Source organism: Quercus robur, chromosome 2 (assembly GCF_932294415.1).
Source record: "Quercus robur chromosome 2, dhQueRobu3.1, whole genome shotgun sequence".
Classification (NCBI taxonomy): Eukaryota; Viridiplantae; Streptophyta; class Magnoliopsida; order Fagales; family Fagaceae; genus Quercus; species Quercus robur.
This window is the reverse complement of record NC_065535.1, coordinates 34363544-34435632: the sequence shown is the minus strand read 5'-3', so window position 1 is coordinate 34435632 and position 72089 is coordinate 34363544. Positions and strand designations below refer to the sequence as shown.

The window sequence follows — 72089 nt, the reverse complement described above, 5'->3', positions numbered from 1 at the left end:
TCCTATGATGTATATTGAAATGTTAAACAGAAACTAAGTTATGTCAGGTCCTCGGACCGCAAACTTGGTGGAAATTAATGTCCTATGATGTATATTGAAATGTTAAACAGAAACTAAGTTATGTCAAGCCCTCGAACCGCAAACTTGGTGGAAATTAACGTCCTATGATGTATATTGAAATGTTAAACAGAAACTAAGTTATGTCAGGTCCTCGGATCGCAAACTTGGTGGAAATTAACGTCCTATGATGTATATTGAAATGTTAAGCAGAAACTAAGTTATGTCAGGTCCTCGGACTGTAAACTTGGTGGAAATTAACGTCCTATGATGTATATTGAAATGTTAAACAGAAACTAAGTTATGTCAGGTCCTCGGACCGCAAACTTGGTGGAAATTAACGTCCTATGATGTGTATTAGAGTATTGAACAGTAACTAAGTTGTGATAAATCTTCTGATCACAAACTTAATGGGAAGCAACGCCTTGTAACACTCATTGGGGAATTAAAGAGAGATCTGTGGACATAAGTTGGCGTACAATCAAGGTACTGAAGGCATGATTTTATTTAGTTTATGAACTCTCGTAAAGAATTGCAATTGATTGGAAAGAATACGTGCATATCTAAAACGTCTCCCTAAGACCCTGTTGTATTAATGCTTATTGCCTCTTGCTAATTATCAATTGACGACATGCGTGAGTAAAATTGCCCCATACAAGCAAAGGGTAGTAGAAATGAACCTATCCAAATTACAATAACACAGTGAACAAGTACAAAAATAACATAAAGCAGTAAGAGCGGTAAGAAAATGAGCAAGGAAGTCCCCTACTAAATATCTATTTAAACTACAAAACAAGTTCTACTTTTTCAATTTCAATTGGATCTTTGTGTTCTGACCAGTGGATATGTCTGCCTCCGAAGTGGTGATTCCCTCTTTGGCTTTGGTAACGCCCCCAATTGGTAAAACTGTGGAGTCCAAATCCTGTTGGAAACCTTGGGAGGCCGTCTCTGCCTCTGAAGCAGTGGTGGTCTTGTCTGGGGAAGCTCCTGGAGGGGCAAGTCCTCCTTTAGCTAATTCCGACTGGCAAAGGGAAGGAAAACTATGAGGCGAAACCTCCTCGTTGAGGTTACTAACTGAAGAAGGAGCATCAGCCTGATGGGGTAGAAGAACTGAGGGGCGGATCGCCTCGGGATAGAATACGTTCTCTGGCTTACGTAACTCAGATAAGGCTTCAACCCCAACACGGTTAAGAGCCTCACTCCAAGTTCTCGCGCAGTAGATACGGCATACCTCCGGAACCTCGGCTCTCAAAGCCTTCTCAGTTTCAGCTATACCAACCTCGTAGCCTCTCTGCTCAGCTTCGTTCATTGCCTGTTCGGCATCGATTTTTCCTTTCTCGGCTTGCTCCTTGGACTTTTCAGCTCGCTCCCTTAGCTTTTGGGTTTCCTCCAAGTGCTTCCTAAGAACTAGGACTTGCTCCTGAGTCTTTTTTAGCTCGGCATTCGCCTCACGCAGAAGTTTCCCTTGGTCCTCAGCCTGCTTTTGGTAGCCTTCTAATGCCAACTCGGCACTCTTGCGAACTTGCTCTTCGACCTGTAACTTTTTCCTTACATCGGCCAAGCCCTGTTCAAATTTGGACAAGGTCTGTACAGCCGTTGTCCGTCTTTTTCTTTCATCATCTAGCTGATCGGAACAGGCGTTGAGCATATCATCTAGCTTGAAAGTATTTTGGATGATCTGTAGGAAAAAGGTTAACACTATAGTCAATGAAAAGTGCATATTGGTGAGTAACAGTCACAGAATGAAAAAAATAAAAGTTAGCTCCTTACCATGCCCAAATATCGTTTGTTGTCGAGGACGAGTTCATTCTTCCTCATATTCTTTATTTCGGCCATATCTTTTGGGAGCAATAAGGCTTCCTCTATGGCCAAGGCTACATGACATCCTATGCCGCCGTTAAAGTCCCTTATAGATGCATCATCTCGCAGGGGCTCCCCACCATGCATAGGTGCTGGCAACCATGCTTGCGGTTCAGGATGTTGGGAATCAGATTTCTCTTGGCCCTGCGCGGCTTGGTGCTTGATTTTCTGCTGCTTTGCAGCTCGTTAGGCATCCTCCTCGCGAGTTGGACGAGACTTGCTCGTGTCTGCCACCTCATTGCCCTTCTATTCCCTGCGCCTTTTCTGCTCGGCAGCGTTTGGAAGCGCTGGCTGCGGTGATGGCCGAGGGGGTTGACGAGGAGCAGGAGGAGGAGACCTAGTGGGAAGGGCTGAAGCCTGGGATGGTATTGATTTTACAGGCGCACTCTTTCCCGGCTGACCTTCCATCAGCTCCAGCAAGCTTTTCTGGGGTTTTCTTTGTATCCCCATCTCGTCAGGATCTTCCTCGGGGCTTGTGGGTTGATCAAAAATCCCAAAATCGTCCGAGGACTCAGAGACTGCTACAACCTCTTCCTCGCCTTTCTCCTTTTCCTTTCTCCCTTTTATTTCCTTTTCCCTGAGGGTAGGTAGGGATGAAGGAGTTCCTGCCGAGACGCTGGCTACGAAAAGAGGCTTTGTGCGTGATGTGTACTAGGGAAGCGGAATACCCTCTGGAACAATGAACCCTTCGTAGGCAACACTGATATGGTGAAGCCGAGGATCGCGGGCTCTAATCACGCACTTCAACGCCTGAAAAGCAAAAGAAATGGGGGTATAGCCGAGAATTAAGTGTGCTGCCCGGAGCTGACCGTCAGCCTCGTTCACGTATATTTCGGCTTTCAGTAACTTATCCAAGTTCGCCTTATTGACTAACTTAAGATTGGGCTTTGTGTAGCGTCTATCTGCAAAACCGTTGAGTCGAGAGTGAAGATTATTGGAGACAAAAATAATTAAAAAGAAAAAAGTAAACGAAATGTGCTCGCGAACTAAATATTATAAATCTATGATTACGCGCCAACCTGGTGTTCCCTCTATTGTCGAGCAAGGCAGACCATCGTGCCATTCCCCAGAGAGAATAAGGAAATCCTCCTTTAGGTTCTTGTTTGAAGTGGGAAGGCACTGAATCAGCCTTACCTCAGGATATCTCGACTTGAGATAATACCTTTGACCGGTTAAGTGATGGAGGTTGTACACCCAATTCACATCATGATGGGTTAACTTTAGGTCCATTCTCTTATTCAAAGCGTCTATACTTCCCAGGACCCTAAACATGTTTGGAGCACACTGGGTGGGGGATAGCCTAAAGAAGTTGAGGTAACTCCTAGTGATACTACCCATGGGGATAGTCATCCCGCCTTTTATAAAGGCAATCATGGGAATAACTACTTCCCCAGTTTGTCTGGCATTAGCCCATTCCCCTTAGGCTGCGTACCTCATCCCTACAGTTGAGGGAATTTTATACTTAGAGCGAAAGTTTCTAATACCTTCCTCGGATTCAACGAGACATCAAAATGAATTCTTTTCTTTCCCCATTTTTCTAAAAGACTTAGCAGAAAAGACTGTTGGGTTTGAAATAAAAGTGGTAAAAACTTTGAGAAGACTTACAGGTTCAAAGGAAGGACCTCGGACAAAGTACGATTATTTTTAGTCGCCAGGAAAATAACGAAAATAGAGAAAGGCATGTTCAATGTATGAACTCTGGAACCACGTAATCATCGAAGGGTAGGTACAAGGTTAATTCGAGAACGCCTTTATAGTCATATGAGGATTGTGAGCAGTAAAGTTCCTGCTCACAAAACAAGGGAGGCCCTCTGCCGTTTGATTTATGAAAGTTCAAAAACATGTACAAAAACACTTTTGAACGTTTAGACCCCCAAAAACCAATTTAATCAACACAAGCAATATGTTAAACAACTAGTGTGCGGAAACTTAACATATGCTATAACATGGAATTGATTAAACAACTATCTAAGCCACAACAAAATAAATCACAGCAGATAATGTAAAGGCAGAGATAGAGAGGAAGGAAGATGCAAACACAGCGATAACACCAGATATGTTATCGAAGAGGAAACCGAAGACCTCGGCGAAAAACCTCTCCGCCGCCCTCCAAGCGGTAATCAATCCACTAGAAAATACAGTTAGGATACAAGGACAGCAATAGACCCTCCAAGCCTAATCTACCCAATGCACCTAAGCCCTCCAAGCTTCTTGCTCCAACGAGGTTGCGCCGAACCTTTTTCTTTTCTAGCTTTCCGGATTCCGCTACTACACCGTAGCATCAACCAATAAAGATTGGCTCCTTCCTAACTGCTTCCCAGAACTCCAAACGACTGTCTCACAGAGATGATAATGGTGAGAACCAGGTTTGGTATAATGGCCTCTCAAGGATTTGACAATGGAGAGGAAGAGAGTGAGGGATTTTGATGAGACTCTAAGGTAGAGATTGTGGGTGAAACAATCTGGTTTTTCTTTAGGGTTTCTCTCTCAAAATTCTCTCTGGAAGCTCTCTTTCAATCGTGGGTTAAAAGGGTATTTATACTGGAGTGAAGAGGAATGCGAAACGTCAGGTTTTTCCAAAACAGGGGTGGCTCGCGGCTTGACCTCGCGGCTTGACTAAGTCGCGAGTTCCAGTCGCGAGATAACCGTATGGCCAGTTGTCCTGTAGTGCTCCAGCTAGCATGACTGTTCATCTTCCAGCATGCTTGGCACGTGTGCATCTTCTGGCGGGTTGAAGCCGCGAGTCCAGCCGCGAGTTCCAGCCGCGACACTCTGTTTTCTTGCACACTCTTGAGCAATCTTCACACTATCTCACTCACTACCCTTACAACAATCCCACCTAAATACAGGGTTACTAAATGCTGAATTACAAGCAAATTTGGCACGGAATAAAGCCAATAAGATGGTTGAATAAATTCAACCTTACAATCTCCCCCTTTGGCTATTCCGTGACAAAACCCTAAAACAGACTCTAGACTTAACATGTGAGTTGGGAACAGTTGAACAAAACTCACTCACACCTAACTCTAGAAGCTGTGAGGCACTTGAATCATATGAACATAAACTCCTGAAACACAACAATACACCATGATCATTGTAAGCAGAAAATTATTAATGCATATGAAGCAGGCAAAAAGAGATCAAGCATAAGATGGAGTTAATGAACAAACCATGGCTTGATCAACCAAGTGAACACCACAAAGTAGTGATCACAGTGTTCATTCACACTTGGAATGAACACAAAGACATACAAGTTAACAAGCACAAGGCAAGACACTTGTATGCTCAACACTCAACCAATGCATAGCACACATGGCATATGCATCTAGGAACAATCCTACAAGGGCACAAGAGTGACAGTACATAAACCACAATGCAGAACATTTAGATTTAAAATACTGATTTCACATAGCATAAAGGCTGCACTTAAGCATGGTACAAACCACAAGGCCTACAAACTATGCATAAAACATAAACCCTGAAAGCTTACATAAGCATATGGGTACAAACCAACAAATACCTGAATAACATCATCAAACATATATAAAAGTTTATCCAAGAGTATATGAAGAAAGTTAGAAACAGTTATACACCAAAGCACAGTGTATCAAAACCAAAAAAAAACACTAAAAACACTAATTACTCCCCCTCAACAAATTACTCCCCCTTAAGAGCTGCTTTTCTGCTTCTCAATTATCAATGAACTTTCTCCCCCTTTTTGACATGGAATGGCCAAAGGGTCACTTGTCATGCTGAGTTGTGAAGCTGTCAAGTGTAGCAGCCAAGACATCAATCTGGTCTTGCATGGCTCTCATCCTGTCAGAATGCTCAGTCTGGACTGCCCTGATCCCATCAAGCCTTTCCAGAATGATCTGGAAAGCATCTGGAGGTGCATCTGCAGAAGTTGAAGCTCTGGACCTCTTGCCACTCCTCCTTGGTGTTGAGGTGGATGCATGCCCTGCTGCCTCTGCATCAGTCTCCATTGGGACTTCCTCTCCTTCATCACCTTCATCTTCTTCTCCTGGAAGCCTAACACTGATCCTTTTGCAGGTAAGTTTGTTGATTGCAGAGGGTGTGGACATGTGACTGATGTCTTGAGGAATTGGAACACCCTTCCTTCGAAATATCCTCATTAGGAGACTGGGAAAGATCAGTTTTGGTCTAGATGTTGTTCTTGTCTCATCCACAATGATGTCAAAGATGTGGGAACTTATATCTATGAAGTTCTTCTCTTTGAGATCCATCAGAAAAATTGCTCTAGCACAATTGATTGTGGTCAACTTCTTAATAGGATAAAGGTTAAACATCATGATTATGGTTAGAACCCTCATGTCCACTGGAAAGGCAGTGGTATTCAAACACTTCCCTTCTCTCTGCCCACCTATCCTCTGTTGAACTGTTTCAATAGAGACACTCCTATCCTTGAAATTGATAAACTCCTCATCATCCAAACCCTCAAGCCCTAGTACATCATCTATGACATGTGCATCCAAAATGAATTCTTTCCCTCTAACCCAGCAATTTAACTCATTCTCCTTTATCACAGCATTTGAATAAAATTCTCTAATCAGGGGTTCACACACCAAAGGGAAATCACTCAAAAGTTTGTCCCATCCTCTTCCTTCAAAACAACTGGGAATAAAAGTTTGCCTTAAATCTTCCAAATCCACAAATCTCTCTTGAATGATTCCTGCATTCAAGAAGTTATCCTTGTATCTCTCAAAATGGTGAACTGACCTAAACAATCTAGGATCCATCTTAAGTCTTTTGTCAGCCTTCTTCGCAGTAGATTTCTTCTTCTGAGGTGAAGGAGCCATCTGTGAACACTCAGAAAAGGCCACAACAACATATAGCAATATATGTGCAGAACCAGTCAGAACCATGTATTAAACAGAGAGAGATATCAACCAAACAAATGAATTTCAAACACTTAAACAGCAAGCAATTTAGTTCAAACATATGGATAAACCAAGCCTAGGATAGGAAACACATGAACAACATGATGAAACTATCCTGAAGGCAGATGAATGACATTGAGGTAGATTATGAAAAAATGATATGACAAACAAACAATATATTGAACCTAACAGAATCTTCCCACAGATTACCAATCTAAGACATGCACATCTTAGCAAAGGAAAACTCACAACCTCAAACAGAGCCAATAGTAACATCTCAACAGCTCAACGTTCAGATTGAAATGAAAGGAATACTTAGCTAAGCACAAGAGCAATAGAAAAAAAAAAAAACTATCATTAACACAACCTATGTCAACTGCATCCACAAGCTAAGCAAGAACAAAGAGCAGAGACCGAACCACAAACCCATTTCAAAAACACAATCAAATGAGAAAAATCAAGGGTAAAAGCACAAAATCAAGTAGAAAAGAGTGAAAATCAGAAAACCCATACCTGTAACTCGACGATTTTGGGCTGTAAGAATGCAACACAAGAGATTGGAAAAGGGAGCACAGAGTGTTTGGGAGGGAGAGTGTTTAGAGAGAAGATGAACAGTCACAAAAATTCGAGGGAAAAACTGAAAAAGTTTAAAAACTGCTCCTGTTTCTGCAAAACACGCGATTTTCGCGACTGGTTCAAGTCGCCACAGAGTCGCCAGCTCAAGCCGCCAAAGCACTCAAGAGGAAAATTTTGAAAAATTTTTCTAAGTGTTTTTCGCGACTGGAAGGTCTACCCGCGAGTGAGTCGCGAGCTGAGCTGCGAAAATCTCTGAGTGAATCTCGCGACTGGACCTTCCACTCGCGAACAAGTCGCCAAAACTGACCAGCGAAGATGCGACTGAGGCTCGCGACTTGACACACCCGCGACTGAGCCGCCAAAACAGGGCAAAACTGAATTTTTGAAATTTCCAGATTTTTCCAGCAAAATACTTTCCAAAAACACCTAAAACACTCAAAAATCTTTTTGTGCTTGAATTAACAAAGATTGAGCATGTGAAAACACATTTTATCAAGTACAATCACACAAATGAATATGGCATTTATCAAACATAAACTTGTGTGTTGTGTGTGGATATCAACAATGAAATAGTCCTTTGTCTAATGTGAAGCTTCAATGATCAATTCAACCAAGGCATACACAATTAGCACTAGATCATGTGACCAATCTCAATTATAGAAATATGAATATATGACTTCCCACACAACTTGATAACATAACTTGGAGCCTTTCATTTGACTCCACTTTCAGCCATAAAATTTGATCTTTTGAGGCAATCATCTCTCATTGTGAGAGGAATAGATAACATTTTTCTTTGAAGAATAGGCCTTTGGCCTTTTTGAAAGAAATTTCACTTTTAATATAAAGTCGCTTACCCTTTTTCCTAGTCAAATACTAGAATGTGCGACAGGCTTTTGCAGCTCAATATCTCTTTTCATTTGGAGATTTACATTTAGTGAGCTCTTTTTAGCAAAAAAAATAAAAGGTGGGAAGAGATATAGACACAAGTCTATGCATGTTTCAAGATCAACATAACAATTCACTAATCATTCATGACAAGTTTGAAGATCTATTTACAACAATCACATAGATTTCAAGATTTTTCCCAAAGTGATATGAGTGCATGAAAACAAGCAATGCTCGAGAATGCACAAAGCCATTAGCACAAAGGTACACGGCAAAACGAGTTTTAAGACAAAACTCAACAAAGTCAATCAAGCTTTTTGATTTTCAAATTTTTATGTAATTTTTGGATTTTTGACTCAAGAAACAAAAAAATTGATAAAACACAATAAAGAAATATTCACAAGAAGAATAATCAAACAACCAAGAACAAACACAACAAGCATACCGAACAAACATAGTCACAAAGCATAGGAAATATTAATGCATGGACATGTTGTAATGCTTATGCATGAGTACCCCTTTTCACCCACACGTCACTTGCGTTTGGGGTGATTTCCTTAAAGGATTGGGTACGGGAGTTAGGGCTTTCAAACCTTCGTGAGAAGCTTTCCAAGCAGTTGGTGAATGCACCAATCATCTTCATCACGTCCATCATTCCGGGATCTCCATTTTGCTCTCTAGGTTGATCCCCTGCCCAAGTTCTCCTATCAATTCTTGGTCCTCCTGACCTTTGAGGAGTAGCACTATTCCTTGCTCTCAGCTTTTGGCAATTCGGTCGAGTGTGCCCTTGAAGTCCGCAATAATGGCACACATACATTCCTCTAGGACCTCTTTGTGGTCGAGGACGTGACTTGGCACGAGACTCAGACCTGCCCACATACTGATTACGATGATTCAGCATCCGTTGGTCCACCACATTCTTCTTCTCCTCCACCTCAAGCTTCACACCAATAGGATCAGCTGCAACTGGATCTTTGGCTTTGACAAACTTCACTTCTTTGGTGACATTTCCAGTTGAACTACTTCCTCCGCTATATCCCAGTCCGGATTTGTCTGAGAAGCTCTTTTGAGAAGATATAACATCGTCAAGCTTCTTGGTGGTGACCCTCTCTATTTTTGCATTTGCTTGAACAACCTCACTTTCAAGAAATCTCACTTTAGTGTAAGCTTCGGAGAGCTCACCATTCAAAGTTTCAATCTCGCATTTGGCCTCCCTATACCGGATTAGGAGACTTTTGTAGTCCTCCTCAGCCTTCTTCATCTTTCTCACAGCAGCCTTGGCCACCCTTGTGTATTCACCAGATTTCTCCAAAAGTGAGTTGTAATTTTCTTGAAGAGTAGCTGTGCTTTCTTCTTCTTCAGCTTCTGATTCTTCAACAATCCCTAGTGAGTCATCCTCACTATGTTCTCCAAGGTCTTGAACAAGCAAATTCAATTCATCCGATGACTCAACATGAGCAATAGTCATGAAAGCGGAGTAGTTCCCTTCTCCATCACAGCTCTCTTCAGATTCTGAGTCGGATGAGTCTGAATCACTCAAGGTCGTGGCATACACCTTGCCTTTCGATTTCAAATAATTAGGACATTCCTTCTTGAAGTGTCCATGCCCGTTGCATTCAAAACAAACGACACCTTGTGTGGATTGGGATTCTTTTCCATCTTTCCTTTGGAAATCCCTCTTCTCCCTTCCAGAATTTTGGAATTTTCTCTTATCATCAAATTTTCCATTGTTTTTGAATTTCAAAAACTTCTTGAAATTTTTAACAAGATAGGCTACATCCTTGTCCACCATATCTTCTCCTGACGAGCCTTGATCATCCACCTTCTCATTAGTGGTCTTTAGAGCAAGGGATTTTCCCTTCCGTTGATTTGGCAGCGACATCTCATAGGTCTGTAGAGAACCAACCAGCTCCTGCACCTTGATGTCGTCAAGATCCTTGCTCTCTTCAATGGCTGTCACTTTAGCACGGAAGCTTTCCGGCAATGATCGAAGGATCTTCCTTACAATTTTAGAGTCCTCCATTTTCTCCCCCAAGTTAAACTTACTGACAACCACTTCATTCAACTTTCCATAGAAAGAGTCGAAAGACTCATCCTCACTCATCTTGAGCTCCTCAAACCGAGTGGTCAGCATTTGTAACTTGGTATCTTTCACCTTCTTCGTGCCTTCATAAGTTGTTTCCAAAATCTCCCATGCATCTTTGGCAATAATAATGTGAGAAATCCTGTGAAATTCATCTGGAGACACACCACAGAAAATAGCATTTAGTGCTTTACTGTTAGCATTAGATGCAGTAAGTGCTGCTTTATCCCATGTGGATTTGGCTGCTTCAGGTTTGGTCCAACCCGTCTCAACAGCATCCCACACGGATTCATCAATAGAGCATAAAAAGGCTCTCATGCGAACCTTCCAAAATGCATAATTACTTCCATCAAAATATGGAGGTGCATTAAGGGATTGAGACCTATCCATCTCAAAAGAAAAGGGAGTCAAGGATCACACAATGGTAGTAAAAACCAAACAGATGTGTACCCGCTCTGATACCAATTGAAAGTTCAAAAACGTGTACAAAAACACTTTTGAACGTTTAGACCCCCAAAAACCAATTTAATCAACACAAGCAATATGTTAAACAACTAGTGTGCGGAAACTTAACATATGCTATAACATGGAATTGATTAAACAACTATCTAAGCCACAACAAAATAAATCACAGCAGATAATGTAAAGGCAGAGATAGAGAGGAAGGAAGATGCAAACACAGCGATAACACCAGATATGTTATCGAAGAGGAAACCGAAGACCTCGGCGAAAAACCTCTCCGCCGCCCTCCAAGCGGTAATCAATCCACTAGAAAATACAGTTGGGATACAAGGACAGCAATAGACCCTCCAAGCCTAATCTACCCAATGCACCTAAGCCCTCCAAGCTTCTTGCTCCAACGAGGTTGCGCCGAACCTTTTTCTTTTCTAGCTTTCCGGATTCCGCTACTACACCGTAGCATCAACCAATAAAGATTGGCTCCTTCCTAACTGCTTCCCAGAACTCCAAACGACTGTCTCACAGAGATGATAATGGTGAGAACCAGGTTTGGTATAATGGCCTCTCAAGGATTTGACAATGGAGAGGAAGAGAGTGAGGGATTTTGATGAGACTCTAAGGTAGAGATTGTGGGTGAAACAATCTGGTTTTTCTTTAGGGTTTCTCTCTCAAAATTCTCTCTGGAAGCTCTCTTTCAATCGTGGGTTAAAAGGGCATTTATACTGGAGTGAAGAGGAATGCGAAACGTCAGGTTTTTCCAAAACAGGGGTGGCTCGCGGCTTGACCTCGCGGCTTGACTAAGTCGCGAGTTCCAGTCGCGAGATAACCGTATGGCCAGTTGTCCTGTTTTGTCCTGTAGTGCTCCAGCTAGCATGACTGTTCATCTTCCAGCATGCTTGGCACGTGTGCATCTTCTGGCGGGTTGAAGCCGCGAGTCCAGCCGCGAGTTCCAGCCGCGACACTCTGTTTTCTTGCACACTCTTGAGCAATCTTCACACTATCTCACTCACTACCCTTACAACAATCCCACCTAAATACAGGGTTACTAAATGCTGAATTACAAGCAAATTTGGCACGGAATAAAGCCAATAAGATGGTTGAATAAATTCAACCTTACAATTTAAATCTCACCGTCGAATGTGGGAGATAAGGGTGTTGCCAAAATTTAATGCTGCCAAAATCGGGATGCTAAAGCGTCAGAACACGCATAGGTACGGGCTTATGACGTCTAAATCCACCTTCTCTCCCGAGGAGTCAAAAAGTAGGATTTTGAGGGGCTATTGTGGGGGCCAGTCAATCAACAGGCCCATTAAGGTCAGGATCGTTGGGCCTATGGCCCATCCGAGGATGCATATCCGTCCGAGGAGGCCAAGTCAGGTCATAAGGGTGATTACCGAAGGGGGATGGTAGTCAATATCACGAAAGTAGAGTTCCGTATTCGTCCAAGGACGCCATACTCCTCGGCAGTATGCGTCCGAGGACGATCAGGACGCGGTCTTGTTACAATCGGACCTCGGAATTATGTCACCACTGAAGATGGGATAACAAACCAAGGGTAAGAAAGAAAAGGCAAACAAATATCTATAACTACAGCTGCCTCCGCATTAATTACCTCTCAATCAACTCTCTGGCCGCATTAATGTGGAGGTGATACCTGAACAGTAAGGAGGCAGCCTTACAGCTGCCCATAGGAAGTTCCAGGAGGTGCTAGATGGGACAGAAAGAAATCCCCCGAACCCAACCTACACGTTTGTGGTGAGGATGGAACACAGAGGGTGGTATATAAACTGAAAGAAGAACATGCAAAAAGGGGGGGATCGGAACATAAGAGAAAGAAGAAAAGCACAGACTGAGCAGAAAGAACGTAAAAAAGCAAAAGAACTGTATCGATTACGAAAACAAAACGATCGTTGCACCAGCTCTGAGCCTTCAATATACGTGAGGGTGAATCTTTTCATTCCAAAAAAGTTAATCTAGTTCTCAACACCCACGCTCTACAAATTATATTGTTTGGGCCTATTTATGTGTGAACCCAATATCGTTTTGGGTCGTTACAAATCGTGTCCTTACAATTTTTTTCACTTGTTATTTGGTCCTGTATTGTTTTTGTTTGATTTATGTTTGTTGTTATTTGGGCTAATAATTATTATTGTTATTTAAGTTTTTTTTTTTTTAAGGATTAAGAATTAGGTTTAGGGGCAGAATTAATTTAGGAGTAATGTTACGTCCACAATATTTTTACAATAAATCATATGCAAAAAGCTATTATTGGTAGGTAAAAAAATAATATTAGTATTTAGCCCAAATTAGAATCAATAACTTACCACATTAGATTTATTGTGAAATTATTATGAATGTAGTAGCACTATTCTTATTTTTGTTGAACCCAAATTTTTGAAATTTTCAAGTCAAGGTGTTCAAAAATTTTATTAGGGTAGTCACAATAGGTTATTTTAGCATATAATATTTTTTTGGCAAGTGTATATATACATTTTTGTGTAAGTCGAGATGGTCCTGTGACCACCCTAACTTGCATGTAAAGCCGCCATTCTTTTGGACTAAACCTACTCTACTTTACTCTACTTTCCCTCTCTCCTCCTCAATCCAAACAGACCATAAAGCTTATTTAAGAGAATCCAAAAAAATAAAAATAAAAAATAATGAACCTTTACTTTTATCGTCTTTCAAATTCAAGAACTTTACTTTTATTGTCATTTGCTTTTCCTTGTCATTTAAATTTCAAGCAATTTAATTTACTTGCTATTATTTTATTGAACTTATTTTCTTGTCTTTAAATTTATAGCACTCATTTACTATTGTTGTTCTTTACCTTTTCTCATAAATAAGGTTGCCATAAATTAATAGCTTAAGAAAACAAATCTCTAAAGTTTGCTTTTCCAAAAGAAAATGAAATTTCAAACAGCTTTATTCCTTTTTCAAAAGTTGATTTCAAAAACAAAACTCTTTTTCTTTAAAACCCTTTCTAAAACCTTCTCTTTTATTTTCTTTTAAAAATGCTTTTTCTTAAAATATATATATAGATATAAATATATTTATATTTATATTTTTCTTCCTTCTTAAACCTAAAAATAAAACCCTTTTTCTAAATTTTTTTTTTTAAAAAAATCTACCTTTTCTCTTCTTCTTTTTTAAACATTTTCTTTTACCACGTTAGAATTTCTTTTCAAAAAAAAATAATAATAAAGAAATCTTTTGAATGAGCAAAATTTTCTAAAAGGAGCGTTTCGTTTTCTTTTTTCTTTTTTTTAACATGGGATTTTTGGAACCCAAACTTTTTAGGAAACAAAACCCATGAATACTTCTTTCTTCTAAAAAAAAAAAAAATTTTTGTTCAAAACAAATTTTCCCTACAAAATGTCTTCAATACAAATTCCTTTCCATAATAAAAATTATGGGGTTTTTTAGTTCATATATTTTCAAAAAGGAAAACCCATGAATCTTTTTCAAAAAAAAAGCTTTTCCCAATTCTTTCTTTTTTCATGATTACCCTCCTTTTACAAAAAAAATATTTTCAAAACAAAACGTTTTTGCACAAAAAAATAAAAACCCATGAATCTTTTTCTTGAAATTCTCTTTTCTTTTGTCTTCTTAAAATTAGTTTTTTTGCACAAAAAAATAAAATTTTTTTTTAAAGTAAACCTTAAGTGCCCTAGCATTTTCGGGTTCCCCTAAAAAAAATGGCACTTCTTCTTCTTTATTTTTTTTTAAAATAAAATCCCTTTTTTCAAAAAAAATAAAAAATTGTTTCCTATTTCATATTTTGCTTGTTTAAAAGAAATATTTTCTTTCAAAAAAAAAAAAAAGATGATGAAAGTAGTTTTTTAAAACATTTCATTTCCAAAAACAATAGAACATTTCCTCATTAAAAAAAAAAAAGTTTTCTCCCAAAAATCTCCTAAAAAATATAATTAACGTTTTCAAAGAAAAATTATTTTCAAACTAATTTATGCATTGTTGTTTAAAACTTTTTCTTAGGATTGCATCTTTATAAGATTTGTGCCTATGATTCAATTTCATTGAACTCATAAGTACCAATCAAGCTCGCAGTGTTCCTCTCCTTCTTGGCACTAATGTACTCCTATTTTATTCTTTTTTGCATGATAAAAAAAATAAAAAATAAAAGAGAGAGAGAGAGAGAGAATGTGGTGGATGACATCAAGGTACTATTCATCCAACTGTCTCTTATATTTTAACATTGTAATGTATTTGCATATAGTATGTAATTACGTTTTATACACACACACACAAAACCTCTTTCCACCAACAACAACAACAACAACAACAAAAAAAAAAAAAAAAAAAAACCTAAAATGTCATGTATCTTATTTCTTCACTAAAAAGATAACACTTAAAATAAATTAAAATAGGGTACTATCCTTTGGATAGGCGGTGTGAAGTACCCAATACCTTCCCACACATAACCGAACTTTTGAGTCTAAGATCTTTGGTTCTAGACATTTGTTTACCTTAATTAATAAACCCTTAAAATTGGTTTAGTTAATTAGGTAATTCAAAATGAATTAGACAAATAGGTGACCAATCACACCTAACACAAAACCAATGGTTGGTAGTGACTCCTAAAATAAAAATAAGAAAAAGGGACTCACACACACACACACACACACACACACCTCACCCTAGAAACACACACACACAAAGAGTCACATCGCTAAGTGTGGGCGCAAGGGCCTACAATGATGGTTTGATTGCTTTTCCAATCATGGGAATTACGTCTTGGCCTAGGGCAGACCATGGCGAAGGATGAATAATTGAGTTGCCACCTAGATTAAGTTTAGGAATCATGAATATAGCGCCCTTGTGGAAGGACTAATTTTTACCAGAGCACGTATCCGGAATTTAGATATAAGGCTGAGAAGGTGTTAGGCACCCAACCCCCCCAACCCGTAGGGTGGACTCCACTCATTGTGTTCCAAATCTTAATCTCATTAAAGGGTCTTTTAACATGTTATTCAAACTCACACACACTCTAACATGTATCACAACACCTATGCATCAATGCATGTTCAAGTTCATATGCATGCTCATGGCATTCAACCAACAAAACCCTAATCAAGATCTAAGCAATAAACTAAAGTGAGACATGTCAAAGCAAATGAACAGAGAGTCAAAAATATGAAAAACGGACTAGGCAGAGACTAAACATGTGAAAGAAAGCAAGTAAAAGTTAAAGGGTAGTGAATCTGAGTTTCTGGACACGAGTGTGCGGTGCATACATAGGGTATGCGTGCACATACCAACTGTATGCTTACGCATACTTCTAGCACACATGCGTGAAGCATGCAAATGCATACATGCCCAAAAACATACCCAAAAACACAAAACAGAAAAAAAGAAATCTAATAACCTATCATGCTTATAATAAAAACACAAAACAAACCTAAGCTAACACAAACATATTAAAGCAATAAAACATGTAAATAAAAAACAAAAACAAAGAAAAGTGAAGAGCCAAAGTTAGAACCTTTACCTCAACATAAGGACTCTTTAGAGCTTGATTTGACTGTTCCCCTTAGTTAATCTAATCAACAACAAAACCAGCAGATTAATAAGCTTTAGAACTCAAAGCCAAGATCAAAATAGGTCCCAACCAAGTAAAACTTGACTTGAATATGTTTTATATGAAAAACTCCCTCTTTGATTCACTATTCTCTAGTGAATCTTGTGGATTTCACCTCCTCTTGAAAAAGTTCCTTTTATGGCTTTTTATAGTGGTAAAATAGGGGTGTGGGGCGGCTCCAGACAATTGGGGATTTGTTCCACACGAATTTATGTGCAAAAAAGCTTTCCTTTCATAGTTTCTAGAACCCTAGATACATGTGCATACCCTAACTATGTGTACGCGTGGTTTGAGTGTGCGTGCACATAAGAGGTAGAAAATGAAGTGTCTACACTAAGAAAAGCTTTTTTTGTGCACATAAAGCTTTCCTTTCATACGAGATTGGGCCCTAAATCAACCTTGGCCTTAGAGTAATATCGTCATTGGGAAATGGGAGCTCGAGTCATAAGAGGTAGAAAATGAAGTGTCTACACTAAGGACCCAATGTATGACACCCTAAAAAATAAGAACCAAATTTTTGGGTTTTTGGGAGGGGGGCGTCCATAACAAGTTGTACAATTTTTTTTTTTCTTTTTTAAATATTGATCATTAGAACAGCATATTTATAAGATTACCAACACAAATAATAATAGATTTTTATAATACTATTTATGTTGGTTTAATGCACTAATTGAAGCTAAGCATAATTTCAAACCAACACAAATAATAGCAAATTTATATCCTTATAAACATGAGCATAATACCAAACCAACACAAATTATTTTATTAGTGCATCAAACCATATAATATATATTTTAAATATAGGTGAGTTAGGTTAGGTAGATTTGTGAATCGGTTAACCTACACCTAACCTGACCCTACTGGGTTAGGTTAGATTGGGTTGATTTTGGCGAATCAGTGAGTTTGCTGCACACCCTTATTAATAACTATCATAATGATCAAATTTCTAATTTAATACTCACTCCATCCCAAATTTTGATCTTGTATTCCGTTTTAGAATGTCCCAAAATGTTGTCATGTTTCTAGTTTTAAAACCCACTAATTTAATACTTTCTTAGTATGCCCCTACATTATGGATAAGCCACTACTTACCCGCATGGCAAGTTGTGATGGTGAAGAAAAAGTTATGAGTCCACAACTCCACCACTCACAACTCGCAATGTAGACAAATTTTGACTTTAATTATGTTACTAGCATATTGCTACTTTATTTTCAAGAGCATAAATTTTATTTTATTTTTAAAACCAATAGACTCATTGTAGACTTGGAGTAGCCAGTAGGAGTTTTTTTTTTTTTTTTAATAAGATTTGATTTAAGGGATAAGATTGAATTTGAAGCCAAGCAAACAGCGTTTGTATTGTATGGGTTGTTCTACAATACCCCCTACTTTTTTAGTGGGTACAGACCGTCTCTAATGGTTGTATAAGATATCTGGGGTTTATTTAGGATTCAATCACCGCTTACACCAAAAACCGATTGGTGTCTTGGTCTGATTATAAAGAGCTATCATTAGGAGCAGACGCCATGAAACTCTCTAAAAAAACAAAATCCAAACTGTATTTTTAAGTTTAACGGAAAATCAATTACTGGTAGAGCAAGTTACCGTATAAAAGCAAATAAACAAAGAACCAAACCATCTTCGCTCTCGTTTGCAAGACTAGTCAAAAGAGGATTGTTTTGGATAGATAGCTCCTTATGAGTATATTTGTTTCTTATCTCTCGCGGGCGTGCTTTTTGTCCATCTATATCTCCTTTCGGCATCCCAATTTACTCACCAGTTTAGATAAGGATCAAAACAAAACTCTAATTTCCAAATGATCTGTTTTCTGTGTTAATCTTGTTTTTTTTTTTTTTTTAATATAGAGAAATAGCCTTGATTGGTCCAAAATAGTTTTGTAATCTGTCCTGTGATTTATTATCGTACTATAACCCATTGAATCCACTACTTTTTAGATACATTCAAATATGTGGCCGGTTAAGGAGTTATTTACTTTTGCTCACGAGAGTTTTAAGATTTGCCATCATCGGGGGAATGTTTGAGTTTCATTTGCCTATTTTTTTGCATTATAGGCTTGGATAATTGTTTTACTATTGCTAGGTGCTTTGATATGTTGAAGAGTCTAGAATAACTAAAATAATTTCAACTACATGGGTTGGATAGTTCTTATTGTGGACATCAGTTTTGGGAAGTATCTGAAGTATTCGGATGTATATTGCTCCTGGCTTTTAGTATATGTTATATGGTTTGTTAGTGATTAACTTTTCTCTCTCTCTTAATTCTTAACTTAGGGTCTGTTTGGGATTTGCTTATTTTTCTGAAACTGAAAACTTTTTACTGAAAGTACTATAGATAAAAGTAAAAGTTAGTTGAAATAGTACAACAAGACCTATGAATAATACCAAAAAATGCAGTAGAACCATGAATAGTAGAAAAAATAAGTTAAATAGTAAAATAAGTTGGCTTTTTAATTTTTGCCAGACACACACTTAATGTGATTTGCTGGTTGAAGAATGGGATTGGGATTTATATAATGCTGCAGAAGTACTTTTTCCTGTCCCATTTGATCAGCTTTTCTTTTCATATTTGTAATACGTTTTATTTTCACTTGTTGCTAAATGAAGCTTCCCCGTATGTGTGACCCATTTGCAAGACATCCTGTAAAATGGTGAATGGCCGTAGGAATATAACCATATAAGCTATTAATATATTGTCTATTTTTTCTCTTTTTTTTAGGCATGCTATTAAGATGAAAATTGCAATACTGCATAAATGATCAGAATCCAAACAGAATGCCTTAAATATTTTGTTATAAATTTTAAGGATTTTAATTTATTTTTAATTCTTCTATTCTTTTTGTGTTTATCACTTTAATCATAATGTCTTTATTATATGCTATATTTGATAAATTCCACTTTGACCTGCAGAAAAATACCAGAAGTGGTCTTCATATTCTCCTTGAAGGCTTGTGCTCTTAACAGTTGTGGTTTTCTTTCGCTTTGTAAGTATCTCCTTAATTGAGATCTTGAGACTGGTTCTCCATTTACCCCAATCATCTGCATTTTCCCTAAAAACTAATGCAAGGCATATTGATCTAATGTTTAATTATATAAGATGAAAATAAGACATGTTTTTGGACTATTATGTTAATGTTGGATTTTAGAGTAACTGACTCCAACTCAGATGAAACAAGCTGCACAAATACTTGAAAATGATTTTATAATTTAAAGACCACAATATATAGTAACTTACAAATGTGAGATAATACGGTGTTTGGCAAAAATTAAAAAATCAGCTTATTTTATTATTCAACTTATTTTTTTACTATTCATGGGTCTTACTGCACTTTTTGGTACTATTCATGGGTCCCACTAAACTATTTCAACTAATTTTTACCTTTAGTTGCGTTTAGTTCAATGTAAATCGAATTCCAAGTGTAAAATGAATGCAGGGAAAAGTGAATTCCCGTAAGGAAAATGAAATCCGGGTGTTTGGTTATGCAATGGAAAATAGTCCGGAAAACGATTTTCGGTGTTTGGTAACATTCTAAAAATACTATTTTCCTACAAATTTTTCACATTTTCTCAACCATTTTCTCAGCATCCAAACAAATTTTATTACAGAAAATTTCAATATATACACTTAAAGAAACAAAAATCTGCTCAAAACAATTTATTAAACTAAAAAATTTGGTCAAACTGAGAGAGGGAGGAAGAAAGGGTGATTGAAAACTGAGGGAAAGAGAGAGGTAGATCGAGAAAGAGAGAGATCGATCATGGGTCATGGGCGATGAGATTGAGACGACGAGATCGACGGCATCGATGACCTTTGGGTTGAGAACGAGAACGAGAACGACGGTGCCGACGAGCTTTGGGTCGAGAACGAAAACGCCGATGAGCTTTGGGTCGAGAATGAGTATAGGTTTTGGGTGGATTGGTCTTGGGTGGTGACGATCTAGATGGCGGTGCCGATGTTGGGGTGTGATCTCGGCGGTGGTGTGATCTAGAGGGCGACGGCAACGTGCTTCAGGTGGCGGCGGGCTTTAATTGGCGGTGGGGTTCAGGTCTTAGGTTCAAGCTCTCTCTCTCTCCCACTCTCTCTCTCTTTCTCTCAGTTCAGGTAGGTTGAAAATGGGTGTAATTAGTTTGAATGTAAAATAGAAGGGGAATTGATTTTACACCAAAAGGCTTGATATTTTACGGTCAATGGAAATCATTTTCCATTTGACTGAATTTTCCGGCCGTTCCCAAACACACCCCATGGTGTAAAATGATTTCCGAATTCCTTTTACTACCGAAACAAACGCAGCTTTTATCTATAGTACTTTCAACAAAAAGTTTTCAGTTTCAGCAAAATAAGCGGATCCCAAACAAACCCTAAGTGTGACTAAAATTTTCATGTGCTTTGATAACAGGTTTGTTGATTTTTTTTTTTAGTCTACAATTGTTTATATTAATGAATCTTCTTTTTCCTAAATTTTAGAAGAAGCCCAATATCAATTGCAACCACAGTCATTTCACATATGCATTATTACTCAACTTTCAATTATAAGAAACCTCATAGAGGTTCATCATATGCCATTTTTTTTTTTTTTTGAATTTCTTTTAAACTTATTTATATGATTTTGAACTTGCAGATATTTTCAGTTTGAGCTAGATGAGTCAAAATAGTTGAATCATTTTAGTTATATAGATGAATAGTTAAGGCTCTGTGCAAAGAGATGTGCTCTTATGAACATCTCATTTTTCGATGTGTTGATAGCCATACCATATAAGTGCAGATATTTCACTTACCACTTGAGTTGCAGAAGGGAAAATAAGAAATTCCTACAAGTTAGAAGTTGCCCTGTTAAGAACTTAGGAATGAATGATCCAGACATGCAGGCCCACTGTAGAATGCTTTTGATTGTCTCTTTTTAAATTATTTCTATGATGGTATTCAAATATAGAAGTGAAGGAAACACATTGTAGTGGATTTCTTTGTAAATTAATTTTTTCCTTCTTGTGATGAGCAAGTATTAGAGTAAGTAGTAGTCAAGATACTTATAATGAATTTCTCTGTAGTAGAAGTAATAAATTCTTTATCCTTTCATATACCTATGTAAAAATAGTTTCATATAGCATTCACATAAAATAAAAAAATAAATAAAAAATAAAAACACATCAGTTTATGTATCAATTATGCAAAATGGGATTTTGCTACCGAGCTTATGCAAATATACAAGCTACTGTAGCTTATACAAAACATTTTATCCTTTCTATGTTTCTCAAGAATGAAAGAAAAAAATGGATAATTTTTTTGTATGTGAAGAGAAAGATACAATATTTAAAAAAATTAAATAATGTATCATCTCAATTAAATAATGTATCATCTCATTCTTCTAGTAGAGGAATTATGCCACTGCTAGTTAATAATGTACCATCACATAAGAAATAATGCCGCTTTGTGTGAAACAAATTCCTCTACTAGAAGAACGCGAGTCTTTTGGATTAATATTGCAAAATCTGAAATCAATTTGCATTATAGGTACTATTGAAACTTATTTGGGATTTTGAGGAGAGAGACTGAATTTCGGTATCACCATTGCCGAAATTCAGCCAAAAGTATGAGAGAGAAGATGCAAAAGGAGGAAAGAGAAAATGTTGAATTTCGGCAACGTGGATACCGAAATTCCTTTGCCCAGTTCTGCTACCCGAACCTGTCTCCTGTGTGCCCGAGTGTGGAGTGCTCGGAGAAAAAAAAAAAAAAAAAAAGGCAATTGCGGTAATGCAATTGCCGAAATAGGGGAGAAAAAGAAAATTCTTTTTTTTGGTAATTGTGGCCATGGCAATGCCGAAAATGAAAAAAAAAAAAAAAAAAAAAAAAAAAAAAAAAAAAAAAAAAAAAGGTGGTTCCGAAATATCTGAAAGAGTAAAAAAAAGTGTAATGTCCACAATATTTTGTCAACATTTTCACAATAAATCACATGTAATTAGTTATTATGAGTTAAAAAAAATTGTGGCAAAGTAATTGTGGCAATGGGATTGCCGAAAATGTGAAAAAAAAAAAAAAAAAAAATTTGTGGCAATGGGATTGCCGAAAATGTGAGGAAAGGAAAAAAAAAAAATAAATAAAAAAAAAAAAAAAAAAAAAAGAGAATTGTGGCAATGGGATTGCCGAAAATGTGAGGAAAAGAAAAAAAAAAAAAAAAAAAAAAAAAGAATTGTGCCAATGGGATTGCCGAAAATGTGAGGAAAAAAACAAAAGTGGTTCCGAAATCTCTGAAAGAGTAAAAAAAAGTGTAATGTCCACAATATGTTTACAACATTTTTACAATAAATCACATGTAATTAGTTATTATTAGTTAAACAAATTTGTGGCAATGGGATCGCCGAAAATGTGAAAAAAAAAAAAAAAAAAAAAAAAAAAAAAAGAGAATTGTGGCAATGGGATTGCCGAAAAAAAATTTGTGGCAATGGGATTGCCGAAAATGTGAGGGGAAAAAAAAAATTAGGCGAATTTTTTTTGGTAATTGTGGCAATGGTATTGCCGAAATAGATGAAATTTTTTTTGGGATAATTGTGGCAATGTCATTGCCGAAAATGGGGAGGGGAATAATGGAATGGAATTGTGGCAATGCCATTACTGAAATAGGTGAAATTTTTTTTTTAAAAAAAGGTGGTTGCCAAAATCTGGGGAGGAATTTAAAAAAAAAAAGTGTTACGCTCACAATATTTTTATAATATTTTCACAATAAATCACAGATAATTAATTATTATTAGTTCAAATTTGAATTTATCACTATATTACTTTTTTAATCTAACAATAACAACCTCCACTTAAAATTTGTTGTTAAAATATTGTAAAAATTGTGTGTACCTATCATTTCTTTAAAAAATAAAATGTGGAATGGATTTGTGACAATGGCATTGCCGAAATAGGAGAAAAAAAATTTGTTCCCATTGCCGAAATAGAGGAGAGAGATATAAAAAAAAGTACACATATTATTCTTTCAATATTTTTTTGACTGAACCAGTTTAGTTTGTCATATTCTTTTAGAAATAGATAAGGATAAATTCAAGTACACTATCTGCTACATTGAATCTTTTTTTAAAGTACACGCTGTAAAAAAAAACAAAAAAAGTACATAGATTCTTATAGAAGAAAAAAATGACTGATGTGCACGCTGTAAACAAAAAAACAAAGAAAGTATACAGATTCTTACAATAGAAAAGAAAAAATGATTGATGTGCACACTGTAAACCAAAAAAAGCAAAGAAAGTACATAGATTCTTTCAATATAGAAGAAAAAAATTATTGATGTGCACACAGTAAACCAAAACAAAAAAAAAAGTACATATATTCTTACACTATGGAAGAAAAAAAAATGATTGATGTGCACGCTGTAAACAAAAAAAAAAACAAAGAAAGTACATAGATTCTTACATGTACACTGTAAACAAAAAAAAAAGCAAAGAAAGTAAACCAAAGAAAACAAAGATTCAATCAACCAATCACCTCAACTCCTCATCTCATCTGATTTTTATTCTCTGCAGAAAATATATTTTGCCACTCCTAAATCTCCAACGTGATTCTTTGTTGTCTACTCCTCATCTCATCTCCAACATGATTCTTTCTTGTCTGCTCCTCATCTCATCTGATTTTTATTCTTTGTAGAAAATATATTTTGCCACGCCTAAATCTCCTCGTGATTCTTTTTTGTCTTTTTATTGTTCAATTGGTAATAAAAGATAAGGGAAGTGCGAATTAGAATTGCATCTCATCACAATTCCTCAGGTTGCAAAGTTACTCTTTTACTTTGTTTCAGTGTGCCACAACTAAAGATTGTAAGTTTTTTGTTAATGTAAGTTTTTTTGCTTTGCTTATTAACTTATAGCTCTAGAAATTAACAGATTTATTATTATTGTATAAACATGTGCTTTGTAAATATTAAAAGCTAATACCTTGTAAAATATTATGTATTGTTGTAATTGTAATTAATATTATTTGTATGCCTATGATTATGATAATTGTTGTTGTTGTTCTTGTTCTTGTTATTCAAATTTTAGATTAATGAATTATTTTTTATGGTTATCTGATTGTGTGTTTTTTTTTTTTTTTTTTGGCAAGTATCACTCTATAATTCTCACTCTTTTAGTTGGCATCACAATTGTGGTAAGCATCTCAATTATAGTTAATACTAATTATTGTGTGTATGATTATTTTTGCTAAAACTATTATTATTATTATTAAAAATTTTGCTTCATAAATCCTTTATTTGAGTTTCTTTCAATTTTATTGAAGGATATATTTGAAATGGAGCAACAACAATATCACATCTCTAATGACGCAATGGAAGGCAATGTACGTTGCAAGATCCAAATTTATTAATGTCCTAATAATATCTACAATTATTCAATTTACATGAAAATAATTTAAACATTAGCAATATAACATTGTATATTTTTTTTAAAAATTCAATTTCAGGTTTCCACCTTACGAGTACGACCCCAATCGTTTGCACCCCTCCCGCAGTTAGGCGAGCGTATCACCCCATATTTGTATCAATGTAGATTATACCGTGTTACCCGCCTACCACATATAGATATTGATTGGAGTCTTATCACTTCTTTGGTAGAGCGATGGCAATCTAGTACCCATACATTTCACCTACCTAATTGTGAAATGACTATAACTCTACAGGATTGCCTATTGATGGCAATGCAGTGTGCGGGCCAATAAATTTGATTTGGAGTACAGAATGTCGTGATTTACTTGGGGTGACACCACCTGCAACAGCATTGAATTTTGGTGGCCTTAAAATAACATGGGTAAGGGATACATTCTCAAACTTACCAGAGGATGCCAATGCTATAACAACCCAACAGCATGCTAGGGCATACATGTTTCAGGTTTTGACTTTACTATTTGGAAATAAGAGCCAAAGTAGATTGCATTGCTGCTTTCTCAAGCTGTTAGAGGACTTTGGTGTAGCTGGGGAATATAGCTGGGGTAGTGCTACACTTGCTTATCTTTATAAAGAGCTGTGTACTGCTGCTATTAAAAAAAGCACAGAGATTGCAGGTCCTGTTTTCATATTACAATTATGGGCGTGGGAGCATCTTCCATATCTGACCCCAATTCCAATAAATCCAGTAAATTTAAATGGCGATGACCCATACGGTTGCAGGTATAATATTTACTTTTTATTTCTATACAATTTTGTAATCCTTGATACTTCCAAATCCTAAATATTGTATGACAATCATTAATTGTGTATAGGTGGGATACCAAGAGAACGTTTACTCACACACCAACACATGTTTTGCGTGCGTACCGTTCTAATCACGATACACATAATAATAAACAGGTAATATATCACAATGCATCAATGGTTAATTTACTAGTTATATTATTGTCTTGATTGATTATAACATAGTTATTGTAATTGGAATTGTAGGCTGTTTGGACACCATACGATAACTATATGCATCCATGGTGTCTTGCAGAAAGAAATATATGGATTACAACAGCGCCATTGTTGTGCTTCCATATTGTAGAGTATTACCACCTAGAAAGAGTCATGCAACAGTTTGGGTTGTTGCAAAGATGTCTAAGGTGGCCTACCGACAATTTGGATAAATCTGTGCATTGTGTAAAGTTGACAGGAAAGTCCACTGTCAATTGGAGAATGCAGCATGACCAATACTACCAGCGTTGGAACATGCGAGCTGAACTTCTAGTTGGAGATGACCATTTTGATTCAAGTGTGGACTACGCAACATGGTACCAGCAAAATGGTCACCTATTCACAACACCAGAGGCGGCTGCCCATATGTACCAGGTTATTATTTTAGCTTTTTCAATAATACTGCACTAATATTGATAACAAGTTATTTACACATCCAAATACTGCACTAATATTGATAACAAATTATTATTTTCGTTTTTTCAATAATACTGCACTAATAAATGTTATTTTCCTTTTTTTGCGGCAGCAAACTGAGGTCAATAATATGTTAAATTTAGCTGTTGCAAACCAACAGAGGAATGATCTCACAGCACAACAAGTCCTTCCACCAATAGTAGAGGGCCTTACCCGACTGAAGTTGTCAATGGAAGCAAATATTTCCTCCGTCCCTACTGAAAGGGTGACAACCTTCGGGTGACGACAAAGGCGCCAAGGAAGACAGCCGCAAACCTATACTGAAACCCACTCGTCCACCTCTGCACAACGTGGACAATGTGGAAATGATGATGCCAGGCCATCCACCTCCGCACAACACAATATGTACAGCTCTACCCAAGCTGGGCCATTAACATTTGCTGGTAATGAGCCAACCACCTTCAGTGAGTATAATCCAATTAATGTGAACGAGTATTGCATGAATTTATATCAACAAATTGGATCATCCACTTCTATAGGACAAGGATTTGAGGGTTTGTTTAGTTATGACCATTATCCCCAACCTAATTCAACACCTCCCTCTTATCACCCATCGCCACCTCCATCTTATGCTGGGCAATACAATTATGGCCAAGATAGCCAGTACAACTATGATTTCTGCACACCACAACCTTCCCAACCACCCCCTCATGTTGGTGATTTTTGCACGTCACAAAATACATGGGCATGTGCTCCAAACTCCGAGGAAGAGGCTTCCGTAACAGACTCTGAGGAAGATGCCTCAAATGAGAACAGTGGGGAAGATGCAGAAGATAGCCAAGATATGGAGGTGTCTTCAGATAATGAAGATGACGACTGTGGTAATTATCAAACAGAGGTTGATATTAGAACACAGCCGAGGCGCATGGGGAGAAGTCTTGTGCAAGCACGAAGGTACCCACAACGAGAAAATAGGCATCCTCCATGTTGTGGAACACAACAAAAATTGAATGTACCCCAACGTCGCAATCACTAAACAATGTAAAATGACTGTTTATTAAAAATATATTAAAGTATTATCATTATTTATGCATCATTGTAGCAAAAAATATTATGCCTAGATAGTATACATAGCACATTATACTACTAACCGTAAGACCTTTGTGAAAACAAGAAATGTGTACTTATTTTTTCGCATTTGAAATTAGTGCCCAATTAATCTAATCATACATCTATTTACTATAATTGTCCATTCCTAATCCGACATAGAATCTATATGTGTAGCCACAACTGTAGGCGCATAATAGGTGGAATAAAAAAGGTGTCAAACTTCAATAAATGGGAAATCTTTTTTCCTTTGCATGATGGCTACTGTGGTGTACATTTTTATTTTCATTCTCCACAGCCTCTCTTCCAAACCCTCGTAAAAGTGTCAAAGACAAAAAAGAAGTACATAGATTCTTATTCTCCACAGCCTCTCTTCCACAGCCTCTCGTACATTGATTCTTATTCTAAAGTGCACGTTGTAAACAAAAACAAAAAAAAGTACATAGATTCTTATAGAATAAAAAAAATGACTGATGTGCATGTTGTAAACAAAACAAAGAAAGTATATAGATTCTTACAATAGAAAAGAAAAAATGATTCATGTGCACACTATAAACCAAAAAAAAGCAAAGAAAGTACATAGATTCTTACAATATAGAAGAAAAAAATGATTGATGTGCATACTGTAAACAACAATAAAGTATATAGATTCTTACAATACCGAAGAAAAAAATGATTGATGTGTACACTGTAAACCCAAAAAAGCAAAGAAAGTACATAGATTTTTACAATATAGAAGAAACAAAATTGATTGATGTGCACGCTGTAAAAAAAAAAAAAAGTACATAGATTCTTACGTGCACGCTGTAAACAAAAAAAGCAAAGAAAGTAAAAAAAATAAAACAAAGAGTCAATCAACCAATCACTTCAACTCCTTATCTCATCTGGTTTGTGGCAATGGCATTGTCGAAATAGAGGAGAGAGATATAAAAAAAAGTACGCATATGAAAAAAAGTATCCTATAAGGATAGATTCAAGTACAATGACATTGCAGAGATTCTTTTCAGTATTTGTGGCATTGCAGAGATTCTTTCAGTTTTTTTTTGTTGCCGAAATAGAGGAGAGAGAGATAAAAAAAAGTACCCTATAAGGATAAATTCAAGTACAATGGCATTGCAGTGGCATTGCAGAGATTCTTTCAGTATTTTTTTGACCGAAGGAGTTTTGTTTGTCATGTTCTTTTATGGTAAAAGTACCCTATAATGTCACTGAATTTAACTGATATGAAACTTGCATCCTATTTAAACAGCACTAATGTCACTGAAATTTTCACAGTTCTTATTTTCTACTCGTTTTCCCTTATAAATTCCATCAACCTTCTTCTCCACTCTTGTTCCCCTCATAATTTTACCAACCATTTTCAAATCATGCGTGCCATATATTCTACAAACAACTATAAGTAACAACAATTGCAAATATCTATCCGTTCGTTATCTCTTAGAAGGTGAGTTATATTTCTTAAGTAGTTACTTTTCTTTTTATAATATTCATGTTGATATGTTTTAGGGGCATAGCTAAGCATGAAAATCTTTTTTTTGTTAAATTATTTGTTCATGCAAATCTTGTTTCTGTATTATGTGTTTTGCAACATGAACTGATTTGTATGATATGTTTTAAATTATTTATCAATGAATTCTTGCCTAAATTTCAAATTTGACGTATATTTCCTTAAAGAAATACTTAGTTTGTTAGCCTATAATATACACGTATGTTTAATACTATTATTATCAGTGAATATTTTTAATGGATTACCTTCTTGTATTGCATTGTAATGGTTGTGTTGTGTTAATTTATTAATACTATTATTATGTTTTAGTGTAGATGGCAGAAAAGTTGTTCATTTTTCTCATCCATTTCGGTGGAATAATTAAACATGGAGAAAATGGGGTTTATTACAAAGGGTCACCTCCTTCTATGCTTCCATTAAGCCGGGGTGTTACATTTGAAGATCTATGTGATGGAGTAGCATCCACGCTTCATATAAACAGAGAAAATTCAAAATTGACTATTTGGTATAGATTTCCATTTCAATGTCATCCACATCCTGTGACTTACCAGCAAGTTTTGGTAGCAGATGATAATGGTGTCAATGCAATATTCGATATGTTAGACCGCCAATATGGATTTGTAGGTGCAGAGTTATACGTGGGTGTAGAGCCTATAAGAAGCCATCGAGATGTTTTCCCCATTCGATATGCCAACGAAGGACCGAGTGCATCGTTTAGTTATTCACATAGCGAGCACTTCCATGATCCATATGCCACTCATATTAGTCATTATTCTCAAGATGCGGCTCATTCCCCAATCAACATTGGTGGTGCTGACTATCATGCTCCATATACCCATGTTGCAACTGAGGACCAACATGTTCCTTCTCGGCCAATGAACAACAGTGATGCTGACTATGATAATCCAACTGAGCATGTCACACAAGAGACTACTTGTTTTGAGTTTGAAGCTCAGTATGACCAAACCGCCACTCAGAGAGCTGCTAATGATCCCAATGATACACATCGCATAGCTGCTACTACTGAAAATGCGGTCCATACATTATCAGAAAGGATGCGGACCATGGATAGTGATGACCAACTTGATGACGATGAGGTCCTTGATGATATTGGAGATGAACAGGAGCCTCCAAATGAAGGTAATCATGAAAGCAGTCCAACTATGGCAGTCCATCAACCTTCATCATTAAGCTTTTCACAGAACACGTGGGATAATATAATTGATCCAACCCCACCATTTGAAAAGCCCACTCAGAGTATTTGGGACCCTACCCAAGAGTTTTATGTGGGCTTGCTTTTTGCCGATAAGGATGAACTACAAGCTGCTGTTAAACGCTATCACATCAAGAGGAACCAAACATTTTGTGTAAGAGAGTCAGATCCAGAATGTTGGTCTGTAAGGTGCAAAAATTGTTCTTGGCGTCTTCGAGCATGCTTCCGGGCTACATATGGGTTGTTTGAGGTTAGGAAATACAATGGTCCACACACATGTATAGAGTCCACTCTCACACAAGATCACGAGCAATTAGACACCCATGTTATTGAGAAAGAGTTGAGGGATGTTGTCAAAAATGATCCAACCATAAAAATTGCTTCACTTCAACAGACTCTTTACAATAAGTACCAATACAGGCCTTCTTATTTTAAGGTGTGGGAGGCAAAAGAGAAAGCAATTGGCAGAGCGTTTGGTGATTGGGACAAATCTTACCAATTATTGCCAAAATGGTTGAAAGCTTTGACTGATTCAAACCCGGGCAACAGGGTTATTTGGAGAACAATACCTGCTACTATGCTAGGCTGTGCGATATTCGAGAGAGTGTTCTGGGCTTTTGGTCCATCAATTGAAGGTTTTCAACATTGTAGGCCAGTAATTAGTATTGATGGAACTTTCCTATATGGTAAGTACAAAGGTACGTTACTGATTGCATCAACGTGGGATGGTGACAACAGACTTTTTCCACTTGCCTTTGCCATTATGGAGAAGGAAACTGATGATAGCTGGTATTGGTTTTTGCGTTGTATTCAGATTAATGTCACTAATCGGGAAGGGTTATGTGTCATATCTGATCGTCATCCTAGTATAATGGCAGCGATACGGACTATATGTCAATCGACACGTTGGTATCATCGTTTTTGCCTTCGCCATGTGGCTAGCAATTTCAATCAACAAATTGGGAATAAAAACTTGAAGGCTATGGTAATGTGGGCAGGCATGGAGAATCAGTTACGAAAGTATCAAATCACTAGGGATAGAATTACTCAATTAAGTGCAGATGGTGAGAAGTATTTAAGGGAAATACCGGTGGAAAAGTGGACGTTAGCATACGATGGTGGACATCGTTATGGGGCAATGACCACAAACTTGTCTGAAAGCTTCAACGGAATTCTAAAGAGTGCTAAAAATCTGCCCATAACTGCATTAGTTGAACTTACATACTATCGTTGTGTCGCCTACTTTGCCGATCGATATACTAAGGCATGTGCAGAGGTTACTACCGGTGAACGCATTACGGCCTATGCAAAGAATAAATTCAATAAATGGGAAAAAAAGGCACCAAAGCATTCAGTTACTGTGTTCAGTCATGAAGATGGTTTGTTTGAAGTCAGAACACCAATAAACCCTAACTCTGCATATAGGGGTAATCATCGTCATGAGGTAAATTTGAGGCAGAACACTTGTAGTTGTCAAAAATGGCAGGTTTATAAGATTCCGTGCTCACATGTCATTGCCGTGTGTAAATATCAAGGCATCTCTGCAATGCGATATATCGACCGTTGCTACCATTTGGAAGAACAAGTTGCTTGTTATGCACCTAGATTTCGCATGGTTCCAGACAGTGTACATTGGAATGAGCCTAATTTCCCGGTCATGTATCCTAATGTCAAGCTACGCCGTGAAAAAGGTCGACCAAGAACAACTCGGCTTCGAAATGAAATGGACGAAGGGGCAGAGCATCAACCAAGGCCATTGTGCAGTCTCTGTAGGCAAGAAGGTCATAATAGAAGAACATGCCCCACTCGAACTATGGTTGGCTCCACTAGTGGCTAAACTAAATGACCCAACATAAGTATTCAATCTACTTCAGTGGATTGGTTGGACTGTTGTTTTTTTTTTTTTTTTTTTTTTAATTATGTTTTTAGGAGTTGGACCATATTGTTAGTTTGTATTATTTGAAAGAACATGGTACTAATTCCATATGCTATGATGTTACAGCGTGCACATCAGTCATTTTGTAAGAATCTATGTACTTTCTTTGCTTTTTTTGGTTTACAGTGTGCACATTAATTATTTTTTCTTTTCTATTGTAAGAATCTATATACTTTCTTTGTTTTTTTTGTTTACAGCGTGCACATCAGTCATTTTTTTCTTCTATAAGAATCTATGTACTTTTTTTTGTTCTTGTTTACAGCGTGCACTTTAGAATAAGAATCAATGTACCAGATAGTGTACTTGAATCTATCCTTATCTATTTCTAAAAGAACATGACAAACCGAACTGGTTTAGTCAAAAAAATATTGAAAGAATAATATGCGTACTTTGTTTATATCTCTCTCCTCTATTTCGGCAATGGGAATAATTTTTTTTTCTCCTATTTCGGCAATGTCATTGCCACAATTCCATTCCATTATTCCCCTCCCCATTTTCGGCAATGACATTGCCACAATTATCCCAAAAAAAATTTCATCTATTTCGACAATACCATTGCACAATTACCAAAAAATATTCGCCTAATTCTTTTTTCTTTTTTTTTCCCTCACATTTTCGGCAATCCCATTGCCACAATTTTTTTTTTCTCACATTTTCGGCAATCCCACTGCCACAAATTTTTTTTTTTTTTCACATTTTTGGCAATCCCATTGCCACAATTACTTTGCCACAAAATTTTTTAACTAATAATAACTAATTACATGTGATTTATTGTAAAAATGTTGTAAAAATATTGTGGACATTACACTTTTTTTTACTCTTTCAGAGATTTCGGAACCACCTTTTTTTTTCTTTTTTTCCTCACATTTTCGGCAATCCCATTGCCACAATTCCTTTTTTTTTTTTTTTTCCTCACATTTTCGGCAATCCCATTGCCACAATTCTCTTTTTTTTTTCTTTTTTTTTCACATTTTCGGCAATCCCATTGCCACAATTACTTTGCCACAAATTTTTTTAACTAATAATAACTAATTACATGTGATTTATTGTGAAAATGTTGTAAAAAATTGTGGACATTACACTTTTTTTTACTCTTTCAGAGATTTCGGAACCACCTTTTTTTTTCTTTTTTTTTCCTCACATTTTCGGCAATCCCATTGCCACAATTCTTTTTTTTTTTTTTTTTTCGGCACATTTTCGGCAATCCCATTGCCACAATTCTTTTTTTTTTTTTTCGGCAATCCCATTGCCACAATTACTTTGCCACAAATTTGTTTAACTCATAATAACTAATTACATGTGATTTATTGTGAAAATGTTGTAAAAATATTGTGGACATTACACTTTTTTTTACTCTTTCAGAGATTTCGGAACCACCTTTTTTTTTTTCCTCACATTTTCGGCAGTCCCATTGCCACAATTCTTTTTTTTTTTTTTTCTTTTCCTCACATTTTCGGCAATCCCATTGCCACAATTCTTTTCTTTTTTTTTTCCTCACATTTTCGGCAATCCCATTGCCACAATTCTTTTTTTTTTTTTTTCACATTTTCGGCAATCCCATTGCCACAATTACTTTGCCACAAATTTTTTTAACTCATAATAACTAATTACATGTGATTTATTGTGAAAATGTTGTAAAAATATTGTGGACATTACACTTTTTTTTTACTCCTTCAGAGATTTCGGAACCACCTTTTTTTTTTTTCACATTTTCGGCAATCCCATTGCCACAATTCTTTTTTTTTTTTCTTCTTTTCCTCACATTTTCAACAATCCCATTGCCACAATTTTTGTTTTTTCTTTTCCTCACATTTTCGGCAATCCCATTGCCACAATTCTCTTTTCTTTTTCTTTTTTTTTTTTTCCTCACATTTTCGGCAATCCCATTGCCACAATTCTTTTTTTTTTTTTTCTTTTCCTCACATTTTCGACAATTCCATTGCCACAATTCTCTTTTTTTTTTTTCTTTTTTTTTTCCTCACATTTTCGGCAATCCCATTGCCACAATTCTCTTTTTTTTTTTTCTTTTTTTTTCACATTTTCGGCAATCCCATTGCCACAATTACTTTGCCACAAATTTTTTTAACTCATAATAACTAATTACATGTGATTTATTGTGAAAATGTTGACAAAATATTGTGGACATTACACTTTTTTTTACTCTTTCAGATATTTCGGAACCACTTTTTTTTTTTTTTTTCATTTTCGGCATTGCCATGGCCACAATTACCAAAAAAAAAAAATTCTTTTTCTCCCCTATTTCGGCAATTGCATTACCGCAATTGCCTTTTTTTTTTTTTTTTCTCCGAGCACTCCACACTCGGGCACACAAGAGACAGGTTCGGGCAATAGAACTGGGCAGAGGAATTTCGGTATCCACATTGCCGAAATTCAACATTTTCTCTTTCCTCCATTTGCATCTTCTCTCTCATACTTTTGGCTGAATTTCGGCAATGGTGATACCGAAATTTAGTCTCTCTCCTCAAAATCCCAAATAAGTTTCAATAGTACCTATAACGCAAATTAATTTCAGATTTTACAATATTAACCCAAAAGACTCAGAAGAACGCGATGGTATGGACATGCTAGTTTTGTTTGATTCCTATTAATGCTAGTTTTGTTTTATTCATATTAATGAAGTGATTATTCAAACAATAAAATCTCAAACAGTTTCTCTGTCGCTAGTGAAGGTTGGCTGCTCTAACCTCTCCTAGGCTGTAGAACCGCTGTCCCTCTTTGAAGGTGTTGTTTTTGTCCCTTAGGGTAACAACGTTACACTAAGGTTTTTGTTGTGGGTTTTCTTCTTCGGGGATAGGGAAACACTATTCATCCCTTAAACCATGGAGGATCTCGCTGTACAGTGGAATGGGCTCTCTCTTTCGCACAAAGAAGGACCTAAGTTTTGGCTACATTCAAATTTGGCTTCTGCTGAATATACTATTGCTGCAAAATTTTTGACGAAACGAGCCTTAAACACTGATGCTATTGCAGCAACCTTCAAGCCGTTATGGTGATCCAAAAACGGCTTCAGAGTGAAAAATCTCGGCAACCATGTTATCTTATTCACTTTTGACAATGAGGAAGAGGTGGATACGATTATGGCCAACGAGCCATGGAGTTTTGACAAGCATCTTGTGGTCCTACAACGATATGGTAAGGACTCAATTGTGGAAGAACTATCATTTAATTTCACGCATTTTTGGGTGCAGGTATATGGTATTCCTCTAGGATATATGAACCCGACAGTGGCGGCAGGGCTTTGTGACACCGTAGGGAAAGTCATAAGTCACCCAAAAGTGCCCATTGAAGATGGGGGTGGTTTCATGAGAATGCAGGTCCTCATTGATATATCTCAACCTTTAAGTCGGGGAAGGGTTATCTGCCTCGAGGATGATAAAGAATTATGGGTTTCTTTCAAATACGAGCGGCTGCCGAATCTGTGTTATTGGTGTGGGTGCCTAACACATAATGACCGTGATTGTGAGTTGTGGTTAGACAGTGAGGGTACACTTGAGGAAACAAATAAGCAGTATGGTCCTTGGATACGGGCTCCTCCCTTTGTAAGCTCGCGTAAGGCAGTGATCACAGTGCCGGGCTTCTATGTCAAAAACAAGGACATACCAGTAAGAGGAAAATTTGATGGCTTTTCACGGCGGCCGTCGGCAACAGGTGAATTTTTGAAACGTACACAGGGAGCGTCTCAACCTAATCAAGAAACTACTGAAACGGTGGAAGCAATAAATGAAACTTCAGAAAATTCTTTCCTTACACAGACTGGGCGAGCTGGCCATGATCAATCAGGTCCGGATTTGGCGCAATCACAAGTTAATTTGGAGACGTTAGAGAAACAAATAGAGGAAATTGACCGAGAATTACGGAGGTTTGACTTACCTGGGAATAACGTGCATGAGCAACCCTTGGATACTGAAATTACTTCCCAAACTTATTTCCCTCCTCAAACAAAAATATCCCTTCACAGCCCCCCTGTTACGCCACATTCCTTTCAAAAATCAAATGTCCCAACCAAAACCCAACATAATCTCAACCCGATCACACCATCCCTACATACTCACAACCCGACCCCACCACCCATAAATACTCCCAACCTCATCAACGTCAACCCGACCCCACCACCATGCAATACTCCAAAAACTCCCAAAACTAATCACACCTCTCCCATACTGGACGTAAACCATAATAACACACATCCCATAATCACGTGCAACTCCTCTCCCTCTACAATTCCTAAACATCTTCCCACATCTCAGCTGTTACCAAACCAAACGTCCCTACCCAACACTACCCGCCAAACCGCCTCTGTTTCTTTATCCAAAAACAGAGCACCTAACGAAACTCCATCATCTTTCCCTACACCCAACATGGCTCCAACAACCACTTACACCTCCAAAAACAATACTAATACAAATAACCCAACCCCATCATCATCCACTACCTCCATAAACACCTCTGCACCTCCATCCGAAAACAGAGCTTCATATGACACTCCATCATCCCTTCTTACATCCAACATGGACCCACCAATCATTTACACCTCAAAAAATAACACTAACACACATAACCCGACCCCATCACCCTCCACTACCTCCATAAACACCTCTGCTCCACCACCCGAAAACAGAGCACCTAAAAATACCCCTCCCGTGGCTACTTGGAAACGCATCCCAAGACCTGAAACACATGAAACTCAAATTAAAACCGAACCAGTGGGGCAGAAACGTGCAGCTCCTCACCAAGCACATCAGTCTAAGTTACCAAGCAAGAAATATCTGGTTTCTCAAATTGATAATGAAAACATCGTGATATTGACGGAGGCTGGTTCCCAGCCCTGCCAGAAGCAATGAGTCTACTCGTTTGGAACTGTCGTGGGCTTAGGAACCTACGTACAGAAGATCAGCTTGCAGATATGGTGCGGGCAAAAGATCCCTCGGTTGTGTTCATAGCCGAAACATGGACCGATAGAGCAAGGCTAGAGAGAGTTCAGAGAAAAATTCAGTTCAAAAATATGTTTGAATCACCAAGGAGAGATAAGGCAGGGGGGTTGGTCTTATTCTGGAAGGAAGAATTTCCACTGGATATTAAGACTTTTTCTCCAAATCATATTGATAGCACAATCAACAAAAACCAGGTGAATGAATGGAGATTTACGGGTTTTTACGGAGAACCGACTACACAAAAATGACCTGAATCTTGGGCCAAGCTACGGCAACTGAAAAATAGGAGAATTTCACCATGGTTGTGTGCCGGAGACTTCAACGAAATTACTCGCCAATCTGAAAAAAGTGGTGGCAGACCACGGTCGCACAGTCAGATGCAACTCTTCCGAGATGTGGTGGATGAATGCGCTTTTATAGACCTTGGTTTTGTGGGCTTCCCGTTTACTTGGCATAAACACTTTGCTGATTACACTGTTTGGGAACGGCTAGATAGGGCTTTGGCTACAACTGAATGGTTTAGTATGTTTCCTAGAACAAAAGTCCACCACTTAGACACAACAGTTTCAGACCATAAGCCAATATGGATCAATCCTGAAGGTATGTCAACAAACTTTCAGAAACCTTTTCGCTTTGAACAAATGTGGATGACTGACAAGGGGTGCGGAGAGACCATTGAAGCAGTGTGGACTGAGAATAGCTTGGAACCGTGGGATATTAGAGTGCTGAAAAAAATAGACAAATGTGGCCATGAATTATTATGTTGGAGCAAAAGACACTTTGGTAATGTACGACAGGAGTTGGCGAAAAAAAGAAAAGAATTACAACAGGCAGAGAGATTTTCGGTCCGAACTGGTGATTCTAGAAGAATGAGAGTACTGGAATCGGAAATAAACTTACTTCTTGATAAAGAGGTACAAATGTGGAGACAAAGGTCCAGGATCTTGTGGCTGAAGGATGGTGACCGTAACACTAAGTTCTTCCACAGCAAAGCTTCTCAGAGGCGCCGACGTAATTACATTACTAAATTGTATGACTCCACGGGTAGGTGGTGCACAAGCCAGAGCCAAATAAATGACACCATTCTCGGGTTTTATAGGGATCTCTTTACAACAGTTAATTCGGAAAACTTGGCGGATGTGGTTGAAGTTATTCCTCAAGTAGTCACTGAGTCTATGAACGACACACTCACAAAGGCATTCACCATTCAAGAAGTTGAAGTTGCAGTGAAAGATATGGCACCGTTGAAAGCACCGGGCCCCGACGGCATGCCTCCTTTGTTCTATCAAAGCTATTGGTCCCTGGTTGGTTCAGATGTTTCCCACTCCATTTTACACTATCTGAACACAGGTACATTGCCACAATCTCTTGGTCATTCCTATATAACTTTAATTCCTAAAGTTAAAGATCCGTAATATGTGTCTCAATTTAGGCCTATAAGCTTGAGTAATGTGCTTTGTCGTATTTTTGCTAAAATTTTGGCAAATAGATTAAAAAATATTATGCCTCAGCTTATTTCGGAACATCAAAGTGCTTTTTTGTCTGATCGCCTGATTTCTAACAATATTTTAGTGGCTTTTGAAACCTTGCATCATATGAGAAATCACAATAAAGGAAAGACAGGTTTTATGTCCTTGAAACTTAATATGAGTAAGGCCTATGATAGAGTGGAATGGTCTTACATGGAGCATGTTTTGGTGAAGATGGGTTTTCATAGTAGATGGGTACACCTTATGATGCTCTGTATTACAAATGCATCCTACTCTATTTTGATTAATGGTGAACCCCATGGCAATATTACTCCTACAAGAGGGCTCAGACAAGGGGATCCCCTGTCCCCCTACCTCTTTCTCATGTGCACTGAAGGCCTACATGGCCTAATCAATAAGGCAGCCCTTAATGGAGACATAAGAGGAGTATCTATTTGTCAAAATGGTCCTAAGCTAACCCACCTACTTTTTGCAGACGATAGTGTAATTTTTTGCAGGACTAAGGAAAGTGAATGCCAATGCCTACTTGATATCTTGGCTAAATATGAGAATGCTTCGGGGCAACAAATTAATCGCACCAAGACTACTCTCTTCTTTAGCAAATCCACATCCGAAGAGATGCAAGCTTCAATCAAATCTATGCTTGGAGTTTCGGTCATTCAACAATATGAAAAATATCTTGGCCTTCCATCACTTGTGGGTCGAAAAAAGAAGGAGAGTTTCAACCATATCAAGCAGCAAGTTTGGAAAAGACTAGCTGGTTGGGAAGCTAAGCTCTTATCTCAAGCGGGACGAGAGATTTTAATCAAATCTGTGGCCCAAGCTCTACCCACTTACACAATGACATGCTTCAAACTACCACTTTCCTTGTGCCAGGAGCTTGAATCAATGATATGCAGATTTTTCTGGGGTCAAAAGGGTGATAATAGGAAAATTCATTGGGTTAAATGGCAAGATTTGTGTAAACCCAAAAACCAAGGGGGTATGGGCTTCAAAGACCTTGCTTTGTTTAATGATGCCCTCCTAGCCAAACAAACTTGGCGTCTACTTCATGACACGAATTCTTTATTCTACCGAGTCTTCAAGGCGAAGTTTTTTCCAAATTCTACAATCATGGAAGCAAAAAATCCGGCAAACGCCTCATACGCTTGGAAGAGTATTTTGAAGGGGAGAGATGTCATCAAGAAAGGTGCAGCATGGAGAATAGGGTCAGGCCTATCTGTCAATGTTTGGGGGGAGAACTGGCTGCCTACTAAACATAATCCTAGAATCATCACGCCTGTAGTGGTTGGGTGGGAAGGTGCTAAGGTTGGAGATTTTATTGACCAAGGGCAAAAAATATGGAAGGCTGATTTAGTTGACAGAGTTTTTTATGAGTTTGAAGCATCAATTATAAAAACCATGCCCCTGTGTCGCACCATTCAAGATGATGTCCTCATATGGCCATTCACACCGAACGGAAGATACACGGTCAAGTCAGGATACCGGTTTTTACAGGAAGCCTCTAGAGTGCAACAACCGGGTCAATCATTAACTCAAGCTCTGAAACCGCTGTGGAACAAAATCTGGACTCTTGAAGTTCCAAACAAAGTGAAGACTCTGTTATGGAAAGCTTGCAAAAACTCCCTACCCACAAAAGCAAACCTGTTTCGGCGCAAGATCACAACTGATGCACGGTGTGAGATATGCAAACAAGAAGATGAAGATATTATCCATGCTCTCTACCGCTGTCCAGCCTTGCAATCCCTTGGAAATTCCATCCCGGAGTGGAATCAAGGCACTCTCAAACAGAGCACATGTTTCACTGACTTTATTGGTTTGGTTTTTGCAGGTACAGCAAATCTGGCGCTCTTCTCCTTGGTGATATGGAACCTGTGGAACCGGAGAAATAATCTCCGACTCGGGAAACCAACACTCCCACTGGACAAGGTGTTGGAACACTCTAGGGAGCGACAACTTGAGTCCCATTCCAGCACCATGACGTCCACAAAACAGGGGAGAATGCAGGCAGCAACGTGGACTCCACCCCAAGATAACTGGTACAAGATTAACTTCGACGGCGCCACCTTTGCCGACGATAACAGTGCAGGATTGGGTGTTGTCATACGAAACAAGGATAGCAGAGTTATGGCATCTTTGTCCCAAAAAATTCCATTGCCAATGTCAGTCATAGAGGTCGAAGTCCTTGCAGCACAGAGAGCTCTTGAACTTGCTGTGGAGCTGGGCGTTAATCACGTCATACTTGAAGGGGACTCTGAAACACTACACAAGACTTTGTTAGAAGATGGCAGAAACTTTTCATCCTATGGACATTTAGTGCATGACATTGTATATCTCAGTAATTTCCTTCCAGCTTTTAAAACTTCTCTTGTACGTCGCATGGGTAATAAGTTAGCCCACTCTCTAGCGAGGAAGTCAAAGACCCTCAATCATATGCAAATCTGGATGGAAAATGTGCCACCAGATCTATTACCTGTTGTTCAGGCTGACCTTACTAGCCTACCTTAATAATATTCAGTGAAGTTTTTTCTCAAAAAAAAATATATATATATATATATATATATATATATATTAATGAAGTGATTATTCAAGGGCAAAAAACATTGAAAGAATCAGGTCAGGTTATTTTTTTTATTTGTTTTTGGTAAAATTGAACCGTGTCTTTAAAGGGAATTGAAGGGTTTAAGGATTTTAGTGATTTAATAAATAAATTAAATTGCGTGTGACACTATTACCTTGCGCATGGATGGCCAAGAAAGGTAACTCACTAAAGCAAAATTCACTGATATGCATCAAACACGATGTACACAACAAATTCTAGTTGAATAAAATTCATTTCAGCACAAAATAATTTTTATAATTCATTGCTGGGGCTACCCTACAAAGGAAATTACATACAAAATGTGAGATCAAAGCCTCCACAAAACATTCAGATGTCAATCTTAACCTCGCCAAGAAATCCTATGACTCAAGCGTGACAGCTGGATAGTCCTCATAGCCAGTGATACCGGTTATCCGTATCCTTGTATTTGGCTGCAAAAGTGAGTAACATTCAAATCATTCTAAACAAGATTAGCCAAATGAGTTTAAATTATATTAAAGATATTTTATGAAAGTACATAGCTAAATTATATATAGATAAATCATATGAGTTGAACTATTGCTGTGTTTGTGGATTGTAGCTAGGATGGAAATAGCAAAATGGGAGGTTCACCCATCAAGGAGATTTTTCTAGCAGGCAACACTACTCAAGTCTCAAGCTTGACCACAGGTGTCTCTACCTGGTGGTAATTTACAACCCCAAGGAGCAGCTGGGTTCAATTCTGTCATAAAACCCCCATGGCACGGGGCTGGACGGTTACTCCCGCAACACAGCTGTGAGCTTAAAATGAAATTATCGTGTTCATTTTTTTGGTTGCAAACAAGTGAGAGATAACGGTGGAAATATGTTGGAAGAGAGCAACAACTCTAATGCCAAGTGCATAATGCATATATGATATGGTAACCTTCTTGTACTCCTTGAGTCATTGTTTTAGTGCCAATTTTTTATTTGGGTAAAATACGTATTTAGTTCTTATCCTTTACACCATATTTTAATTTGATCTTTAACCTTTCAATTGTGCCAATTTGGTCCCTATCCTTTTCAATGTCATGTCAATTTAGTCACTATCATTATCTCTTAGATGTAAATTGATGACGTGGTTAATGGCCAAAATAAAAAATTATTTTCCGTTGATATGACAATAAATTAATATTTTATTTTGGCCATTAGTCACGTTAGCAATTTTCATCCAAGAGATAACGACAAGGGCTAAATTGATACAGCACTGAAAAGTTAGGAACCAAATTGACACAATTGAAAGGTTATGAACCAAATTGAAATACAATGTAAAGGATAGAGACTAAATACATAGTTTACCCTTTTTTTTTAAGCGATAGCAGTTGCTTTACGCATTCACCAGAGTTACATATATGCAATAAACCATTAACAGTGGCTACTTTACCATCAATGATACTAGTAAACTTCGTACGATACCTGTCGATGACCAATATTTCTCCGATAGTTTTTCTTCTTCTTATACTTGAAGACAATTACTTTGGGATTTAAACCCTGCATTAAAGATGTAAAGGTCATGGAGGAAGACAACAACAATAATCAGGCCTTACATTCCCGATACACATGACATGTATCTAACTATTTTGGTCAATTAATTATACGTATCGGGAGATAATGAACTACCTGCTCTTCAACTACAGCATGTACAGCAGCATTAGTCACCACTGGTTTTCCAATGTAGGTACTGTTTCGGGTTCCAACGAGCAACACCTTGTTTAGGATAATCTGCACAAGAATGAAAATTCAAACAACTCAATTGAGTCAAAAAGCCAAAGTTATAAGAAATTCATAGATTCCATAAAAATAAAAAATAAAAAATAATAAATTTTGATAAGTATAAAAATAAAATATTTCATAGGTAAAACTATTGAAATTAAAGAATGCTCTCATTAAGGTGTCTAGACAGACCATTTTGTTTTACACTTGAACTAAATTCAGATATATTTATGTTTCAGCAACAGGACTTGCTCACTACATTGAAATGCTGAAAATAATTATTATAATGCCCAGCAGCCCTGGAAAAACTTAAAAACCTAATGCGTTTAAGTACCAAAGTGGTCACACAGAGCATCCATGCATTCATAACAGTAAAGCATTTCTAAATTATAACAATCTGTAATTCTCAAAAGAATTTTATGTTTGAAAAGGGAAAAATTGTAACCGCGTCAATTTTGGGATGTTAATATGGGAAGATATTTGACACAATCATACCAAGAGAAGAAGAAAAGCATTAATGTTCAAATTCACCATGCATTAGAATGGATTAGAGAGCCATACTTTTCATATACTACTAATAACCCTTTTCAAAACAATTACAACTAGCCCCTTTTAATATAAAATAGGAGAATAGTTGTGCAGGAAACATAAGAGCTCTTCACTTTCATTTTGACCTTCTTTGGGGTGTGAATGAGAGCTTCTTAAAGTAAAATAGGGACACAAATGCATATCGCTACTCTGTGATACCCTAGTTTCATATTCATATATGCTAAGATAAGGAGATACCTTTAACTCTGGAATGCCATGATGACATTTAACAAAAATGTCAAGTTATGAACATGTGTAGAAGGAATCACAGCGACATAAGCACGAAGATTTAAAATTTCTACTGTTTATAGAAAGTGTAAATATATTAAAACAAAAGAAAGTTTCTCTACAGATCATAGTCATTTTGAACAAGCCAAAAAATCACAAGTGATTCATAAAAAGTTTCTCTACAGATCATAGGCTATCTTTTAAACAGCATAGAAGACATGTCCATGAGCTAGACTCTTTGCTCTAGGTTTGATGCAAGAAGTTTGTCTATTTCATCACTTTGGTTTGTCATTAATACGCATGCAGAAAGCATCAGAGTGCTAAAGCAAGAGCAGCATGAAGGTTGTGTTCTTCTTTCCTAGAGGATGCCCATAGTGCTGAGAGTGTAATAAGGGTGTAAATTCCTCTCATCTTCTCCAGGCCAAATTGTTAGACTCTTAAGGGCTCTTTGAAAGAAGGTAATTCAGGTGAGCCCACATCTGTTGCTCTCAAAAGAATCCATTTGTTTTTTTTTTTTCTTTTCTTTTGTTATGAGACAAAGAGTCACTGTCACTATCATATGTTCCTGCATTGAAGAGTCAACAAGGGTCTATCCTGCTATTGAAAATTTTCGACTTTAAAGGGTTACTGATTTTGAAAGTTTAAACTCACAAGAATTAATTACATTGTTATCGTTTAGATGTGCTTAGAATTTGAATTTATACCACATCTTAGACAACACTATATTTCAAAACATAAACTTTGATTTGTTTTAATTAGTTTTATATGCTTAACATTCCCATTTCATAGCAACAGAACTAACATTTTTTACTATTACGGATAGTATTTTAAAACTTCCTTAAACATTGATAATAATACTTTTGGATGAGATATAAACTCTTGTTTATAAAATTAATTCAATGTAGTTACTCTTAAGTCTTAACAGTGAAAATTCAAATTTAAGTATCACATAAGTAATCAAACTCCCCTATGTCATTGCTTAATGTCCTTTTGCTCATTACCAGTCCCAAGCCCAAAAAAGGAGGGTAGCAATAGCAAAGTGATGCTAGAAGAGAGAATAAGCACTCAGCATAGGATATTTGTATTAGAAGATGGAAAAGAAAAATTAGAAACAAAGGTGAAGGGATTGTAAAACTTGATGGTCAAGATATTCCAACAAGAGAGAGCTTTCAATATCTTGAGTGCAATAATTTGTAAAGAATGGGAGATAGAAGAGAATGTGAATCACAGTATAAGAGCAAAATGGATGAAATGGAGTAGCACACCAGGGGTATTGTGAAATATTAAAATATATTTATGAAGAAAAAAATTTATAAGACATAAGATCAGCTATGCTATATGGTATTGAATGTTGGGCTGTTAAGAAGCAACTTGTTCATAAAATAAATGTATTTGAAATTAGAGTTAAGATGGATAGGTAAAAATATAAGGAAAGATAGGATATGAAATGAAGAAATTTGTTTAAAGATAAGGGTAGCTCCTATTGATGAAAAAATAAGGAAGAGGTGCTGATAGATAAGAAAACTAGGAATGATAATTCATAAATAGATTCAAGTTATGATGTTTAGGGATATAAATCATATGATTGTTTGATATTAGAACACAGGGTTGGTAGGGTAATAAATCAATTGGTGGATTGAGCCAATAACAGATTTTTTTTTTTTTCCTGGTAAGAAAGGAAGTTTTGATATCGCAGGGAAAGCCCAGCAACTAAAATTACAAAATGCTTCTAAAAGAAATAAATTAATTAATAGATAAAGTATAATTTGCACAAAGGGGTAGCATTGTGTTTGTCATTCAACATACAAGGAGCATTAGAAATGTTGAGAAACAAATGTCTACTATCACATTGAAAAAAGGTTTCAAATCAAACGACCCAACTAAAGACAAGACAAAGATAATACATTATTAAGTTTTCCGTAAAGTGCAACAAACTTGATAAGATTTCAAGCAATCAACAATAATAAACAAGAATTCACAGGAATTCAATACATACCTTATCATTGACATTAGCGTCTTTGAGCCTCTGAGTATATATAAACCGACCAGGAAATACAATGTATTGACGTGATCCAACCTAAACAAGGCCGAAACATAACAAACACGCTCATAGAATAAACATAATGATTCGAATATATCCTTAAAGCACTCCAAAGACAAAAATAATAATCAATATATCATCCGTATCCCCAAAATTCAACAAGTCTAATGACACAACAAATTTCACAATTGTTGGAAGTAGCAAGTTGGGATAGGTGCACAATAAAAGTGATGTTGCACTAAGTGAAAGTTATTTTGTTCCCACCTCAAGTTGTGAAATTTGTGAAATTTGGTGAGTCTATAGCATTGTTGGACAAAATTACACTAAAACACTAATTAGTTATGAAAGAAAATAACACTGGGGATTGAAATTTACTCTGAAAACACACATAAGCTATCTTTTTACACTAACATATATGTAAAACAGTACAAAACATCTTCTGGGTAAGCAAAAAAATTACTCCAAAAACAGAAAATAACAATAAACCAATCAAATGGGTCACCTCAAAATCACTAAAAGAAAGCATAGAGCATTGCGGTTTTGCCATTACTCACCATGACCACAGCGAACACTTGCTCACGCTTGGGGACTTGTTCTGAGGAGGTTTCGACGATTTGAGCAGCTTCAGGCTCTGGAGAATCGATTTCGGGGGATCGGGTCTCGGAATCGAGCACGGCTGCTTCTGATTCTGAGGATTTGGGGAGGAAATGGAATGTGTGTGAAGAAGAAGAAGAAGAAGAAGAGCGAGAGTGGTTGTGGGAAGAGAGAGAGAGAAAGGTGAGATTGGCATTGTTAGAGAAAGACAGTGTTGGTGTTGATGGGTTTTGCTTTGGAGAGATTCTGCAATGGGCTGCGAGGGATGAGCATAAGGAAAGTGTCACAGAAGCCATTGTTGCAATTTGCTCTCTCTTGTCTCAGAGCTCACAGCTCTGGTTCTTTTGTGTCTCACTCTTCTCTTCTTTACGCTGGGAAGCAGCAGGTCTATCCTATTCCTATCCGTTTCTCCGCGAATGACCCATATGCCCTTCAAATTGCACTTTTCATGCTACAGTTACTCTATTCAAACCAATATACTATATAAGATTTTTTTTATTTTTTGTCAAGTTGTCTAACTAGAATTTTTGGAAAATAAGTTAACTAGATGTTTGTCACACAATAAAAGTAAAAGAGTAAAGTTTGAACAGCTAAAAAGAGTTCGGGAAAATCATTCAAAACTATATACTTGTGTAAAATAAAGACATACATACAAATATGTGATGAAGTAAATATAAAAAAAAAAATTGGATATTAAGAAGATTACCTCTACTTATGCCTCAAAGTGAAACAGAGAGGGGAAAAGAAATTTATTTATATTTTGTTTTGGCGAGGTTACAGTTCAGAAAAAAAAAAATAAAGATATATAAGGTAGTAATGAAATTTATGGATGAGAAGTTATAGTAGGAGTGTTTTTTTTTTTTAATTCAAAATAAAGAATAAGAGAATTGAAAGAAAAAACAAAACACAAAAAAAATAAAACGTGAGAGTAAGGAAACCACAAATTAAAAAAAAGAAAAAAAAAAAAAAAAGAAACGGTTAAGAACTTAAGACTTGATAAAGGTTTTAATAAAAGTAAATAAATAAATAATTAAAAAAAAACGTGAGTTTAGTGATTAAGGAATATATAGATGGAGTAGATCAAGTGTGGGTTTGGATCCACGTTCACGTCCACGTTTTGACAAGTTTGCGCGTTTTGAGCTTTTTTATTTTTATTTTTTTTAAAGACGAGCGCCTGGTGCACTGTTCAAGGCATATGAACAGTAAAGAAAAAAAGTGAACAGTAATTTTTTACATATTTAAAAATTATTTTACTACAGTGTTTTTAATTTTCAACAAAATAAGTTGTATCCAAACAGACCTCAAAAATGTGAATAGAGAGTATTCCTTTTTTGTAGGCAATGTTTTAATAGATGTTAGAAATGTATTTTTATCGGATTATCCTTTAATTTTGTCTCTACTTAGGCTTCGTTTGGGAGTTCATAAGCCAATGGAATGAAATAGTCATAAGGAAAATGAATGAAATGAAATTAAGTAAACTTATTAGGATGTTTTAAAATAAAGGAATGAAAATGAATGAAATGTAAGTAAACTTGTTTGAAAGTAACATAAAGGAAAATGAATTGAATTATTTTATGACAATATTATTATTAAACCCTTACTTTAAAATAAATGATTGAATATATAGGGGTATTTTGGGAGCTTTAGTAAAAAATTTATTAAATCTAATTTCATTCTCTCCAAATCCTACCAATTTTGGGGGGAAAGAAAATTTGAGATTTTAAGAAAATAAAGAGGAATGAGTTTTCCCTCTTACCTTTTCCATTCTCTCTCACTTAAAGTATCAAACAAAGGAATGGACTTTCCATTCCTTCCATTAAAACTCCCAAACAAGGAAATTGAAGAATTTTCTAAAATTATTATTTTCATTCATTTCCATTCAATTTCATTCCCTCCTTTTCCTCAAAAAAAAAAATTCATTCCCTCCTCCCAAACAATGGCTTAAACTTAGTAACATAGGGGTATTTTTGAACCAACGAAAAGTCTATCTCGGACAGGGAAAGGTCCTTAAATGGTAATATAGATAAGATACTAAAAATGGATTCACAAACGGATAGTTGAGACAACCATAATTGTCTTATCTTACAGCACATATACATCTGAGAAGATAGAAATGTTACATTTACCCCAATATCAACCACCCCTTGAAGTTTCTTTCAAGACTGGGGTGAAGTTTTTTTGGTCACTTATGTAACATTGCTTCTTCAACCTATATGAAGTATAAGCTATTAGAGATAGAACAGATGTAACTCAATGGGTTAGGGGGAGGTGCCCCCTTAAGGCAAGAAGGTCCAATAAGTAGAAGCATTTGTGAATTAGGACCTAGGTATTGCGTGGGAACAATTAGCCAATTACCCCTATTCTTCTCGCAAAATTTTTTTACTTCTTTACTTTTTAACTTTGCACTTTTCCCTTTTCTAACTTTTGAAACTTTTTTTACTTAATGGTTTGAAACTTTCTACTCAATCCATTGAGAGCAATTGCACATCATGCGCCTGATCTCAATCCAGCATTTGTAACCTTAGAAGCCCACATCATTTATTGGATGGGTCAAACTCGTGAGCCTTGCTCCAATCCATTTGACTTTATGGCCTAATAGCCCTTGCCTCATATGTAAATACATTGGGTTTCAAGGCTTAATGACATGTAGTGTCATCTATAAATTCACTGGACGTATAGGTCCAATGTCATGTAATCTCATTCATTCAAAACTCTTGGACTAGGAGGTCGAATATAATGTGGCCCAAAAATATGCCCTCATTAATAGTTTCCATAAATTTAGCAATATGGCTCTACAAAAAGCTACTTTATCTATTTTACCTTTTTACTTTACAATATACTCAACTTTACAATACACTCAACATTAATAGATCTATATTTTTAACTATTTGATTAAGAAAATATTAAAAAAATTCATTAAAAAGCAGAATGAACACAACCAAGAGATTTTTTTTTTTTTTTTTTTAATTAAAAAACAGTGTAAACACAATAATTTTTTTTTTTTTTTTAACATGAGCTACAATACACATTTTGACTTTGGCTCCACCAATGTAGTCACATTTTGGTATTTGGTGGTGCTAAAAAGCTATTGTGGGGCCCGAGAATTTGTGGTCCCAGCCCACTTCATAATAGGGCCCAAAATCCAAATCAAGGAGAATGATTCCCAAGGACGCAAAATAAAAATCCAAAAAATGCCCAGATATATGGCCAAGGACGATCTTATGCTCGACACCTCATAAAACGCCTGAAGAAAAGGACAAACTCAGTACAGGGGCAGTACAAGGGAGAAAGCTGCCAACACCGTAGTATGGAACCCTGCATCTGACAGGCCCATACTCTAGACCATGCTATTTAACTTTTTCCAACCACCCCCAACCACTCTTATGTATGGATTGATAGGACGGGTCTGTACCCCAAAAAGCAAAACTTATACATGGACACTAAAGGGGAAGTAAACACTAGTATAAAAGGGAAAGAGAGCCAAGGGGGAGGGGGATCCCAGAAGGAGGATAAATCCTACAAAAGGGAGAAGGGGATGGATACTACGCTCCTCGGACGTGGTCCGAGGACTTAAACCCTACAAGCCACAACGACGGAAGGCTTAGCTAGTCAAGCCAAGTCCACCCTCGTATAAGCTTCCATAAAAATCACGACTAGACCGCTGTCCGGTAACCAAGGTCCAGCCTTTCAAGCCCACACTCTACAAATTACATTGTTCGAGCCCTTTACATACGAGCCCAATGTCATTCTTGGGTCGTGAATAATCGTGTCCCTACAATTGGCGCCGTCTGTTGGAAGGCTTGCGCGTTGGCACAGGTGGCGGTGGAGTCAAGCCTCTATCAAGCAAGGGTTTGCGAAAGTTCCTTCATTTCCAGTAACATGTTGTTGTTGTTCTGACATAAATTTCCGCTAGGGGCTACACCTCGCAGTGTCAATGGCACGGGCAGCTCTAGGGGTTTCCAACATCAAGCTAACGCCCCCCACCTTGGTCGAGGGGCTAATCTTCGAAAAATAAAAGAAAAAATACAAGTTTTGGACAGAACCGAGAACCATACAAGGCCTTGTATGGTCCTCGAACTCAAGCCTATAGGGAAACCAACTACTTAAAATAAAAAATACAAGTTTTGGACAGAACCAAGGCCTTGTATGGTCCTCGGACTCAAGCCTATGGGAAAACCAACTACTTAAAAGAAAAAATACAAGTTTTGGACAGAACCAAGACCTTGTATGGTCCTCGGACTCAAGCCTATAGGGAAACCAACTACTTAAAAGAAAAAATACAAGTTTTGGACAGAACCAAGGCCTTGTATGGTCCTCGGACTCAAGCCTATGGGGAAACCAACTACTTAAAAGAAAAAATACAAGTTTTGGACAGAACCAAGGCCTTGTATGGTCCTCGGACTCAAGCCTATGGGGAAACCAACTACTTAAAAGAGAAAATACAAGTTTTGGACAGAACCAAAGCCTTGTATGGTCCTCGGACTCAAGTCTATGGGGAAACCAACTACTTAAAAGAGAAAATACAAGTTTTGGACAGAACCAAGGCCTTGTATGGTCCTCGGACTCAAGCCTATGGGGAAACCAACTACTTAAAAGAGAAAATACAAATTTTGGACAGAACCAAGGCCTTGTATGGTCCTCGGACTCAAGCCTATGGGGAAACCAACTACTTAAAAGAAAAAATACAAGTTTTGGACAGAACCAAGGCCTTGTATGGTCCTCGAACTCAAGCCTATGAGGAAACCAACTACTTAAAAGAAAAAATACAAGTTTTGGACAGAATCAAAGCCTTGTATGGTCCTCGGACTCAAGCCTATGGGGAACCAACTACTTAAAAGAAAAAATACAAGTTTTGGACAGAACCAAGGCCTTGTATGGTCCTCGGACTCAAGCCTATGGGAAAACCAACCACCTGAAAGAAAAAATAAAGGCTCTGGACACAACCTGGTCTTTGTATGGCCCTCAGACTCTACCCTATAGAGGGGTTACCCATTAGTAGTCAGGTTAATCCCTAAACCGAATGGAATCCCCAGTTTATCCTCGGATCCTCAGTACCAAGGGAACTAATGCGATTGTGATGGGGCCAGGCGTTATAAAAAACACGGCCAAAGTCCCTCCCTACTCGGCAACCCTCTCAAATGGTTTATTTTGAGTTTCTCATTCTCGGACGGCTGCCTCACATGCATTACGGAGCACTCAGCTCTTATCTCGGTTAGTCTCATAAGTTTAATCTACTGTGGATTAGCATTATTATATTTGATAATGCTGATAAGTTCAAATTAATAGCTTTTTGTTACAAGGTTTCCTGCCCTAAATATCATTAAAGGAAAATACACATGTAGTACACCCATTTACAAAGTAATTGATGTAGAAAAGAAAAGTATTTAGAAGGAAACAGATTCATCTTTTATTAAGACAAAGAAATAGTACAACGTACAATGAAAGAGCTTGAATAAGCTTATACTAAAAACTAACTACATAAGCAAAAAGAAAAGATACAAGGGAATGAAGAAAAAGCAGAAGAAGAGGTACAGAGAAGAGGGATGCAGCAGTTCCAAAATGTTGTCTAAGAAAACCATTCCTCAGTACTTTTACGTGCCTATAACTCAGGCAGCAAAAGAACCTAACGTGGGGCTAGCACCTTTGAAGAAAAGGTGCAGGGAGCAGGGTATTCGCAGGTGGCCACACAGGAAGTTGATGAGCCTCCATGTTAGCCACGCTCGCGATAGAGCGGATGGCCCTGACAACGGGAAACCTTACTGCTGTCGCACCAAGAATCTGATGCGACCAGTGCCTGCTTCAGATTTTGACTAAAAGAGGTAGAGATATCACCCCCACCTTGTGAAAACGGAGGATTGTCTTGAGTCTGTATCTCCCCCGTCCAGACCGCACCACCTTGAGTCTCGGAAGAATCCGGTGCCTCTGGAACGGGTGTGGTTCCTTCACCCTCACCTGTGCCTCAAACATATTGCTCTAAGGGTGGATTGCACTAGAGATGAAGACTGTGAGTATGGATGAAGGATTATGAATTTCAAGGGGCCGAGGGGTTTATATGTAAAGGGAGTAACCTCCTATCCTACCTATATAAAGGGCAAATTGGCGGCATTTAATTTATGCAGGTTTCCAAGAAATGCTACAGACTAGACGGTTTTGGCTCAATTTCCAACACCGTCTGCAACCATAAGATTTGAATATCCTCGTGAAGGCGCGCCTCGAGCACTGAAACGTCGAGGACGCCGCGTGAGTAAATCTAGAGGGATGTCTCATAATTCGGCGCACCTCCCATGCACATGGAAAAACACCAACATCAATAAAGTACAGAATTGGGCAAGCCATGGTTTGAGCCCGACATCACCAAAACCCCCCTCCCCAACCAGGAGGTCGGGCAGCAGGATTTTGAGGGGCTATTGTGGGGCCCGAGAATTTGTGGTCCCAGCCCACTTCATAATAGGGCCCAAGATCCAAACCAAGGAGAATGATTCCCAAGGACGCGAAGTAAAAATCCAGAAAAGGCCCAGATATATGGCTGAGGACGATCTTATGCTCGGCACCTCACAAAACACCTGAAGAAAAGGACAAACTCAGTACAAGGGCAGTACAACGGAGAAAGCTGCCAACACCGTAGTATGGAACCCTGCATCTGACAGGCCTATACTCCAGACCATGCTATTTAACTTTTCCCAACCACCCCCAACCACTCTTATGTATGGATTGATAGGACGGGTCTGTGCCCCAAAAAGCAAAACTTACACGTGGACACTAAAGGGGAAGTAAACACTAGTATAAAAGGGAAAGAGAGCCAAGGGGAAGGGGGATCCTAGAAGGAGGATAAATCCTACAAAAGGGAGAAGGGGATGGATACTACACTCCTCGGACGTGGTCCGAGGACTTAAACCCTACAAGCCGCACCGACGGAAGGCTTAGCTAGTCAAGCCAAGTCCACCCTCGTATAAGCTTCCATAAAAATCACGACTAGACCGCTGTCCGGTGACCAAGGTCCAGCCTTTCAAGCCCACACTCTACAAATTACATTGTTCGGGCCCTTTACATACGAGCTCAATGTCATTCTTGGGTCGTGAATAATCGTGTCCCTACAGCTATATTACTATTTTTAGCACCACCAATACTAGTGCTTAAGATAAAATCCACCTCAATTAAAATCCTTCAGGTTTTTAGTCAAAGGTAAGACGTGGAATTTAATTAATTTTGTGTGGTTTAGATGATTGTTTTAAGACCATTAGATTTTTTTTAATGCCACGTGTCTTATATCTGGCTGATGCTTTTTTTTTTTTTTTTTTGGCCAAGATCACTTACGCAATCCATCTTTTCAAAAATCATAGAGCAACACTATTCATGCATATTTTACTGACATTGCTGTCAATTAAAAGACAAACTAATGTTATAACAATAGCCATTAGTCTTCATTGCCTCAAGTTCCATGTCAAAACAGCAGCCCCATGGCTACAAAATCTATAATGTAGCACATACACTGAACATCTATTTCATTAAAGCTGCTGCTTTTTCTGTTAACATCAACTTCACTCCTGCTGAAAGTTGAAACTACACAACACAGATGAGGCATGGTCGTTCTAAAACATTACAAATAAACGACTATAACCCAATTAAGAGAAAAGTATGCATCGTTCCAGCTAAAACAAGAACTGAGAATAATTATGATCTAAAACTGCGACTACTGCCTTCTTATTTCGTAACTATACAGAGGATTGCTTTTGTTTAGTGTCAACAGTTGAGTCATTTACTCCAAAGGCATCAGCTAAATTGAAGTTCAAATTGCTTCTCATAGTTCTACTCCTCCCAACTTCTCCATCACCCTTCCTCATCATTGCTGCAAACTCCCCATAATCTATACGGCCATCCTGCAAAGTGATGGTTATAGTACCCAAATTAGAACAAACGTTTTAATATAAGTATTTTCTAATCTTGATTCATTCTATAGTCCATTGGGAAATATGAACAAAATGTGACAAAGAAGGGTCCATGAATAAGTAATCATTATAAAAAATCAGTACGTACAGAAAATCAAAACTTTATCTCACTAACAGAACTACAAAACTGAGGTCAGTGTTTGCAACTTATGATTCTGAATTTCGCCAGTTGATCACTAGCTGCAATTGTTGAGGTTCACAAGTCACAACCAATATGTTTTGCAAGCACTAGAAGTAAATTTAAGGGGAAAAAAGCTGAAAATGGACATAAAAAAAGCTCTGCACACATGCACACTTTTAAAATGCTACTGTAGTTAAAAAAATAAAAAATAAATAAATAAAAAAAAACATAAAACTTAAAAATTATTCTTGGAAAATAACAAGGCCATGATTCTCTCAAAAATGTGGTAATGAGCAGTCTATTTCTTTAATGATTTCGTCTGTCAAACCACAATACAGGTACCAAAGCTCACTGATTCAAAAGAGTCATCATTTCTGTATACAACTGTATTTCCACATTATGGTAAACTTATATTTCGAAAGTGTAGTGGTGTCCCTTCTACAAATAAAGTGTTTCTTGAGTAATTTGATGGTCTTCCTCATATTTTCGAACTTTTCCCCCAGATTTGGGGAATGTCATGCAGTCAATTTTTTCTATTACATTTCTCATAGAGTGTAGGATAGTTCAAATTGATCAACACCAACACCACAGTAACAATGGAAAACAGAATCATCCTCTACGTCAGATCTGACTTTCTTCAAAAGCTATATGCTCCCTAAAACCAAAAACTTTTAACTGCTGGTGATAATACAACAAATTGCTGAATAGCAAATCAAACTCAACCATTCGCTTCAAACAAATAAGAAACAGATAAAGATACTGTACAAATTCCTCATGTACTGTGCACGAGTCACAATAGGCAGTGAACTAACTCCCCAGCCACCCCCACTCCCGCCCAAATCCAACCCCAAATAAAAATAGATAAATAAGATAATGTCTTCCAAAATGTAAGTGTGATGATCTAAATATGGAAAGCAAAATTGATATATTATGCATTACCAAAATCAAGCATCCACAAGTGAGGATCAGAGGATGTAGTTAGCACCTCTAGCATCTGTCCTCAAATATAACATACACGGCATTTTTGACCACAAACATAACCCTAACAAACCACCTACCTTCATCACCTCTCTCTCTCTCTCTCTCTCTCTGGCCCATTGCCATGGGCCAGAAATCCAAAAATATCAATCCCTCTCCCCAGCACCCCCCCCCCCCCCCCCCCCAACCCACTTCTGGAAAAACCACAATCAAAATGAACTACTCCTTTTAGAAACTTCTTCCAGGACAACTATGTCATCTATCCACATCTTTATACTCAACAATTCTGGACCTACACTGCATTCTCATTGATGGAACATAAAATTTTCCCCCAAAAATGTTTAAACCGACCAATTTGACTGACTTTGTTAATCATTAAAGAAACCATGATTGATCAACACTTGGACCTTTATTCTATAGCAATTTATTTTCTAATACTCCAATAATATCCATGGTAATACTCCAAGTCCATGTGAAAGCAGTCCATTTAAAACCTATTCATTCTCTGCGCAGCTGCTAGTAAGTAAGGTTATACGCGAAAATACCACTAGTAATAATCAAACTTAATTTCCATCCCTTGAGTCTAAAAGAATAGGTTTCTGTTAAGATTCATCTTTCCTCAAAAATTTTAATCACAAAACCATAACCAAAAATTTCAGTCTGACTGTAGAAAGAGGTGAAGCGAGGTAGTGGGTTCTAGGAACCTAAAATTTTATCTTGTAACCCAAAGTCCATGCAAAATCTCCAAGCCATACTTACTTACACACAGAAGTTGCCAAGAGTACAAACCATCACTAGGATCATTATGCAATATATCTACTAAAAGTTAAGATGAGAGTTAATGCCTATAGATATACTATGACCCATATCCTTAACTCCAACAAAAAGGGATCAGCACATGATCTTAGACCAAATAGCATCTCCTCCCCCCCAAAAGCATGGGGTGGAGGGTGAGTTTGCAGATTTAATTCCATGAAGGCATATCAGTTCTATATGCATATCAGAGGAACAAAAATGGGTAAGCAACATATAACTGAAACATGTGAGTCATGATGAAGATTACATGAAACACCATCTAGAATTTTTTTTTTTTTTAATAAGTAAAATTCCATCTAAGATTTTTTTAACAGAAAAATAGAAGATTTTAAGCAGAATAAATAACATAACCAGAGGGACTTACATTGTCCTGATCGATTTCTTTGATCATCTCCTCCAGGTGGACATCACCTAGACCAAACTCTTTGCAAGCATGTTGAAGCTCATCACTGGTGATGTAACCACTACCATCCTTGTCAAAAAAGGAGAAGGCTGCAACCAAATTCTCCTCCCTCTCCATCTTATTCATGTGCAAAGTAGCAGCAAGAAATTCACCATAGTCTATTGATCCACTATTGTCTATATCAGCCTGCCGAACCAACTCAATTATGTTATAATAGAGAATATATACTAGATCAATTGAAGATCAGCAAAATTAAGTAACTTTCTAGTCACAGTCTATGATGATCTACTTACTGCGTCCATAAGAGACTTGATTTCAGATTCCATCAGTTCAGAGCCCACTCTTTTTAAACCCTCTTTAAGTTCCTCAAATGTTATCGTCCCACTATTGTCTGTGTCAATCATATTGAACAACTCTTTCAGACCACCAATCTCTTCCTCTGAAAGTCTTTCTGCTATGACCTGAAAACAAAATTTTCCATAGCAAGAAATAAATACAAAATTTGCATAAATACTGAAACAAATAAGAAGTGGCAACTCTGGAAACAGAAGCATACATTTAACTGAGAAAGGAAGGTGCACACAGTTATAACTGCATTCATATTCATCTCACGGGAAGTAAAGGTTGGTTCAATATTGTATAAGAATATGCAAGTGGATTCATTTAACTCATGACTTGAATTAAAGATTATTACAGAAGTAAACATCTACACAGGGAAATAAAAATTCCGGTTATTGTGACTATTTCTCCCACCTTGAAGACATGGAAAATTGATGGATATAATAATCACTTCTGGCCTGGACCAAAACAATTGTTTTTTGTCACAAGTTTCATAATTATGAATGAAAGAAGATTTTCACCAATGAAGAATGATGAGTTCATTAATTCCTCTCATGGCACCTGAAGTGCTATTTATGCAACCAAACATTTATGACAATATAAAATCCACCTAGAATGCCAAACAATCCTTCCATCACAAAACTCTTTAAGTACATTATTCAACAATTTATGTTGCTGAATTTGTGTAACCTATCAATTTTGATATGATTGGAATTTTAAATGAATCCTATATAAGAGATAGCTATGCCTAGAAACTACAAAAATATTTTTCTTAAATCATAATTCCTTTCATGTAGCTCACACCTCTCGCCAGCCATATCTTTTCTTTATATTTATAGGACCTTTGCTCTCCTCATAGAGGCCATTGCATCTTTTATACTTCAAGTTTACTGGCCTTTGACTATACATTAATATAAACATCTTTACTCACCAACCAAAACACACACAGACACAATATATATATATATATATAATATATTATAATTTTGACACACTAAGTTGCATTACTCCCGAAAACAAGTTAGAACTATTTCCTCATTATGTCATTCATTTCAAGAAAATCCCAAGTTATGATGTGGGTTGAAGATGTAGGGAAAAACAATGATTACTAATGAGGTATATGGGGGCATGGCCCTAGAAAGGGCCAAGAGGCATAAGAAGATCCCTACTGCTGAACCTAATTAGTTGGGACTAAGGCTTAGTTGAGTTGCATTGAGTTTGAGATGATTTCAAATTATGGAACTTAATATTTGTTTATTATGCTATTTTTTCTGTCAGCTTTGCCTTGAAAGCAGATATCCTTCACTTTTCCAAAAGGCATGTATTTGTCTCATCATCACATGCAGCGCCCATGGACAATGGTGTTGTGTCCGTTCAGCATTTCTTGGGTGATGCCTAAGAGGGCGGTGGAATTATTGGCTTGTTGGAGGGGGAATTTTGGGCATCGTTGATTAGCAGTAATTTGGGAGGCTGTTTCATTGTGCCTACTGTGGTTGATTTGGCGAGAACAGAACCATCACATCTTTGAGGGAGAGGAACTTTCCATTCTTGAGCTGAAAAGATCTCTTTTGCGTACTTTGTTTGAGTGGATATCGAGCTTGAATGACCTGTCTTTCTCTTTGTTTGTAGAGTTTTTAGATGTGTGCACTTTGTGTTGACTTTTTTCGCTTTTCTCATAGTACACTTCCTGTGTACTTGAGATGTGGCTTGTATTTCTTTTTCTTTTTCTTTCTTTTATATAAAGTCACTCATTATATATTAAACCAGGAAGATTCATTTAATGATATCTGGTCTAATAAGTTCAATACCTGATCTCTAATCAGATCAAAACCAGATCATTATGATAATATATTTAGACAGAAATCCATTTGAAAAAAAATAAAGGGGAAGTAACTTAAGGGAGAGAAACATACACGCAGAGCCATCTTTTTAAGTTTATGCATTGCTGAGAACTGCTTCAGCCGTGATAAAACTGCAGAATCCAGAGGTTTATCTGGAGCAACTCTGTCATCCACAATCCATGGGTGACCTGATACACAAATAAACTTTATTGTTATTGCTTATACAGGAATAAGAGCTTTAACAAAGGAAGGAACATTACTAAACCCCCTACTTCTACGAGTAGCAAGCACACTAGGCATAACAGGTATAAAACAACTCACACAGGACTTCATGGGCAGAAATTCGTTTTCTTGGGTCCCTTTCAAGCATTTTCCGTATCAAATCTTTTGCACTTTCTGAAATACTAGGCCATGGTGCCGATTCAAAATCTATTTTGCCTTGTAAAATCTGTCTGAAGATTCCTGTTTCAGATTCTGCAAGTAATTGGAAAAGGTAGTAACAGCCCAGGTTAAAATAAGCAAAATAGAATATAACTCCCAGGTATACAGCTTTGAATCCAGAATATATGGGATCTTAGCTTATCAAGATCACTACCTGCCCAAAAAGGTGGAACTCCACTCAATAAGATGTAAAGGATAACACCAGCACTCCAAACATCTGCTTCAGGTCCGTAATTCTTTCGCAACACTTCAGGTGCAACATAATAGGGACTTCCAACTACGTCACAAAAAGCTTGTCCTACAAGAAAAGATTGACATCAGGAAAAATAATCAACAGTTCCAACTTAAAAACAAAACATTGAAAGACTAACAGAAAAGATTGGCAACTGAGAAGGTGTGCAATGGGCCATTATCTGAAGAATCTCTTGGAAACTCCAAGCCTGAACATTTAAAATGGTGCATAGAAATACATAAAGCTGAAGACTTAAGTACGGTGAGATAAACCATTGGTTTTGGCATTATCATGCTATTTGCTAGCACTTTTCATGCCTGCAACACGTGTGGATGTCAAATTCCAAATGTAAACTTCCACTCAGGAAACATCAACAGTATGCATCTGTGAAAAGTTTAACATACTATCCAATAAAAATAAATATATATTGCTTTAATAATGACAAAACTAAAAAAGAAACAATCTAACTCAGTTATACCAGTTACCAATAGAACATATTAATATAAGGCAATGCCTACTACTCTGTTAAATAACTTTCATGGGATACCCTCCTTTTCAAAGTCCTACCATGTCAGTCAATTCAACCAAAGTCACCAAGTGAGAAGCCTGCTTATGAGGAATTGCTTTTTAAAAAGATATTGAATTAAAGGATTATATACAAAAAGGGGAGAAAAAGTATTGCCTTCAAAGCTGAATTTTTGGCACTTAGAAATCACCTCACATATTGAGCTCCTAATACACATACATGCACAAATCTCTCAAATTGCTTTTTTCACTTATAAAAGTTTATGCCCACACTTTCCATTCTTCCTGTCATTTGGAAATGTACTTCCTTAATCAATCCTATTCATTGTGTGAAAAGAATTCTTCTTTGTCCCAGTATTTCTGTTTTCTTTTTCCCACAAAAATATATCATTTTATGCTTTCTAAGGTATAGCAACCTTTTTCATCTAACTTCCTACATCTTAGACAGTAAGCATTATTTATGAGTGCTGCTTTATATTTCTTGTATGACTATAACAAGGTATCTGGCCTGCTACTCAGCATAGCTTACACTTTCCTATTTTTAGTTTTTGATAATAAAAATCAATAAAGGAATGAATGTAAGGATCAAGCCCCAAGTATATGGAAAGTAATCAACGTATACACCAATATAAAACTGTCAAGCGATAATAAGGCATTAAAAATGCAAAAAGATAGATCATTGGAGCCATCATTCCTAGGAAAACCACCAGTGGAAGAAACCCACAATAGTCAAGATCTTATCAGAGCCACCATCAACTCAAAGAAAGCTACCATGGAGGGAACCAGAGCATGCAATTTCTAGTTAGGAAACCAATTCCCACTATCTCCAATGATCCAACCCACTTATCACATTGTGACATGACAAAGTTTCCCACTGTTGGCCAAAATTTATCTACATGAAAAGTTATTGGTTTCCTAAGTTATTTCTGATCACTAGTGCAGCAATGAATACAGGTGAAAGCACACAGTCAGGTTCAAAAAACTTCTTTTTAAGAAATCCTAGAAGAAGTTGTGTGTTTATGAACACTACCACAATCCAGCAGCAAACTTTATTACTTTTAGGAGTAGTCTCTTGGTTTATCCATAGAAGAGTGAACCCAGCCACTTTACCACTCTTGAAGGAAAACATAAGGCTCAAGAATTTGAAACACAAACTTAAGCCAGCCATCAGGCTACTACAGCTTAGGTCTACTTATCGAAGTCATGATTATTTTTTTATAAAGTTCAAATCAAAAATATAATTGCAAGAATTATGAAAGAGAGCTCTTATATATGAATGACTAGAATATCTGAATTGGACAAGCTAACAACAAATGTACAATTCAAGGAAAAAGAGAAAGAGTGTCAGAATTCGTCTCAACTTCTAATACCATCTCTAGAAATTTTTTATTTTTTATTTGTTTTAGCCTTTTAGGTAAGTATCATCTCTAAATAATGCAGTACATCATGTGATAAATATTTATATATATATATATATATATCAACAAAGAGAACCAAAAGTTGCCATTTTATTCTAAAAAACTTAAAGAAGATTCCTAACTAGAAATCAAAAACAAAAGTGCAATACATCGACCAAGAACTTTTTTTGACAGGTAACATAGACCAGGAACTTACGACTTGAATGTAAAGACTTTTGTGAGAACCAAGATTCTTATCATCAATACCAATTGTATTTGATTTGTTCTTCACTTCAGAAGAATACCATGGCAAGAACACTCATAATCAAGGAAACATGCAACATACATCTGTCACACACACACTAAAAGCATTGGTACAAAAGGAAATAGGAGAGAGGACAATTAAAAATGGCAGTTTCAAGAGTACAAAATAATAAATAGAGAAAACCTTTCAAAACTTTAACTTGACAAGAGAACACAAGAAACAGGAAGAACGAAATTTGTAAACAATGAAATTGACAGAATCGGAAAAAAAATCATTGACCAACCACAATCCTAACTAAAACACACACAGAGAACAATTTATCCCACAAAATGATACCAACAAGTCCACTCCAAGAAAATAAATAAAAACTAGGAATTCTATGTAAACATGCTAACCAACCAATAGGTCCTCTAATCAAAGAGAAAAAATAGTCTCAAATCTGCAAATTAAAACCCAGCAGTTTGTTTGAGGAAACTATCAACGCATATCAAAAGGAATTTAGAGACAGAGACAGAACAATTTGATTCCAAGAGAAAACAACCAAATTGGAAACAAGCCAGGGAGAACCAAATGACAACAGCAAAACTACAAAAAAGGGGAAAACACCAACTAATCAACCAGGTTCCGGATGGATAAAAGGCACATTGTCTTATTCCACAAACTTAATACAAAACTTCAGTCCAAAAAAAAAAAAACAGAGAAACTCAAGAACCTGCAATGTCCAAGCAATAAAAAAAGTAAATACATGTACCCTTCAACCAACCATGCATTCTAATCAATCAAAAACACTGGAAAGTTGTGGATTCCAGTTAGTTCAACTAGTAAAATCTCTTGTAATCAACCAAGGGACCTAGTTTGAATCCCGCCTATACTAAAAACCAATTGATGTATTGGCCCGGTGGTAAGCAGGTGTCATGGTTTCAAATCCTATGATAACTATAAAATAAATAGAAAAGTCCTAAATCTTATAGATAAAGAGAAAGATGCCCACTTGAATAATCAATCGCAACCAAGATCAATTAGTCTTAATAAAATAAAATAAAATAATTAAAAAAAAAAAAAAACGCTGAACAATACTAATAATTTAGAAATGAACAAGCATAAAATAAATAAATAAACCCAAACAAGCATTTCCAATGAAAAGTAAAGAAAATGAAAGGAAACCCAGAAACGAACCGGGCTTATAGAAGACAGACAAGCCAAAATCGGTGGCTTTGAGGCTAGCATCATCAGCAGGTGAATCAAACAAGAAATTCTCCGGCTTGAGATCTCTATGCATAACCCCAAGAGAGTGACAAGCCTCCACAACCCCAACAATAGTCTTAATCAACTTGGCAGCCTCTTTCTCACTGTACTGACCCTTTTGCACAATCCTATCAAACAACTCACCTCCACCACACAACTCCATAACCAAGTGAACAAACAAAGAGTCCTCATAAGTCCCTTTGATTTGTACCACATTTGGGTGCTCTGAAAGATGGTGCATGATCTGAATCTCTCTCCAAACATCTTCATAGTCTTCTCTGCATAAAAGCTTGCGCTTTGGGATGGATTTGCAGGCATAGAAAGCACCTGTGGACTTGTGGGTACAATGGTATGTTGTACCAAATTGGCCTTGGCCTAGCTTCTTGCCTATTAGATAATGGTCTCTGAGTCTTGGGGTTTGATAGGGTAACACTGTGGTTGCTGGCTTTGGCGGTGGTGTTGGTGTTGTTGTTGTTGTTGTTGTTGTTGTTGATTGTGATGATGTGGTTTGGTTCTTCATTGTTCAGCAGATTTTGATGGAAGATGGATCTCTGTGATTTGTGATTTGTGAATTGTGAGATTTGTGTGATTCTTTCCTTTTTACAATGCTGAGAATCGAAATAGAATCTCTTTTCTTTTTACTTTTCCTCTCGTTGCTATTGCTATCTCGATCAAAAGGTACATACTTTTCTTTTGGGAAGTCTTTATTTTTTGTTTGTTTATTTGTCTTGAGTCAATTTTGTTGTTGACGGAAGTGTGGTGGTGTCAGAATTTGGGGTGTGTTGATTGGATGGTAAGATGTCACAGGTGGGACTGCAGGACTCCCAAGACATAATTGTACCCAGCCACATCAGCATTTCAGAAAATACTAGTAAAATAAAGGATAAGAGTGGGAATGGGAATCAGATTTCACATTCTTTTGTTTCCCATTCAATATTGGATGCGATTAACGGGTTATTAGGGTATTTGTTAATTAATAATTTTAGGAAAATTTTGATTCCATTTCTATAAGAGGTGTAAAAAAATTTCAAAAAATCATTTGGTTTTTTTTTTCATATGATTTTTTAAAAAATATTTCTTAAATTAATGCCCAGGCATTCGTTAACTTTTTCCTACAATAATATAAAAAATAACTGTTACACAATAATATACTCAGCTTATACACTTTTTGTTTTTAACTGAAATTGTGAGATGAAGTCACGATTTCATTTTTTAAAAAAGTGTGTATAACAACCATCAGTCTCATAATATAACATCTCACTCATAAATAATAATGTGGGTTTTTATTGAAGGTAACATGTATCAAGAACATAACATGCTTTCTATTTTTTAGGGGAATAATATGCTTTCTTAGAAGGAAAGGTAGAAAAAAAAAACATAATATACTTTTTCACATTTGGGGTTGTCTATTTCCAAGATAAGTGACAAATCTCATAATGGTGGAGTTTTTGTGGTGATCTCATGTAAAAGCAATGTTATAATAATTACAATCTCTCACCTCATATCAAATGTTATTTTCTAAAAAAATAGTTGGCAAAATTTGGAATGTAGCATTGTTATTTCCACAATCTAAGCTTGATGAGTTTTGTAAAAGAAATTTTGAAAAATTATACAAATTTTGACCATTTGTATAAATAATACTTCTTCTTTTTTTCAATTCTTTATTAATGTATAATATAAATTCATGTATGATTTTTCTTGCGGAATAATCTTTTTTAAAATAAAATTTAAACCCAAACTATAGATAAAATGACATTTCCTTCATTGAGATTTGTATAAATTACTCTCTCATTGGGGTTTTTATAAATGTAAATGATAAATTGAATTTTTCTAACAATTTCTTCTTCTTCTTCTTTTTTTTTAAAAAAAAGTCATGCCTAAATTATGGACGAAACGATACTTCCCTCCCTTAAGGTTTGTACAAATAACACTCTTCCTTGAGGTTTGTATAAATGACTAGATGAGTATGAATATTTTCATGAATATAATATTTTGTTAGAAAGTAACAACGTGAGATGCTATAAACTTATCAATTACATACTTTCATTTATAGAAAGTTAGGGGAAGTTTAATTTACACAAACATTTGGTAAAGTGTCATTTTGATAAACTCCAAAGATGATTTGTGTAATTTACAAATATATGTAATTTTACTCTCTTTTTTTAAAATTATCCCTTCACTAAATTTTTTGGGTAGAATTATGCCTCACTTCATGTGTTAATTAAGACATCAATCCACTAGATATTAATTATATGTACTTAATTTCCATACAAAAAAGGTAATGTGAGGACAATTTGATGTTCAAGTAAGGCACTTTAGCCAAAATCATGATGTATCAAAGACACGTTAATACATCAAGGGTTTTGTAACTCAATAATAGATAATTATAGAAGATTTCGAGCATATCATAAATGTGTATTCTCCTCTTTTATATAATTGAGTCTTGCTAATTAAATTCATGTGAGATAGGAAGTAGAAATATACATTTATGGTACTTCCAGAGTAAGTATATAGTTTTTATTCACCAACATTGCCTAATCTCCCTTATGAAGGAAAATATGATTCAAAGTTGTCCTCCTCCATTTGTTGTAACAATTATCAAATTATGCATTTAATACGTGGCCTAATAAAATCTTCCAAATATAAAATAAGACAAATCCTTCTATGTTTTTATCATCCAAAAATGGCAATTATATAAAAGGCAATTACACCCTCTTAGGGTTGCGTTTTGAATCGATTACTCAACTCTAAAAACATGCAATTTACATATCATGAGTATTACAACAATGTTAATGTGACCTTTTTTATTTGAATTTGTCTCATCATCATTGTAAACTCATTCAAACACATCGTTTTCCCCCCAATAAAATAGAAAAATATAAAATAAAAATCATAAAATAAGAAAACAAATATGAAAAACAATATAAAGTAAATATATAAGAATAATTCAAATTGGGGAAAAAAAAATTGTATTTACCAAATCAAACCTCTTCCCTACCAGCCTCATTCTCTCATCTTTGATGTGCCAATGCCATTTCCAAGCAAACAGAGCAACAAGTTAGCCAGAACCATTGTTGCCCACTTATCGACAACTGATTCGTGGTAATATGATTTAGTTTGATGAAATCAATTCGTAAATTTGTTCTAACCGAGACCAATTTGTGGATTTGTTATTTTGTTGATTGTTGACTTGTGTAATCTAATTTGGTTTGATGAGATCAATTTGTGGATTGTTATATTTGCTCTGGTCAAGACCATTTGCAGATTTGTTATTTGGTTGCTTGTAGGTTTTTATTTTTTATTTATTTATTTTTTTTAAGCAGGTTGCTTTGTGGGATATGATTTGATTTTATGAGACCAATCTATGGATTTTGTTCCGATGAAGACCAATTTGTGGATTTTGTTCCTTGTATTTATTATTATTTGTAAAATAATTTGTCACTTTTTTGGGTTAACAATGAAAATGTGATGTACTCCAACAGAATAGACAAATTGACATTGTTGTAAATTACAAGTTTTCATATTTAAATAATTGATTTAGAAGCAATCCCAAACTTTTAGAGGGTGTAAAATGCATTTTGACATTAAAATAATTACTAAGCATACTAATTTTGAATCAAGTCCAACAACCTTCTGGCTCCCCACTCCACTTTATTGTCAGTCTATGGACATTTGCCATATCATGGCATATAAGACATGATTTCAAGGACAAAATCAATCATGGCATATAAGACATGATTTCAAGGACAAAATCAATTATAAAAAAGAAGAAAAAAAAAAGTAATGATAGTTATACACTGTACACATGATATAGCTGAAATTGTGTTTTCACAATTATAATTAAAATTGTGTTTTTATGCATGTATAACTAACTATGTGCAACACTAATTAGCAAAAATAAATAAATAAATCTCCCAAATCATTTTAAGTCATCACTATTTTAACAATTTGTTCAAAAAGTAAAATTTAAAATGCAAAATTAGACCTTTCAAATTTTGGATTGCAGCCCCTAACTTTTGATAATGTTTTTCGTTTCGTCCTTCTATTGATGCATGTTAATGAGGTTATTATTAACATTTTCCTATTATTAATTGCAAAATAAGTATTTAGACCACAATTATTTAAGAGATAGTTCATTGGCAAGGATGATTATTAAATGCAAAATAAGCATTTAAACCACACTTATTTAAGAGGGTAGCTCATTGGCAAGGGGAGGAGAAATTATTATTTACATCGGGAGGACTATTGATTTGGTTCTCTTGACCAATAAGATAATGTCATTTATGCAAATGTATGTGTGAGTTTCGTAATCAGCACAAGAAATAAAAAATAAAAATTACCAGATGATATCACATTGACATAAATAATAACATTTTATTGGTTGAGAGGTTAGGGAAGACCACGTCAACAGTCTTCCTGACCAATGAGATAATGTCATCTACGCAAATGTATGTGTGAGCTTCATAATCAACACAATGAATAAAAAATAAAAATTATCAGATGATATCACATTTACATAAAATAATAGCATTTTATTGGTTGAGAGATCACGGAGGACCACATCAGCAGTCTTCCTGGTGGACCTAATAATTTCTCCAAGGGGAGTGTATTACCTATAATTGCGTCACAGGTTTCTAAAAAAAAAAAAAAAATTTGCGTGACAAAAAATTATTAGATTTGTTGAAACACAGTAATATGGTACTTCGTTCTCTTATATTTATAGCGAGAGGTGAAAATTCAATATAAATGTGAGATGACAGAGCACCACCTTATCATGCTTCAAGAATGCCTAATAATTACCCGTTGCACCACCTACCGTGGTTAATTGGGCCAATAAGAAAGGCAAGTCATTAGAAAAAGACACCTCCACTATAAGTTGCATTTTTTTTGGCTAAACAACTATAAGTTACATGAAACAAGTCTCACATTTTTTCTTTATATCCAAACCGTCGTTGTCATCAATAAAGCAATATGTGGTGCTCGCTTTGACAAAGTCGTTTGAGAAAAGATATGTTCACAACATTTTTACAACAAATCTTAAATGGCAAGTTGTTATTGGTTGTTGTTGTTGGGTTAAAAAAATGATCTCAGTACTAAATTCAAATTTGAACCAATAATAACTAACCACCCATGATTTGTTGTAAAAATGTTTTGGACGTAGCACTTCTCAAGTCGTTTATTCATATATTATCATCTACTAAATAATTTGTCCATCATATAATAATAATAATAATAATAATAATAATTTTTCCAAATCATATTATTATCATATATTTTCTTCTCAAAAAAAAATTCACTTATTTAATATCCGTTTGGATAGCGTTTCTATTCCTTCGTTTTGACTTTTTTTTTTTTTTGAAAACGTGCACTGGCCTTTTTTACTGTTCAGTTATTTCGTGCACCGTTCACGGAACTTACAAACCTCTTTTTTCAACAAAACTTTCATTAAAAATGGGCCCCACGACACTATTTACACATTTACAAATTATTTTATTACAGTATTTTCAATTTTCAGTAAAATAAGCGGTATTCAAATGGACCCTTAGTCTTTATACGGGTAATGAGATAGGGTCATCCTACTACTTTCATCAAAGTAATTTATAATCCAGTATTTAAAAGGCTATCCAACATATATGTACGGCTCTTTCTAAAAATCATATATGTACGGCATGCTTAAATTTAAATTTTTATATTGTTTCTAAAAAAGAAAATATTTAAATTTTTATATTAACATATATAGTTACTATTTTTAAGGTTTTATAGTGTTGTAATTATAAGCTTAAAAAAATATGGTGTTGTAAATTATAAATACCCTGACCCAGAAAATCCCTTTTCTTTGAGCTTCCATCACGATCAAATATAACATAATAACAAGGCTGCCTGCTTGCTTTTGTTATCCCGATTTGATTAATTCACTATTTTTGCCTCTTTAACGGGAATCTAGTTTTACCATAATATAGTGTGTCTGGTTATACAAGGAATTTATTAACTTCTTTATATCCTATTACTTGCTTTACATTACTTTTACTAATTCCAAATTCCCTTTCCTTAATTTTTGGCTTTTCAATTTTGGTTCCAATTTTATAATAACTAGCCGCGATCCTGCGCATTACGCGTGATAATTATTTTTATAGTGGTTTTATTTTTTATTTTTAAAATTTAGACTAATTTAATAAAGAGCAATGTATTTCATAATCATAATTTTATTTATTATAGAAACAATCATAAATATAATATAAGAACAATCATAAATATAAATTTTGTCGTACCAAAATAAAAACAATACAATTTTTCTAAAATTCAAAAGGCAAGTTAACAAAAATATTCATTTTTTAATAAAAGTTATTTATAACATTTTTTGAATCGTTAAAAAGAATATAAAATTTAGAAATTATTTTTTTTAGTTTTAAACAAACTTTCTTAAACTTTTTTTTTTTTTTTTTGCCTACAATCCAAAACACCAAAAAATGTAGCTAAAAAAAATTAATAAACTTAACAATGATTAACTTGACCAATTAGGAAAACAATTTGTTATTAATAATCTATTAAGGTTATTTTCTTTGTAGAAATTGTAATTTCGTCCACCCAAAACATATTATCAAATAAAAAATTATTAGCAAAATCTAATAATTAAATTTCTATATATGCATTGTTATAAAATAATAATAATAATTAACATAAAATTACAAAAGCTACAATTTGTCATCTATCCGATTATTTTTGTTTGGCTAACCTTTGCTTTTCTCTAAATAAAATGGCACTATAGAGTACTTATAATACAACTATTAAGAGTACTTTGTCCACCACAAAGGATTAAAAAATAAACAAACATTAGTAAAACCTCATAGTTTAACATCTAAATTGATCACTATAAAAAATTATGCTATATAATAGAATAAATATCAAATTATTCAAATCATGTTGTAGGGTCTTGATTTACAGTCAAAACCCAAAACATATGGGATATTGGCCCAATGAGCCCAGTACAATAAATTTGTAGAGAGTGGGTCGAAGAACTAGGTCCTAATAAGTTGAACAACGGTTAGTACTGAATTGAGTGGCAATCAAACACAAAATAAGATATTCTAATATCAATAGACTTTCAGTCCGAGGAGGTCACACTTGTATATATTGATCTCAATTGAATATAAAGACAATTTAGATTGCTACAGTCTTATTTTTCCCTTTCTTTCTTCTCCTTTTTTAGTAAGTCCTTCAGGAGATATTGCTGTGAATTGGGAATTACGAACAGATATTCTACCCTAGCCTATCCCCAGGGGAATGGACAAGTCGAGGTTGTTAACAAAGTCATAGTAAACGGACTCAAGAAAAGGTTGGATGATGCGAAGGGAAGATGGATGAAAGAGCTACCATATGTCCTGTGGATGTATCGAACCACACCTCGCAGATCAACGGGGGAGACCCCCTTTTCGATGACTTATGGAGCCGAGGCTGTTATTCCTTTAGAAATTGGCTTTCCAATGCTAAAGACCAGCTCATTCAGTCTGAACAGTAACAACGAGTTGCTAGAAAGGAGCTTAGATCTTATTGAAGAAAGAAGAGAAAGTGCAATGGTCCAATTGGCATATTACCAACACAAACTCAACCAAGGTTAGGATGCCAAGGTAAAGTTGAAGCCACTAGTGCCTGGTGACTTGGTATTGAGGAAAGTTCTGGGCACTGTAAAAAACTCAACATAGGGAAAGTTAGGACCCAATTGGGAAGGACCATATCGCATCACCTCTGTGACTGGTATAGGGGCACATTTCCTAGAAGACTTAGATGAGCATGTAATACCGCGCCCTTGGAATATAAACAACCTGAAAATGTATTATTATTAATGAAAAATTCCTTTATCAATAAATTCTTTTGTTGTGTAGAGGCATTGTGCTTCCTGTTACTTAATCTATTCAAGTATTAAACAGAACCTAAGTCAGGTGGCTCCTCGGATCACAGGCTTGGGGGAAATTAATTACTTTTAACATCTATTCAAGTATTAAACAGAGCCTAAATCTTGTATGGCTCCTCAGACCATAGGCTTGGGTGAAATTAATTACTTTTGACATCTATAGAAGTATTAAACAGAACCTAAGTCTTGTATGGCTCCTTGGACCACAGGTTTTGGGGAAATTAATTATTTTTTACATCTATTCAAGTATTAAACAAAACCTAAGTCTTGTATAGCTCCTCGAACCACAGACTTGGGAGAAATTAATTACTTTTGATATCTATTCAAGTATTAAACAGAACCTAAGTTTTGCATTGTTCCTCGGACCACAAGTTTATGGGAAATTAATTACTTTTGACATTTTTTCAAGTATTAAATAGAACCTAAACCCTGCATGGTTCCTCGGACCACAGGCTGAGGGGAAATTCATACTCAATGGCATCTATATAAGTGCTTAAACAGATCCTAAGTTATGTCAGGTCTCTCGGACCATATTCTTGGGTGAAATTAACACTCAAGGGCATCTACATAAATGTTTAAACAGATCTTAAGATATGTCAGGTCTCTCGGACCACATGTTTGGGTGAAATTAACACTCAAAGGTATCTATACAAGCATATAAACAGAACCTAAGTTGTGTCAGGTCCCTCGGACCACACACTTTGAGGAAATCAACATTCTGTAACACCCCTTTATTTTTCACCAAAGATCAAAACAGATCCAAGGTTATGTTTACATCCTCGAGTTGAAATCTTTAAGCAAATTGAAATTTATATTTATTTACATAAGTGATGAGCAAAATATAGGTTGTCTGCCTCTTCTATTATCCCTCACATGATATAAGTTTATCAATATCAACCTTCATTATAGAAGGTTCAATTCACAATACGAACACTTAATATATAACTTTGTTTCTGGTACTTGATCGAATTACTTAGATTATTGACAGTATAATATTATTGGCTTCTATTGAAGGAACAGTAATAGTAGTTCAATGCTGTGTATAAAAATGATAAAACAAAAGAACAAGAGATGAAGAGAAAAACGTTTTCATTAAATAAAAAAAAAAAGTACATTATACACATTGACATAGTGTCATTCTAAAAAAAAAAATGAAAAAAAAGGAGAAGAAAGAAAGGAAAAAATAAGACTGTAGCAATCTAAATTGTCTTTGTATTCAATTGAGATCAATATATACAAATGTGATCTTCTCGGACTGAAAGTCTATTGATATCAAAATCTCTTATTTCATGTTTGATTGTCACTCAATTCAGTACTAGTCATTGTTCAACTTATTAGGGCCTAGTTCTTCGACCCACT

General features: G+C 36.2%; 4 protein-coding genes across 4 annotated transcripts; 2 read left to right on the top strand and 2 right to left on the bottom strand.

Moving 5' to 3' along the window:
• Window positions 1-24749: 24749 nt before the first annotated feature.
• On the top strand, window positions 24750-26566 carry LOC126698105 (serine/threonine-protein phosphatase 7 long form homolog). Its single transcript, XM_050395122.1, has 6 exons — window positions 24750-24761; window positions 24885-24942; window positions 25101-25587; window positions 25680-25767; window positions 25858-26241; window positions 26396-26566. Exons 1-6 carry the CDS (start codon window positions 24750-24752, stop codon window positions 26564-26566), a joined length of 1200 nt encoding a protein of 399 aa, XP_050251079.1.
• Window positions 26567-37375: 10809 nt separating this feature from the next.
• Window positions 37376-40996, top strand: LOC126698101 (uncharacterized). The gene is made up of 2 exons (XM_050395107.1): window positions 37376-38348; window positions 38571-40996. The coding sequence occupies exons 1-2, from the start codon at window positions 37376-37378 to the stop codon at window positions 40994-40996; spliced, it is 3399 nt and encodes a 1132-aa protein (XP_050251064.1).
• A 296-nt stretch (window positions 40997-41292) lies between these two features.
• LOC126713459 (50S ribosomal protein L21, chloroplastic) lies at window positions 41293-46685 on the bottom strand. Its single transcript, XM_050413210.1, has 5 exons — window positions 46233-46685; window positions 45634-45714; window positions 42729-42830; window positions 42525-42599; window positions 41293-41521 (listed from the first exon to the last, which is right to left on the bottom strand). The coding sequence occupies exons 1-5, from the start codon at window positions 46566-46568 to the stop codon at window positions 41450-41452; spliced, it is 666 nt and encodes a 221-aa protein (XP_050269167.1). The 5' UTR covers window positions 46569-46685; the 3' UTR covers window positions 41293-41449.
• A 6986-nt stretch (window positions 46686-53671) lies between these two features.
• Window positions 53672-63518, bottom strand: LOC126713458 (calcium-dependent protein kinase 11-like). The gene is made up of 7 exons (XM_050413209.1): window positions 62753-63518; window positions 59312-59455; window positions 59038-59190; window positions 58789-58904; window positions 56830-56997; window positions 56498-56722; window positions 53672-54149 (listed from the first exon to the last, which is right to left on the bottom strand). Exons 1-7 carry the CDS (start codon window positions 63339-63341, stop codon window positions 53985-53987), a joined length of 1560 nt encoding a protein of 519 aa, XP_050269166.1. The 5' UTR covers window positions 63342-63518; the 3' UTR covers window positions 53672-53984.
• Between the last annotated feature and the right edge of the window lie 8571 nt (window positions 63519-72089).

Excerpts from the sequence above, each read along its gene's own strand:
- LOC126698105 (XM_050395122.1), top strand. Across the intron at positions 24,943-25,100 it reads CCTCCCGCAGTTAGGCGAGC|GATTGCCTATTGATGGCAAT; the intron begins GTATCACCCCAT and ends ATAACTCTACAG. Across the intron at positions 25,768-25,857 it reads ATACACATAATAATAAACAG|GCTGTTTGGACACCATACGA; the intron begins GTAATATATCAC and ends TTGGAATTGTAG.
- LOC126698101 (XM_050395107.1), top strand. The coding sequence starts at position 37,376 with ATGCAACTCTTCCGAGATGTGGTGGATGAATGCGCTTTTATAGACCTT. Across the intron at positions 38,349-38,570 it reads TTTACACTATCTGAACACAG|TGGCTTTTGAAACCTTGCAT; the intron begins GTACATTGCCAC and ends ACAATATTTTAG.
- LOC126713459 (XM_050413210.1), bottom strand. The coding sequence starts at position 46,568 with ATGGCTTCTGTGACACTTTCCTTATGCTCATCCCTCGCAGCCCATTGC. Across the intron at positions 42,831-45,633 it reads ACGCTAATGTCAATGATAAG|ATTATCCTAAACAAGGTGTT; the intron begins GTATGTATTGAA and ends ATTCTTGTGCAG. Across the intron at positions 42,600-42,728 it reads ATGCTGTAGTTGAAGAGCAG|GGTTTAAATCCCAAAGTAAT; the intron begins GTAGTTCATTAT and ends TCTTTAATGCAG.
- LOC126713458 (XM_050413209.1), bottom strand. The coding sequence starts at position 63,341 with ATGAAGAACCAAACCACATCATCACAATCAACAACAACAACAACAACA. Across the intron at positions 59,191-59,311 it reads AGTTCCACCTTTTTGGGCAG|AATCTGAAACAGGAATCTTC; the intron begins GTAGTGATCTTG and ends AATTACTTGCAG. Across the intron at positions 56,998-58,788 it reads TTAAAAAGATGGCTCTGCGT|GTCATAGCAGAAAGACTTTC; the intron begins GTATGTTTCTCT and ends TTTTGTTTTCAG.